This window comes from Rutidosis leptorrhynchoides, chromosome 1, assembly GCF_046630445.1.
Source record: "Rutidosis leptorrhynchoides isolate AG116_Rl617_1_P2 chromosome 1, CSIRO_AGI_Rlap_v1, whole genome shotgun sequence".
Classification (NCBI taxonomy): Eukaryota; Viridiplantae; Streptophyta; class Magnoliopsida; order Asterales; family Asteraceae; genus Rutidosis; species Rutidosis leptorrhynchoides.
Window position 1 is genome coordinate 297,092,844 of NC_092333.1, and position 72,089 is coordinate 297,164,932.

Here is a 72,089-nt window from a genome sequence, read left to right on the forward strand (position 1 = left end):
TACCGATGCTAAGTCCATTAAGCATTTGAAAGATGGGTTACCAGAAAAGTGGGATTACATAGTTGATCAAATTGAGACCAGGAAAGCGTCAGGAGAAACGCTTACCTTGACTTCATTTACTTCAAAGCTGATGGAAAAAGACATTGAGAGAGAGGCTAAGAATAAGAGATTGAGTAATGCCGCAGGGTCTGAGAATGTCTCGGGAAGTTCATCAACGCAACATGCACCGATTGAGACAGCTTATGTGTCTACAAATTCCTCATCTAGCAAGTTGCCACCGAAGTCACCTCAAATTGGTTATACCGATAGTTACAGTTCACCTCCAATTCAGGAACCGGTTATGAAGCTTGATAACATTCGTAAGAGGTCAAAAGAGGGTATTCAGGAGGATATGCAGTTGGCTGCTTTGGTTGTGAACTCGTACAACGAAACGTTATTGGGAGGTTCGATTAATGAACATCTAGACAATGAGGATATGGAGCAGATTGACCCAGATGAGTTGGAGAGAATGGATATCATGGCTGCAATGGGTATAGTTGTGCGGAGAGCAAGAAGTTACCTGAGGAGAACTGGTCAGAAGAATCTGACGTTGAATAAACGCTCCAAGTTTGGGTTCGATATAGCTAAAGTTCGTTGTTTTAATTGTGGTGAGATGGGTCACTTCAAGAAGACGTGTACCAGGCCTGCTAAGACTGGTCACTTCAATCCATTCGCTGGTCACAAGGCAGATGATGAGAGTAGGATAGTTCCGGTTAATGGGAAGTCTAATGAGAAACAGAGTGATTCATCGTCAGAGGCCGCTCTCAACTCGAATTCCTATTCTGACGAGGGCTATGAATGGTCGATTGGTTTGGACGGAGAACATGCTAATGTAGTGTTTGTTGGCAAGACTGAGGCTGAGTTAGAAGCTGCTAGGGTTGAGAGAGAAAAGGCTGGTTGTTTAAGTACCTCTGAGTGTAAATGCTATGTGTGTAAGTGTGAAGCTTGTATTAAACGGTGTGATGAGATCGTTAAGTCCTGTTTCAGAAAGAAAGTTAGTGATCATCTGGCTGAAAAGTTTAAAAATGTGAGAGATTTGTATGAGATGTCTTCTGACGAGTCAGATGATGAACCGCTCGGTTTAGATTTCAACAGTGGTGATTGGTTTGCTAAGAACAGCTCGGGTGAATGTTCCGAGGAGAAGGTTGCTCAAGGAATTGATAAGGCTAAGGTGGCTGAAGTAAAGGTTGTTGCAGATGATTCTGACTACTCAAGTTCAGAATCGGAGTTGGAGTCCGAGTCTGAGTATCAAACCTTGGAGAAGCAGACCCAGAATTTCGCGTTCATGGCTAATGTCTCCAATGATGATAAGGTATGTACTGACACTGATTCTTCTTCTTTTATTTGTTCTGATTGTGCTAGACATAAGTCAGAAATTACTAGGTTAGAAGCCATTGTTGATACCTTAAGCAAGAGTCCTACTAGTTGTGATAGTTGTGCTAAGTTAGAAGCAGACCTTGCCCTGAGTAGAAAGACATTAGGAGAAAAGAAGAAGGACTATGACGAGGTAGTTTTTATCTTGAACAAGCAGAAGGACTATGAGAAGAAAATTAAGTCCTTAGAATTCCAGGTAGGTACAATGAAGGCCACCATCATAGATAACAATAAGGCCATTAATATGTACATTAATCAGATAGAAAGCCTTAAGACTGAGAGAGACTCCTACCAAACTAAGTATGAAAAGGAGAAGGCTTTACATGACAACTGGAATAGAATGTCCTACGTGTTAAACCAAACTCAGACTAAGGAAAACCCGGGAAAAAGGGGTCTTAGCTATAATGATATGGCTCCTCCCCTCTTGGGAGAATATGTGAAAACCCCGACCAGTAGAACTAAGGAGGAAGTGTTTGGACTTAGGGCTGAGGACGTAGCACCTAAGGTAGTTGTAAATGATAAGATCATAAAAGATGGTGAGTTTGCTGGGCGGGAAGAAGGGTTAGTAGAGGAATGCTCTACTGAAACTGATAGTGATTGTGACAATGTTATCGAACCCATTGCTGAACCGACCCCTACCGTCCAACAGGTCACAATTTTGAAGAACCCGATAAATGCTCGCAAAGCGAGTGATGCTGAGAAACCCAAAGAGAAAAAGGCGGCTAAGCATAAACGGAACAAAAAGAAGTCGACACCGGCACCACAGACTAAGTTCCTTACGGGACCCAGTCTGGATAAGGAGGTCATCTCCGGTCCAACGTTTCCTTCTCCACCCAAAGTGGAAGAGGAAATTAGTGGTAGTGTCGGGAAATACGTGCCGCCTGCGCGTAGACAGACCCAGAGACCTGACCTAAAGACCACTAGTCCGTCAAGACCCAACGTTAATGTTAGACAACCCCCCGTTCCACATAAACAGGAGTTTAGATCTAAGGATAAGGGACCAGCTTTCGTCAACTCTGATGATAGCTACTGTGCTGATAAACGTGTCTATTGTTACACCTGCGGGTTGTCAGGACACAAGGCGGGTTGGTGTGGGTATAACAGGCAGACACCACGAAGGAGGAATGATCTCAGCCCCAAACGTTTTTACCCTATGAGATCAGTCTCTCCTGTGTCTAGCTCTTCCAAATCAGTGTCTTCTGAATCTAAAACGTTTGAAACGGAAGACTATTATAGGAAACCTGTGTCACCAAAGAAACTGTGGAAACCAAAGTCAAATGTTAAACAGGTTTTGGTAAATGAAGGTCCGTCGGGTGCAAAGGGCAACTGGGTTGAGTTGCCTGTGGTAGATGTTAATGGGAAACCCACTGCCGTCAGGGCGTGGGTACCCCTTTCTAACTAATCTCTTACTTATTTGTGCAGGTCGCCTACGATCCTAGACGCAGTACATGGATCGTTGATAGTGGGGCGTCCCGGCACATGACAGGGAACTTGTCGCTACTTTCTAAAGTGAAAACAATAGATGGTGGACCGGTTTCCTTTGCAGGAGATGAAGGGGGTAAAATTACTGCTGAAGGTACTTTAACGAATGGTAATGTAAGCTTTGAGGGGGTTCGCTACGTGGAACAGATGACTCACAATCTGTTGTCTGTCTCACAAGTTGCTGAAAAAGATTTTCCCGTTGCTTTTGATGGGAAGAACTGTTATATTTTGAAGAAAGAGTTTGTGATACCGGAAGATATGATCCTACTGAAAGCGCCGAGGTATAAGGATTTGTACGTTTTGAATATGGAAAAGCCGGTAATTAAAGAGAATCTTGAGCATCAAGCTTTTGTATCGAAAGCTACTGAACAAGAGTCAATGTTGTGGCATAAGCGCATGGGTCATCTGAGTTTGAGAAACATGAATCATCTGGTGCATAAAGGATTAATTGACGGGGTAAACGTTAAAACGTTTCAGATACCAGATGGTTGTCTTCCGTGTACGAAGTGTAAACAAACAAAGAAAGCTCATCTGCCCAAGAAGTATCATTCAATCGATATTCCGCTTGAACTTTTACATATGGATCTCTTTGGTCCTATTAGTCGTAAAACTATTGCTGGGGAATCGTACTGTTTGGTTGTTACTGATGAATATTCTCGTTTCTCTTGGGTAGTGATGTTAAAAGCAAAGTCTGAGACGTTCGAGCAAATCAGGTTGCTGATTATCAAATTAGAGAGTTTGTATAAGCTGAAGGTGAGAAAAATACGAACGGATAATGGTACCGAGTTTAAGAATAAAGAGATGGAGCTGTTTTGCAAAGAAAGAGGGATTCAACAGCAGTTTAGTCCCGTGTATACTCCTCAAGCAAATGGGGTAGCCGAAAGAAAGAATCGTACGTTGATTGAGGCTGCTCGCACTATGTTGGCCGACTCCGGTTTGCCAGTTGCTTTCTGGGGTGAAGCGGTTAATACTGCTTGTTATGTGATGAACAGGGTTCTGATAGTTAAACGGTTTGATAAAACCTGTTATGAGTTATTACAGAAGAGGAAGCCAAATGTTAAGCATTTCGAACCATTTGGGGCACCGTGCACCATTATGGTTAGAGAGCAAGGAGGTAAGTTCAATCCCAAAGCGGTGACTGGTATTTTTCTTGGGTATGGGAATCCGAACAAGAGGGTTTACAACACTGAGACGAAGAGGGTAGAAGTTCACTTCGAGGTTGAGGTGCCGCGCACTGACTCCAGAGCTATTACAGTTAAGGGGTTTTCATGGCATTTTAATTATGAAGAATTATTCGATTCGTTTGGTATCCCACCTGAGATTACAGATGAAGATGTGGCACTCCAATATTTGTATGAGTCTGGCAGTGATGTTAGACATGTTACAGCTGAAAGAGTCCCTTCGACAACAGAGGTTTCTACTTCTAGGGGCCCTACAAATGAAGCTTCCACTTCTTCTGCTTCTACAAGTAAAGTTACAAGAACTACGACTACGACACCAGAGGTCCCGTCGACCTCTAGCCGAACAGTACAATTGAATCCTGAAGTTACTAGTGAAGTTACTAGTGACTATGAGGGTGCGCAAGATGATAGTAGTGTTTCGGGTGATGAACAACCTATTCGATCTGACGATGAGGTTAACCCGTTTCATAACGTTCAAGTCCAGGATTCTGAATCCTCCGATGAGGAGCCTCTAAGTGCTGGGGGTGTCCGTAGATCGAATCGTCAAGTAATTCGTCCTAGAAAGTTAGACGATTTTCTGGTAGATGATAAGGGATTGCCGACAAGACAGCGTTATAGTTCTCTTAATGATGACCCCACTGAGACTGCAAATGTAGCTGCTGCTTTTTACTCTAAGGTTAATCGATCGGGGAGAATTTTTCGACACGCTCATTCTTGTTTTGTGTGTCAGATAGAACCGAAAGATGTTCAAGAGGCTTTGCATTATGGTGATTGGGTTAATGCGATGCAAGAAGAGTTATTGCAGTTTAAGCATTTGGAGGTTTGGAAGTTAGTAAATCCACCTCACGGGTGTGTGCCGTACGGTCTAAAGTGGGTTTTGAAAAACAAGAAAGATGAACAAGGTATCGTGATCCGGAATAAAGCTCGTTTAGTTTTAAAGGGATATCAGCAGATACCTGATGTTGATTATGATGAAGTGTTTGCTCCAGTAGCTAGACTGGAGGCAATAAGATTGTTTTTGGCATTCGCATCCTACATGGGATTTCAGGTGTATCAGATGGATGTGAAGAGCGCGTTTTTGTATGGAGTTTTAAACGATACCGTGTATGTTGAACAGCCTCCAGGGTTTGAGGATCCTCACTTCCCTGAGAAGGTTTATCGTCTTGACAAGGCGCTGTACGGGTTACATCAAGCTCCTAGAGCATGGTACGCCACCTTGTCAAACTACATGATAGAAAACGGTTTTAGAAGAGGAGTTATTGATCAGACTCTCTTCATTAAAGAGAAAGGGGGGCACATCATGTTGGTGCAGGTATATGTTGATGATATTATCTTCGGGGCGACTGATCATAGTATGGTTAAAGAGTTCGAGACGGTTATGCAGAATAAGTTCAAGATGAGTTCCATGGGAACTATCAAGTTCTTTCTCGGTCTCCAGGTTGCTCAGACTGATAAGGGTATCTTCCTGCATCAGACAAAGTATGTTGCCGATATTTTGAGTAGGTTTCAGATGGAAGATGAAAGGCCTGCTAAAACTCCGTTAGCTGTGAATCACGGTCTGTCACCCCAGTTAGAAGGAACAAGGGTGGACCAGACATTGTACAGAGCAATTATTGGCTCTTTGATGTATTTGACGGCGTCGAGACCCGACATTATGTTTGCGGTTTGCTTGTGTGCTCGTTATCAGGCAAATCCGAACGTGCATCATATGTTGGTGGTTAAACGTATAATGAGGTATCTGAAGGAAACGCCGAGTTTGGGATTGTGGTATCCTTGTGATAAGGATTTCAAGTTGATCGCCTACAGTGATTCAGATTATGGTGGTTGCAAGAAAGACTTCAAGTCTACTTCAGGAGGTTGTCAGTTTTTAGGTAGCCGTTTGGTTTCATGGCAATGCAAGAAGCAGAATGCGGTGGCTCTGTCAACGTGTGAAGCTGAGTACATTGCCGCAGCTAGCTGTACATCTCAGGTCGTCTGGATCCAACAGCAGCTTCGAGACTACGGTTTGAATTTCACTAACACTCCTCTTTTCATAGATAATAATGCTGCTATATCTGTGACTAAAAATCCCGTAAATCATTCTAAAACTAAACACATAGGGATTAAATTTCACTTCATTAGAGATTGTTATGAAAAGAAATTGATTGACGTACAGAGGGTGGAATCACTTGAACAGAGGGCTGATCTTTTCACAAAAGCTTTTGATAAACCGCGTTTTGACTACTTAATAAATGAATTGGGTATTAAAGACTTAAAAGACGTGGTCCCAGACAAAGAGAATGTGATATAGCCCTGTATGCTTTATGTGTTCATTTGTATTATAAGGTGTGTCTTTGCATGTTTTCTTCTCGTTTATGCCTGCTTTAGTGTGTTTTTCTGCTATGTGCTGTTTTCTTAGGTAGATTTACTTTTGTTTTTACTTCTGCATGCATCTTAAAATCCAAAAAGCCAAAAATATTTTTGTTTTTAGAATTTTAGGGGGAGAATATTGCATCATCAGAAAAACTCTAAAAATTGAAAAATAGAAAAGAATTGTTTACCTGTTTAGGGGGAGATGAAGAAGTTACTTGAGCCTGCATGTAAATGTCCACAGAAGTAAATAGATATAAGTACGCTATTTATCTGACTATGGGTAGGCTTAAACTGATTAATTCCCAGAATGAGGCATTACACAACCAGACATAGTTGTCACGATTGATCTAAAGCGGTTGAAGGTAATCACCTATATTACCACTTGCATTGTATCGATAAAAGATTGGTGAGAAAATGGTAGACGGTGAGGATATCCCCCACTGTGTTGGAGATTTTGACAATCCTTGCCCCCATCCCAGTCGTAAGGGTATCATACGCTCTCGCGAGCATGCCGGGGACAAGTGTGAGATCAATACTTAGTGAGGATGTTCTGATAAGTGTGTACACCAGGTTTCTATTCGTTCTTAAATGCTTGAATCGAAACTAAACCCCCAAAATTCACTCACAAATACATCTCTAGGATGTCTCTGGGGAATATCTTGCCTTTCATCCAAAATCACAGACTGATTCACAGACAATTGCAAGAAAGAACTCCAGCGAGAAGAATGTCCAGAAAGAATATCTTGTGAAAGAACCATACAAAGTATGCGAGAGAAATCAGTTCCTAAACAAACTGAATTGAAGATTGTGGTGCACTGAAAAAAAAAAAAAAAAAAAAAAAAAAAAATGTGAAAATAAGTAGGTGCACCACATGTCGAGTAAATCATGTCATTGAAATGCGAGACATTAAAGTCTGAAAGTCGGTGAAGTCAAGAATTGAAGGGATCTCAAATATTTCAAGAAGAATGTTCGTGTAATCTCTGAAGATGTCTGTGATGAAAGTCTGTAACTGTTAGGCACTGTATTCCCCGAGGGATAACCTGTGACAGCAAGGAATTTCATGACTTGCACTTTCCGTTTCCAACCATAACTTTAATAATAATCGAAGCATTTGGGACTTATAGCGGCTGGTTAATCGAAAGATATGCATGTTCGGAATGTTCGATATCTATGAGATCAGCCGAGTCAAATGATTCTTGATGGTGGAGATTCATGATCGACAGGGATGTCGCAAAATACGTTTGCTCAGATTTTCTGATCAGTTGGGCCAACGGTACAAGTGTGTGGTAACAGGAAAGTTGCTAATTATCTGTTACAGAAAGTAATGAGAATTGGTTACCTGAAACATCGTGCGATCTTCCGTGACCGCCTTGCCTAACGAGCAGTAACACGTTAAATGTGTTTTAAATGCTAAGTAATGCCAATATGGTCTGTAAGAATTAATCTGATTAAGCTTAATGAAAATTTATACCTGTAATCAGACATTTAGATTGCTAATGACTATGTGGATTATGGACATAAATGATTACTGCAACTATGGCCAAGTTCTGATCCCTTAAGGTTTTCGTTTCACAAAAATACTGGTTATTGAGATATGACAAATTCTGTTTTATAATGATTTCTGAATGATTGATACGATATGTCCAGATCTGAACATGCTAAGTGACTTAATTCGTTAACTTGGAATCGTTCTGTTATCGTGAAATATACTGAGTTTTGATTATCTGTTCTTTTACTTATTTGTTTTCATGTTTCCATATTTCGGAAAAATACAAAAATATGTCATTGCTTTTCGTGTATGTCTGTTTCTGGCTGTAAATGATCTTTTCTCTTTGTCGAAGCGGGAATTTATTTTCTGAATTTGTTAATCAAGCTTGAACAAGATCTTATAAACTGTTTTCGTACTTAAAGGATCAGCCCTGGGTAAGGTAGTAAGGTTATAATGAGGAAAAACCGAAAATTTTCTATGAGTTTTGAAAAAGTTGACCATCGGTCCGAAGGACATGACAATCGGCCCGAGGGAAAACTCCATTTTAAGTCGGTTAAGTGTGGGACCTTCGGATCGATGGTACTCACCATCGGCCCGAGGGAGTAGACCATCGGCCCGATGGTCTCTGAAGGATATAAAAGGGTCAGAACGACCTCCGGTTCTCACACTTTGAAAATTTTGAGATTTTTATCGAGTATTTGCAATCAAACCGATCGCTGTTTTTCTCCTAGTTTATTATCTACTTTTGTCCGGTGATCACGTTGCTGCAAACCAGGTATCTTTTCGTGCTCTAAATCTTTAGTTTTTTATGTTTTTTTGGTTCGTTAATGGTGGGTTCCAATTGGAACTCAATTTGAGTTAGTTTGTTGAAATTGATGATTGCAAGCTTTTAATCGGTGTGCTTAGGAGGGTTTCCAACCATTCCCGTTGAAAACCCCCAATTTTTGATCGATTTGATGATCCTTGGGTTTGATTTCTGATGAACTACCCTCGGACCGATGGTCTTTGACCTCCGGACCGAGGGTCCACACCTTCGACCCGATGGACTACTCCATCGACCCGATTGACCTTTTCTGACCTTCGAGTGATATTGACCCGAGGGGCTTGACCTTCGACCCGAGGGACTTGACCCTCGACCCGAGGGACTTGACCCTCGACTCGATGGTCTGTAATTTGACCCGATGGTCAGACTTTTGGCCAGATAGACTAAGTTTTGCGTATTTGACTGATCGTTATTGGTACATGTGTGTTTGTTTCAGCTTATTTTTACAGAATGTCTACTTCAGCTGAACCTCAGAGGCATGACACTGACTCCGAGACTGAGACAGATTCCAGTGGACCCACTGGAGAAGAGATGGAGGGATTGAAAGCCAATGATAGCTCGAACATCTTGGCTAACCTGAATGAGAGTGGACCTTGGTCTAAGAATTATATCGAGATGATTCAATTCTTGAAACGTTCTCGAATCCTCCATGCAATAGACACCGATTGCAAAGCCTATTACTCTCATCAGCGTGAATTCTGGAAACATGCTAAGATCGAGACTGTTGACGGAAAGAAGGTTATAGTTAGCAGTGTGTTCGGCAAGGAAGTTCTAGTGACCGAACAAATGATCCGAGAGGAATGGAAGTTTGGTGATTCCGAGAATATGCCAAAGAGGCTATCGAAGAAGAAAGTGACGGGCTGTGTACTGAGATGTGGATATAGTCACTCAGTGGAAGTTAGGATTAAGCGAAGCGGGTTCTCCCGTCCCTACAGATATTTAGGCTTGGTAATCCTGAAGTGTTTGAGCAATTTGCAAGGCGGATGGGATGAGTTGAATGAGACCTTCGCTAGTATGTTTGCTGCGTTGGTATTGAATGCTGAGTTCAACTTCTCGGGGGTTATCTTTGATCTTCTGCTGAAGAATGTGAATGTTACACTGTTTCTGATCTATCCTAGATTTTTACAGGCGCTCATCAATAAACAGTGTCCCGAGTTGATATTTAAGAAGAAGGATCGAATCAATCTGCATCACATGAATGATCATACTCTTAACCGGCTTGATCAGCTGAAGTGTGTAGTACCGGTTAAGTTTATTTGTCATATCGCTAGGGCAGATTACGTGTGTCCTCCAGGAAAGGAGTGGAGGAATGAGAATAGCAAGTCGGCGGTTGAGCCAGAGTTCAAAGTGACGAATAGTGATGATGAGGTCAATCAACCGATTAATGTGACCCAAAATCAATCTGTTGAGAGCAGTACTCAGAGGCTAGTAGATGAAGGTGAGGTAACTGGTACTGCCTCGAAAAGAAAAGCTGTTGCAGGGGGATCTAAGCAACGTAAGAAACCGAAGAAGATCATTTTGGTAAGGAGGACTACCCAGCCACCACAACAACCACAACAGCCACCACAACAACCACAACAACCACCACCTACTCAAACAACCATCCGTCCACCAGTACAACCAACTCACACAGAACAACATTTCACTCAACTGAACACACCTCCATCACTCAACTTTGAAGAACAAGTTGGTACTTCGAGTCCAGCGGCAGCTGCAGATGTTGGAGGAAGTTCATCTGTCACACTGGATCAGGTGAACTCCTTGAGAATTCTGATCAATGAGACTATGGCTCAGCAAGTGCTGTTTAAATCGTCGGTAAAGGAAGAGATGAAGAAAGAGATTGAGAGTGTGAAGCAAGAGAGTCAGAAGGAGATTGAGGCGATGAGGTTGGAGAATGAGAAGAAGGATAAGTTGATTGAGAATTTAACAGTTCAGGTCAACGCTCTACAGCAAAAGGTTGACAGTCAGGGTAAAGAACTGGTTGAGTATAAGAACAAGGTTACTAGCTCGAACACTGAGTTAGATAATCTGAAGGCGATAGTTAAAGGTTGGGATGAAAAGTTTAAAGACTGTGAGATTCTCGAGGTTAACGACGGTGAATCTGGTGATGATGACGATGCTCAGACGGACAACTCTAAAGCGTTGGAAGTCTTTGACAAAGATAAACCGCTGTATGCTGTACCTATTAGTGCTTTTCGTTTATCTGATTTTTTGTCTGCACAGGATCAGCTGAACGTTTTATCTGTTTATGATGATCTAGAGGAGGGGGAAATCCCTCCGGAGCCGACAAGTGAAGCGGTTGAATGGCTGGTGCGTCAAGAGCAAGAAACCGCTACACCTGCTGACGCTACACCAGCAACGTCGTCCGCAAGACGTGAATCGGATGACGAGTATGTAGAGACTGTGGCTAGTGATCAGGATAATCTGAATGGAATTGATGATGTGATTATTGAGGATGAACCGGAAGAGGATTATCCTAAGTACGAGGGTTTTGAGGATTTTCCATCGTTTGCTGAGTACTTCCGGGAAGGTGAAGAATTGATTAACCGTGTGTGTAAAGAGAAAATGGCTGAGGGTAAGATACCGATGGGTACAAAGATTTTAAGTGAGGAAGAGAAGGCTGGTTTAGAGAAGGAATGGGCAGAGACTACTAAAGATAGAAAGTGGTTTAAGAAGCCGGACCTGGAACCGAACTGGTTAGATTCAATTTCTAAGAGGAAAGACCAGCTGAGCAAGGGCAAGATCATAGCCTGGGCCTACATAAAGGAGTTTAATGCTTATGCGATCAAGAAAGAGTACGGGGTGGACTATATCAAGTATGGCTGGGAACTTAAGTCATTACCGTATTTTGAATTTCTTCAGATTGGCAGGCTCAGGATGATGTATCAAGAGGATGATCCGACTGCGTCCATGGTCGCGGGTTTTGTGCGACGATCCTTCCTTGCTAAGAGTTTTAAAGGAGACAGGGTCTGGAGACCGCAGTTCCCGACGATCAAATACCGAACGAACAAGAGAACAGGTGTTGTTCGTAGGATTGCAAGGTATGCTCCGGTGAAGTACATGCGTACGATTAGGGTTAAACGAATGCCGCAGCACTTCAGCCAGAGATTCCGTTGGTGGTATTATGATGATCGTTCGGAGGAAGCCGTAATTGTGTTGGAAAAGGAACATGGTGATGACAATGATACAATCAGGGTTTTGGATCCAATTTGGCTACGTAATTGTTGTGAAGAAGATATATGCACGTTGTACCTGAATAAAATGATGTATCGCAGGGAAAATCGTGTACAAGCAGAACAGTACGTAAGAGTGGCCGAGTTGTGCTGGTTGAGGAATTTGGTGACTGATCCGTTCCCTGTAGAGTAAAGAATGAAGAACTGAAGACCTACTTTAGAGTTTGTTTGTGCGTTTGTCGAACTAGGTCTTAGGGGGAGTTTGTTGGTGCATAATCCCTAGTTCTTATTGTTCTTTTTATTATCGAGTTGTAATGAACATTGATACATTATTATGTTTGCCTTATTATGATTTGTTTATGATTATGTTATTGAATGAATGTCTAGTGTAACGATTGTTTAATTGGTTGGACGATCGAAACACAGCCCGAGGGTCAGGGACCCTCGGCCCGAGGGAGAAGACCATCGGACCGATGGTTAAGACCATCGAGCCGATGGTAGCTGGGTCTTATATAAATATGAGATGACGGGAACTAATTGAGGTTACGTATTTTTCACTTGGTTTCTTGGTTCCTGTCGATTCCAGCACTCCCTCACAACCCACAACCGAATACACTTGTTCTAGGCAATTGAATATCTAGGTTTAATCATCTAGGTTATCGAAACCTTAGGATTTCAAGTATTCGAATCAAAAGATCATAGTTTCCGCCTATAGGTCGTTGTGTTTAATCAAGATCCGTGTAATACAACAACATGAATTCGCGTTCACACTGCAATCGGTCGTTCACCTTTGCCTCAATTTACACAACGACCCCTTAAGTTTACATTTATCCCTACATACTAAAAGCCATGAATACTTTTGTAGTTTCAATTGTTTAGCACTGTAGTTTTGAATTTGCGTTCACACTGCAATCGTCCCTTCACCTTTGCCTCAATTTACACAACGACCCCTTAAGTTTACATTTATCCCTATATACTAAAAATCATGAAGAATTTTGCAGTTTCAATTGTTTAGCATTGTAGTTTTGCCTTTGCGTTCACACTGCAATCGGCCCCTCATCTTTGTTCATTGTCGGACCCATAATTATCCGTTGAAAACTCTTTACATCTTTACATTCAACTATGTAGTCGAAGACACCCGAGGTGGACACCAAGACGACCGATATGTTACGACTTCTTAACTAATTAAAAAGTTTAGTCGATTTAATTGGCACTTAGTCGATGATTAAGGCTGAAAGTTTCATCCGATCTTGTACATCTTGATTCATAGCTAACATAATCTTCTGTATAGAATCACCGATTTTGTTGAAGTGATTCCTATTTATGAAATCCCTAATTACCATCTCGGATTTCGCGTAGCTAATGTAAATGGTTATGCTGTTTAAAATTGTACCATTCAAAGAGGATATGGCATAAGAAGCTTGTTCGACTTCATTGAATTGCACGAAAGTAAAATTACGACCTTGTTTCCAAGTGATGCCTTGAATGGGTCCAAATCGTTTAAGAGCGTTTTTGATGATGAACGGGTTTGTGAACTTTGAAATTCTACCAATGAACACCGTAGATTTTTTGGAGAAATTGTTCTAGTTTGAAGTGTTTTGTTTAGGTGTAGTAAATTGTTATTGAAATTTGGGATTAATTGGTATGTTGTTTGGAAAGGTAGGCTGGAATTGAGGCATAGTGACGATGAAGGTGATTGAAAATGGTGGAAATTTGAATTTTCTGATGAGTGCCATTAGGCATTATTTACGAGATTGAGAGCGTTTTTGAAATTCTTATTCAAAAGTCATTTAACATTGAAGTGAGGATTGGGGAAGCACAATGGATCATTTATTTAATTATTTTCTTTAATTATTCTCTTATTTCCATTCCTTCCCATTCATTCCCATCTCTTTCCACCTAAAAAAAAACTCGAGAACACAACGTTAGTTATTTGGTATATGAAAAATGGGCTTAAAAATCTACATATCACATTTTGTTGACACTATTCTATCCATAGGTCACAACAATAATTGTTTGATAAACTCAATTAATTTTGCACGATTATTTTACACACTCGTGCAACGCACAACTCTAAAACCTAATATATATATATATATATATATATATATATATATATATATATATATATATATATATATATATATATATATATATATAGGGGCAGGATCAATGGGGAAGTAACCAATCGGGGGGAAGTAGGGGGAAGCAAAATTTTTTTTTTCGTTTTTTTCGAAATTTTTTTTCCGGCATCAAGATCACACGAAAATATGAACATTTAGAAGAGACACTTCGTGACGAATGTTATTATTTAGGCGGGAAAACGATTGACAAAAATAACATTCAAGATAATATTGTTCGTGAAGAATATGAACGTTTTTTTCATGTTTTGTGAAGTAAAATTTAGGCCGATTTAGAGTTTAGGGTTTAGGGTTTGGTGTTTTGGGTTTATTCCATAAACCCAAAACACCAAACTCTAAACCCTAAACCCTAAACCTTAAACTCTAAACCGTTCGTGTTAAAAACTCAATCTAAATACTAAATCTAAACCCTAAATCTAAACCCTAAACCCTAAATTTCTAAACCTTAATATCTAAACCCTATAAACCCTAATATCTAAACCTTAATATCTAAAGCCCAATAGCTAAAACCTCAACATACGCTCGAAAAACACGATAATTGTTATATATTACTTCTTCGAACGTTTTCCCACCTAAATAAAAACATTTATCACAAAGTGTCTCTACTAAATGTTCATATTTTCATCTCATCTATAATGTTCGTGAACAAAATTTTTTCAAAAAACGAAAAAAAAAAGTTTTTGCTTCCCCCCGTTTCCCCCCGATTGGTTACTTCCCCATTGATCCTACCCCTATATATATATATATATATATATATATATATATATATATATATATATATATAGGGGCATGATCAATGGGGAAGTAACCAATCGGGGGGAAGCAGAATTTTTTTTTTTTCGTTTTTTTTGAATTTTTTTTTTCCGGCATCAAGATCACACGAAAATATGAACATTTAGAAGAGACACTTCGTGATGAATGTTATTATTTAGGCGGGAAAACGATCGACAAAAATAACATTCAAGATAATATTGTTCGTGAAGAATATGAACATTTTTTTTTCATGTTTTGTGAAGTAAAATTTAGCCCGATTTAGAGTTTAGGGTTTAGGGTTTGGTGTTTTGGGTTTATGCCGTTCGTGTTAAAAACTCAATCTAAATCCTAAATCTAAACCCTAAATCTAAACCCTAAACCCTAATATCTAAAACCTATAAACCCTAATATCTAAACCCTAATATCTAAACCCCAATAGTTAAAACCTCAAAATACGCTCGAAAAACACGATTATTGTTATATATTACCTTTTCGAGCGTTTTTCCGCCAAAATAAAACATTTATCACAAAGTTTCTCTACTAAATGTTCATATTTTCATCTCATCTATAATGTTCGTGAACAAAGCTTTTTCAAAAAACGAAAAAAAAAACTTTTTGCTTCCCCCCGCTTCCCCCCGATTGGTTACATATATATATATATATTCATGTGCATTTATGTGACATTTATATATATTCTATTAAAAGATGTGACATTTATGTGCATTTAATTCAATGTTTTTCTACTTTCTAATTAAAATATCCATTATTTATTAGTAATTCTTAATTACTAATTAAATAAAATTAAATATGCATATATCTATCATAAACAACCAATTCAACATAACTTAGTAGTTCATGTATTTCAAATTATTTTACACAGACGAAGAATTATTTTAAGAAAATTGTAACAGACACAAGTCCAATTTCAACCTGTTTTCTGGTGTGATTCTTTTACATTACATTTATGCTTTATCTGATTACTATCCGTTTGCTTAATCTAATGATTAATGTATTCAGTTTCATTTCAATTTCCGCTTGGACCAATTTTCCAACCCGAACTGACCGTTTGAACCCGTTAAAATTTTTGACTTGTTTGACCAATGACCTGTTTTGATTCAAAACCTTTTTTACCTATTATCCAACCTGTTTGAATTTGTGCATTATGTCTATTTTCTGTTTTAGTTGTGCATGTAACTGAATAGTTCTAGTTTTTTTACGATTATGAAACTGATATATCTAAAATTGATAGTGAAGTGAAGAATGTGGAAATTGAAGATCGCGGAGGGAGGCAACCCGTGGCTCCGGTCAAACAATGATCACGTTGGCCGACAATTTTGGGAGTTTGATTCAACGGCAGGGTCCCTTGATGAACTTGGTGATATCGAAAAACTTCGGCAAACGTTTCATGAAAATCGGTTTGAAAAGAAACATAGCTCAGATCTGCTTATGCGTAGTCAGGTACATTTTTAACATTATTTTTAACGCCATATATGTAATGTTGAGTTATTTTGATGATGGTGTGATTAACATTTCTTTTCTTGTCTAATTGTTGTACAAGGGTTTATCTGAAGCATATATACATCTATATGTATGTGCAATGTACATATTGTAAAACAAACCTAATTTGTGTATCACTTTCTTTGGTTCATAATGTTAGACGGATATTATGGTTATGTTAATTAGTTATGTTAATTATGGGCTATAGGTTATGTTGTCTATTGGGATTCCATATCATTTATGTTACCATGTTAAAAGGTATAATAGATAAAGGATAATTGATATATTATTGTCTTGCTCAACAAAGATACATTAGGCATATATATACAACGAATGCTGTACATCAAGAGACCATGGACATAAATGATATGGAATCCCAATAGACAACATAACCTATAGCCCATAATTAACATAACTAATTAACATAACCATAATATCCGTCTAACACATAAGTGTCACTTCCATGTTCTGTTTTATTTCTTTTGTTTGTTTTACATGAACTAGACCCTACGAACATAGACAGACACAAGTTGTGTATGTAGTACACGTTGTTCATAATTAGTGTTTGTTACATGTATGTGGTAATTGCGTTTTTATCTCAGGTTAGCAACAAAATCAGAGTTGTTCTGCATATCCTTAACTGCTAATGAGTGTTGTAATCCATTTTACGTTGTGTTAATGACAGAAAGAAATACAGAAATTGAATAGTTTTATTATTATAACTGAAGCTTTGCCTGTTGTTGCTTCTTCTAAGGTATCCTTTGACATCTGATTCTATTTGACATTCTAATTTTGACTAGTTTGCAAAGGAGAAAACGCTCCCTGTTTTTCCATCAAAAGTAAATATAAAAGATGTTGAAGATATTACAGAGGATAAAGTAAGAGATGTATTAAGAGGAGCAATTGGTTTCTATTCAACCCTCCAGGCAGATGATGGACATTGGCCAGGAGACTATGGAGGCCCTATGTTTTTGTTGCCTGGTTTGGTCAGTACTTAGTATCATCTTCCTTCCTTCAACGTGTTGTAGTTGTGTTTTTTTTTTTACTGCAGTTTCTTCTTAAGTTAATAAATAAATAAAATGGAGTATATCCATTTGTATGAGTTACCATCTATCTATTAGAATATAATAGAGGGCCTTTTTGTTTTATATTTTGGTAAATAAATACTGATAGTACGTACACGTTAATAATTTTATTGTGTCAGGTTATTACTCTAACTATTACTGGGGCACTGAATGCTGTGTTATCCAAGGAACATAAATGGGAGATGTGGCGTTACCTCTACAATCATCAGGCATGCATCTGAAGCTTCTTAATTTTTCTTTGTTTTCATATATGGCAAACATATTCTCAACTTCATTGTAAAGGAGGGAGTTTTTGTTATCTTTCAAACATCATTGAAATTATTATTATATTTAACATTTTTTGTATGTATGTACAGAATATGGATGGTGGATGGGGCCTACACATCGAGGGTCATAGCACCATGTTTGGTAGTGTGTTGAACTATGTTACTTTAAGATTGCTTGGTGAAGGAGCTAATGATGGAGGAGGAGAAGGTGGTGCGATGGAGAAAGGGCGCAAGTGGATTTTGGACCATGGTGGTGCTACTTGCATAACATCCTGGGGAAAATTCTGGCTTTCAGTATTGCTTGCAACTTTCCCTTGATCTTTTTTTTTTTTTTATATATATGATTTTGTGTTACCTATTATTATATTATTATAATTATTATATATTAGGCTTATATGTTGCTAATATATATAAAACAGGTACTTGGTGTATTTGAGTGGTCTGGAAATAATCCATTGCCTCCTGAGATGTGGATCCTTCCATATTTTCTTCCGGTGCATCCAGGTGAGTGGCGCCTTTGTTTTATGCAATAATTATTTTTATTCAGTAAAGCAAACCTGCATCTAACCTCATTAGTTTGAGTTAGTTGCCTATAATTCACCTCATAGTAAAATGTTGAGCTATAGTTTGACCCGGACATTTGATTTCAGGTAGGATGTGGTGTCACTGTAGAATGGTGTACCTGCCTATGTCATATTTATATGGGAAGAGGTTTGTTGGACCAATCACATCCACGGTTATGGCGTTAAGAAAGGAGCTGTTTACTGTTTCTTATCATGATATAGATTGGAATATTGCACGAAACCTTTCTGCAAAGGTTTGTATACCTTGTGTTCCACTCCACTTATATGCTGCTCCCAATTTTATTTTATCTGATACATACATGGGTTTTTTTTTTTTTTTTTTTTGAATACATCAATATCTATCTGGTTCAGAATAACACATTCTACAGACTGATTTATGGACTTATGGCCTGGTTACTTGTTTTCAGGGAACTGAAAATTTAAATATAATTCATTTTAATAAAAATAGAATTATTGAAATAAAAATAATTATTTATTGTGAGAACATGTCCTCACAATACATCTGGTCAAAAAAAATTCAACGTTTCTCTATTTTTTGTTCTTTGACTGTAAAAAGAAAATCAAAAATAAAATAAATAACATATATTGTGAGGACTTGTCCTCACAATAGTGTTAGTCAAATTAGAAATTCAACTCAGACCCACATTTTTGTCCTTTAGCTACCCTTTTGTGAGAACATAAGTGTCCTCCCAATAAGTGTTCTCACAAAAAGTCTCTTTTCTAGTAGTGCACGTCCAAAATGTAATTATTCTAAATTTTTAATCTCTACTTCATTCAGGTGTTAAATATGCTGTGTTGCTGGGTTGAAGATCCAAATTCAGAGGCTTTCAAGTTGCACCTCCCAAGAATACATGATTATTTGTGGCTTGCTGAAGATGGCATGAAAATGAAGGTATTCAGATGACTTTTACATCGCACCATCATCTGTGTGACGTTCAATTTCTGAAATAATAATAATAATAATAATAATTACCTACCTAATAATGCAGGGTTATAATGGTAGTCAATTATGGGATACTGCATTCGCTGTGCAAGCAATCATTTCAACAAACCTCATTCAAGAGTTTGGTAATACACTGAGGAAAGGACACATGTTCATAAACAAGTCACAGGTGCTCACACTTTCACTTCACTTAGTAGTAAACTTATATGTTCCTTTAAAGGTCACATCACCTTTAGATTCAATCTCCCTATCTAGCTTCTATTTAATTGCTCTCTCTCTCTCTCTCTCTCTCTCTCTCTCTCTCTGTTTTTTTTTTTAAATAATAATTAAAGGTGGTAGATAACTGCACTGGCGATCTTGATTATTGGTATCGTCATATTTCGAAAGGTGCTTGGCCTTTCTCAACTGCAGATCACGGGTGGCCCATTTCTGATTGTACTGCAGAAGGCTTAAAGGTTACTACTATTGTTTATTATTATTATTATTATTATTATTATATTCTTCAAGTTATCCATCTTATTAGTTATTAATTAATTAATACCTCCTGTTTTGTTTGTTATTTAACACGATTAATATTATATTAGGCTGCACTCCTGCTTTCGAAATTGCCCTCAGAAATTGTTGATGAACCAATGGATGAAAATCGATTATATGATTCTGTCAATGTTATTTTATCTTTACAGGTAATGTTTGTTGGGTGTTGTAATCATCCTCCTATCACATCACATTTATAATAAAATAATCTGTTAATTGTTTTTTGCTCATTGATGTGAATGTTTAATCATTAATAATTGCAGAATGGTAATGGTGGTTTTGCATCATATGAACTTACAAGATCCTACGGTTGGTTAGAGGTAGGTATCCTTTCGATCAGTTGCTATTTCACGATTGACTGTTTCTGGCGGATTCTCTTCCTGTATATTATATATATATATATATATATATATATATATATATATATTTTTTAAAGTGTGGCAAAATGTATCATTAAACATGTACTCTGACTTTCAGTTGCTCAATCCTGCTGAAACTTTTGGTGACATCATTATCGACTACCCGTAAGATATCATCATGACCTATTTTTTTTTATTTCTTTTTTAAATTTTCATTAAGTTGTGGATCTTGTGCTTGTTTGTTTACCAACAACGGGTGTGGTATTTTTCAGATATGTAGAGTGTACTTCGGCTGCCATTCAAGCTCTGGTGGCATTCCAAAAATTGTACCCTGGTCATAGGAGACAAGAAATACAAGCTTGTATTAATAAAGCTGCTGCATTCCTTGAAACAATCCAACAACCAGATGGTTCATGGTTTGTTTTGTTCTTTTTTTCGAACCATAATTAATTTGCAATGACATACATACATGGTCCTATATATATGTATGTATGTAATCATACTAAATTTGAGGTGAACATTGATTGATCAGGTATGGTTCATGGGCGGTTTGTTACACCTATGGGACATGGTTTGGAATAAAAGGGTTAGTGGCTGCTGGAAAAAACTACTCAAATTGTTGTAGCATTCGCAAGGCTTGTAACTTTTTGTTGTCCAAACAACTTGATTCGGATGGTGGATGGGGAGAGTGCTACCTCTCTTGTCAGGATAAGGTTAAAACTTACTGTAATTAATTTTGGTAAATAACATGTACAGTCTGTGTTGTTTAACTGAATCCCATGTACCAACCAAATCTGATGTTATCAATACAGGTGTATACCAACCTTGAAGGAAATAGTTCTCACGTGGTCAATACGGGATGGGCTATGTTAGCTCTGATTGATGCTGACCAGGTTTGCATCCAAACTAATTTTACTTTATTACTTTACTTGTATTACTAATTACTACTAAATTTGAGGTTGTCCGAGCTTCAAGTAATATATATATATATATATATATATATATATATATATATATATATATATATATATATATATATAGTTGATAGTTGATTCTATTGTAATAAGCCTAAATTTGATGTCTAGGCTTCGGTCCGGACTGATACAATCTTGCCGTTCAAAAAAAAAAAATAAGCCTAAATTTTCCAAAAAAAAAGTACAGCAGTAAATTATTGATCAATTGATGGTATGTTTTCTCACAAACCAGTCTCGAAATTTAATAAAGTTATATGCTTATTGTTTAGGCCAAGAGAGATCCAACACCATTGCATCGTGCGGCAAGATTACTGATTAATTCTCAGATGGAAAATGGAGATTTCCCGCAACAGGTAATATAACTTATTATAATAATTGCATAGTAAAAATATATTGTATGATGTAATGATGCATAAAGACTTTTCAACATGGTGATAACAAAAAATATTAACCTCTGTTGGGTATTGTTGTTAGATTTTTGAATGCATAATAAATAGTACAGTAGTAATTTAATTTAATTGACAAATATGCAATATGGATTTTTTGGTAATTTAATTGATTGATTTAACCGTGGGTGATGGTTGGGATGAACACGTTGGTGGATGTGAATGATGATGATATAAAAAATAAATAAAAAAAAAAAAACCCAACTTAGTGTTCATCTTTGATGGATTTTTCTAGATAATATATCAAAATTATCCTTAGGTGCAAAGCGCATGACTAATGTTAAAGAAATTTTTAAAGACTGTCGGTGTAATAAGTACTAACAACGAAGACCATTATTATTATTATTATTATTATTATTATTATTAATAATACGAAGACCATTATTATTATTATTATTATTATTATTATTATTATTATTATTATTATCCCTAGATGCTAAAAGCCATGAACACTTTTGTAGTTTCAATTGTTTAGCACTGTAGTTTTGAATTCGCGTTCACACTGCAATCGGTCATTCACCTTTGCCTCAATTTACACAACGACCCCTTAAGTTTACATTTATCCCTACATACTAAAAGCCATGAATACTTTTGTAGTTTCAATTGTTTAGCACTGTAGTTTTGAATTTGCGTTCACACTGCAATCGTCCCTTCACCTTTGCCTCAATTTACACAACGACCCCTTAAGTTTACATTTATCCCTATATACTAAAAATCATGAAGAATTTTGCAGTTTCAATTGTTTAGCATTGTAGTTTTGCCTTTGCGTTCACACTGCAATCGGCCCCTCATCTTTGTTCATTGTCGGACCCATAATTATCCGTTGAAAACTCTTTACATCTTTACATTCAACTATGTAGTCGAAGACACCCGAGGTGGACACCAAGACGACCGATATGTTACGACTTCTTAACTAATTAAAAAGTTTAGTCGATTTAATTGGCACTTAGTCGATGATTAAGGCTGAAAGTTTCATCCGATCTTGTACATCTTGATTCATAGCTAACATAATCTTCTGTATAGAATCACCGATTTTGTTGAAGTGATTCCTATTTATGAAATCCCTAATTACCATCTCGGATTTCGCGTAGCTAATGTAAATGGTTATGCTGTTTAAAATTGTACCATTCAAAGAGGATATGGCATAAGAAGCTTGTTCGACTTCATTGAATTGCACGAAAGTAAAATTACGACCTTGTTTCCAAGTGATGCCTTGAATGGGTCCAAATCGTTTAAGAGCGTTTTTGATGATGAACGGGTTTGTGAACTTTGAAATTCTACCAATGAACACCGTAGATTTTTTGGAGAAATTGTTCTAGTTTGAAGTGTTTTGTTTAGGTGTAGTAAATTGTTATTGAAATTTGGGATTAATTGGTATGTTGTTTGGAAAGGTAGGCTGGAATTGAGGCATAGTGACGATGAAGGTGATTGAAAATGGTGGAAATTTGAATTTTCTGATGAGTGCCATTAGGCATTATTTACGAGATTGAGAGCGTTTTTGAAATTCTTATTCAAAAGTCATTTAACATTGAAGTGAGGATTGGGGAAGCACAATGGATCATTTATTTAATTATTCTCTTATTTCCATTCCTTCCCATTCATTCCCATCTCTTTCCACCTAAAAAAAAACTCGAGAACACAACGTTAGTTATTTGGTATATGAAAAATGGGCTTAAAAATCTACATATCACATTTTGTTGACACTATTCTATCCATAGGTCACAACAATAATTGTTTGATAAACTCAATTAATTTTGCACGATTATTTTACACACTCGTGCAACGCACAACTCTAAAACCTAATATATATATATATATATATATATATATATATATATATATATATATATATATATATATATATATATATATATATATATATATAGGGGCAGGATCAATGGGGAAGTAACCAATCGGGGGGAAGTAGGGGGAAGCAAAATTTTTTTTTTCGTTTTTTTCGAAATTTTTTTTCCGGCATCAAGATCACACGAAAATATGAACATTTAGAAGAGACACTTCGTGACGAATGTTATTATTTAGGCGGGAAAACGATTGACAAAAATAACATTCAAGATAATATTGTTCGTGAAGAATATGAACGTTTTTTTCATGTTTTGTGAAGTAAAATTTAGGCCGATTTAGAGTTTAGGGTTTAGGGTTTGGTGTTTTGGGTTTATTCCATAAACCCAAAACACCAAACTCTAAACCCTAAACCCTAAACCTTAAACTCTAAACCGTTCGTGTTAAAAACTCAATCTAAATACTAAATCTAAACCCTAAATTTAAACCCTAAACCCTAAATTTCTAAACCTTAATATCTAAACCCTATAAACCCTAATATCTAAACCTTAATATCTAAAGCCCAATAGCTAAAACCTCAAAATACGCTCGAAAAACACGATAATTGTTATATATTACTTCTTCGAACGTTTTCCCACCTAAATAAAAACATTTATCACAAAGTGTCTCTACTAAATGTTCATATTTTCATCTCATCTATAATGTTCGTGAACAAAGTTTTTTCAAAAAACGAAAAAAAAAAGTTTTTGCTTCCCCCCGTTTCCCCCCGATTGGTTACTTCCCCATTGATCCTACCCCTATATATATATATATATATATATATATATATATATATATATATATATATATATAGGGGCATGATCAATGGGGAAGTAACCAATCGGGGGGAAGCAGAATTTTTTTTTTTTCGTTTTTTTTGAATTTTTTTTTTCCGGCATCAAGATCACACGAAAATATGAACATTTAGAAGAGACACTTCGTGATGAATGTTATTATTTAGGCGGGAAAACGATCGACAAAAATAACATTCAAGATAATATTGTTCGTGAAGAATATGAACATTTTTTTTTCATGTTTTGTGAAGTAAAATTTAGCCCGATTTAGAGTTTAGGGTTTAGGGTTTGGTGTTTTGGGTTTATGCCGTTCGTGTTAAAAACTCAATCTAAATCCTAAATCTAAACCCTAAATCTAAACCCTAAACCCTAATATCTAAAACCTATAAACCCTAATATCTAAACCCTAATATCTAAACCCCAATAGTTAAAACCTCAAAATACGCTCGAAAAACACGATTATTGTTATATATTACCTTTTCGAGCGTTTTTCCGCCAAAATAAAACATTTATCACAAAGTTTCTCTACTAAATGTTCATATTTTCATCTCATCTATAATGTTCGTGAACAAAGCTTTTTCAAAAAACGAAAAAAAAAACTTTTTGCTTCCCCCCGCTTCCCCCCGATTGATTACTTCCCTCTTGATTCTACCCTTATATATATATATATATATATATATATATATATATATATATATATATATATATATATATATATATATATATATATATATATATATATATTCATGTGCATTTATGTGACATTTATATATATTCTATTAAAAGATGTGACATTTATGTGCATTTAATTCAATGTTTTTCTACTTTCTAATTAAAATATCCATTATTTATTAGTAATTCTTAATTACAAATTAAATAAAATTAAATATGCATATATCTATCATAAACAACCAATTCAACATAACTTAGTAGTTCATGTATTTCAAATTATTTTACACAGACGAAGAATTATTTTAAGAAAATTGTAACAGACACAAGTCCAATTTCAACCTGTTTTCTGGTGTGATTCTTTTACATTACATTTATGCTTTATCTGATTACTATCCGTTTGCTTAATCTAATGATTAATGTATTCAGTTTCATTTCAATTTCCGCTTGGACCAATTTTCCAACCCGAACTGACCGTTTGAACCCGTTAAAATTTTTGACTTGTTTGACCAATGACCTGTTTTGATTCAAAACCTTTTTTACCTATTATCCAACCTGTTTGAATTTGTGCATTATGTCTATTTTCTGTTTTAGTTGTGCATGTAACTGAATAGTTCTAGTTTTTTTACGATTATGAAACTGATATATCTAAAATTGATAGTGAAGTGAAGAATGTGGAAATTGAAGATCGCGGAGGGAGGCAACCCGTGGCTCCGGTCAAACAATGATCACGTTGGCCGACAATTTTGGGAGTTTGATTCAACGGCAGGGTCCCTTGATGAACTTGGTGATATCGAAAAACTTCGGCAAACGTTTCATGAAAATCGGTTTGAAAAGAAACATAGCTCAGATCTGCTTATGCGTAGTCAGGTACATTTTTAACATTATTTTTAACGCCATATATGTAATGTTGAGTTATTTTGATGATGGTGTGATTAACATTTCTTTTCTTGTCTAATTGTTGTACAAGGGTTTATCTGAAGCATATATACATCTATATGTATGTGCAATGTACATATTGTAAAACAAACCTAATTTGTGTATCACTTTCTTTGGTTCATAATGTTAGACGGATATTATGGTTATGTTAATTAGTTATGTTAATTATGGGCTATAGGTTATGTTGTCTATTGGGATTCCATATCATTTATGTTACCATGTTAAAAGGTATAATAGATAAAGGATAATTGATATATTATTGTCTTGCTCAACAAAGATACATTAGGCATATATATACAACGAATGCTGTACATCAAGAGACCATGGACATAAATGATATGGAATCCCAATAGACAACATAACCTATAGCCCATAATTAACATAACTAATTAACATAACCATAATATCCGTCTAACACATAAGTGTCACTTCCATGTTCTGTTTTATTTCTTTTGTTTGTTTTACATGAACTAGACCCTACGAACATAGACAGACACAAGTTGTGTATGTAGTACACGTTGTTCATAATTAGTGTTTGTTACATGTATGTGGTAATTGCGTTTTTATCTCAGGTTAGCAACAAAATCAGAGTTGTTCTGCATATCCTTAACTGCTAATGAGTGTTGTAATCCATTTTACGTTGTGTTAATGACAGAAAGAAATACAGAAATTGAATAGTTTTATTATTATAACTGAAGCTTTGCCTGTTGTTGCTTCTTCTAAGGTATCCTTTGACATCTGATTCTATTTGACATTCTAATTTTGACTAGTTTGCAAAGGAGAAAACGCTCCCTGTTTTTCCATCAAAAGTAAATATAAAAGATGTTGAAGATATTACAGAGGATAAAGTAAGAGATGTATTAAGAGGAGCAATTGGTTTCTATTCAACCCTCCAGGCAGATGATGGACATTGGCCAGGAGACTATGGAGGCCCTATGTTTTTGTTGCCTGGTTTGGTCAGTACTTAGTATCATCTTCCTTCCTTCAACGTGTTGTAGTTGTGTTTTTTTTTTTACTGCAGTTTCTTCTTAAGTTAATAAATAAATAAAATGGAGTATATCCATTTGTATGAGTTACCATCTATCTATTAGAATATAATAGAGGGCCTTTTTGTTTTATATTTTGGTAAATAAATACTGATAGTACGTACACGTTAATAATTTTATTGTGTCAGGTTATTACTCTAACTATTACTGGGGCACTGAATGCTGTGTTATCCAAGGAACATAAATGGGAGATGTGGCGTTACCTCTACAATCATCAGGCATGCATCTGAAGCTTCTTAATTTTTCTTTGTTTTCATATATGGCAAACATATTCTCAACTTCATTGTAAAGGAGGGAGTTTTTGTTATCTTTCAAACATCATTGAAATTATTATTATATTTAACATTTTTTGTATGTATGTACAGAATATGGATGGTGGATGGGGCCTACACATCGAGGGTCATAGCACCATGTTTGGTAGTGTGTTGAACTATGTTACTTTAAGATTGCTTGGTGAAGGAGCTAATGATGGAGGAGGAGAAGGTGGTGCGATGGAGAAAGGGCGCAAGTGGATTTTGGACCATGGTGGTGCTACTTGCATAACATCCTGGGGAAAATTCTGGCTTTCAGTATTGCTTGCAACTTTCCCTTGATCTTTTTTTTTTTTATATATATGATTTTGTGTTACCTATTATTATATTATAATTATTATATATTAGGCTTATATGTTGCTAATATATATAAAACAGGTACTTGGTGTATTTGAGTGGTCTGGAAATAATCCATTGCCTCCTGAGATGTGGATCCTTCCATATTTTCTTCCGGTGCATCCAGGTGAGTGGCGCCTTTGTTTTATGCAATAATTATTTTTATTCAGTAAAGCAAACCTGCATCTAACCTCATTAGTTTGAGTTAGTTGCCTATAATTCACCTCATAGTAAAATGTTGAGCTATAGTTTGACCCGGACATTTGATTTCAGGTAGGATGTGGTGTCACTGTAGAATGGTGTACCTGCCTATGTCATATTTATATGGGAAGAGGTTTGTTGGACCAATCACATCCACGGTTATGGCGTTAAGAAAGGAGCTGTTTACTGTTTCTTATCATGATATAGATTGGAATATTGCACGAAACCTTTCTGCAAAGGTTTGTATACCTTGTGTTCCACTCCACTTATATGCTGCTCCCAATTTTATTTTATCTGATACATACATGGGTTTTTTTTTTTTTTGAATACATCAATATCTATCTGGTTCAGAATAACACATTCTACAGACTGATTTATGGACTTATGGCCTGGTTACTTGTTTTCAGGGAACTGAAAATTTAAATATAATTCATTTTAATAAAAATAGAATTATTGAAATAAAAATAATTATTTATTGTGAGAACATGTCCTCACAATACATCTGGTCAAAAAAAATTCAACGTTTCTCTATTTTTTGTTCTTTGACTGTAAAAAGAAAATCAAAAATAAAATAAATAACATATATTGTGAGGACTTGTCCTCACAATAGTGTTAGTCAAATTAGAAATTCAATTCAGACCCACATTTTTGTCCTTTAGCTACCCTTTTGTGAGAACATAAGTGTCCTCCCAATAAGTGTTCTCACAAAAAGTCTCTTTTCTAGTAGTGCACGTCCAAAATGTAATTATTCTAAATTTTTAATCTCTACTTCATTCAGGTGTTAAATATGCTGTGTTGCTGGGTTGAAGATCCAAATTCAGAGGCTTTCAAGTTGCACCTCCCAAGAATACATGATTATTTGTGGCTTGCTGAAGATGGCATGAAAATGAAGGTATTCAGATGACTTTTACATCGCACCATCATCTGTGTGACGTTCAATTTCTGAAATAATAATAATAATAATAATAATTACCTACCTAATAATGCAGGGTTATAATGGTAGTCAATTATGGGATACTGCATTCGCTGTGCAAGCAATCATTTCAACAAACCTCATTCAAGAGTTTGGTAATACACTGAGGAAAGGACACATGTTCATAAACAAGTCACAGGTGCTCACACTTTCACTTCACTTAGTAGTAAACTTATATGTTCCTTTAAAGGTCACATCACCTTTAGATTCAATCTCCCTATCTAGCTTCTATTTAATTGCTCTCTCTCTCTCTCTCTCTCTCTCTCTCTCTCTCTCTCTCTCTCTCTGTTTTTTTTTTTAAATAATAATTAAAGGTGGTAGATAACTGCACTGGCGATCTTGATTATTGGTATCGTCATATTTCGAAAGGTGCTTGGCCTTTCTCAACTGCAGATCACGGGTGGCCCATTTCTGATTGTACTGCAGAAGGCTTAAAGGTTACTACTATTGTTTATTATTATTATTATTATTATTATATTCTTCAAGTTATCCATCTTATTAGTTATTAATTAATTAATACCTCCTGTTTTGTTTGTTATTTAACACGATTAATATTATATTAGGCTGCACTCCTGCTTTCGAAATTGCCCTCAGAAATTGTTGATGAACCAATGGATGAAAATCGATTATATGATTCTGTCAATGTTATTTTATCTTTACAGGTAATGTTTGTTGGGTGTTGTAATCATCCTCCTATCACATCACATTTATAATAAAATAATCTGTTAATTGTTTTTTGCTCATTGATGTGAATGTTTAATCATTAATAATTGCAGAATGGTAATGGTGGTTTTGCATCATATGAACTTACAAGATCCTACGGTTGGTTAGAGGTAGGTATCCTTTCGATCAGTTGCTATTTCACGATTGACTGTTTCTGGCGGATTCTCTTCCTGTATATTATATATATATATATATATATATTTTTTTTTTAAAGTGTGGCAAAATGTATCATTAAACATGTACTCTGACTTTCAGTTGCTCAATCCTGCTGAAACTTTTGGTGACATCATTATCGACTACCCGTAAGATATCATCATGACCTATTTTTTTTTATTTCTTTTTTAAATTTTCATTAAGTTGTGGATCTTGTGCTTGTTTGTTTACCAACAACGGGTGTGGTATTTTTCAGATATGTAGAGTGTACTTCGGCTGCCATTCAAGCTCTGGTGGCATTCCAAAAATTGTACCCTGGTCATAGGAGACAAGAAATACAAGCTTGTATTAATAAAGCTGCTGCATTCCTTGAAACAATCCAACAACCAGATGGTTCATGGTTTGTTTTGTTCTTTTTTTCGAACCATAATTAATTTGCAATGACATACATACATGGTCCTATATATATGTATGTATGTAATCATACTAAATTTGAGGTGAACATTGATTGATCAGGTATGGTTCATGGGCGGTTTGTTACACCTATGGGACATGGTTTGGAATAAAAGGGTTAGTGGCTGCTGGAAAAAACTACTCAAATTGTTGTAGCATTCGCAAGGCTTGTAACTTTTTGTTGTCCAAACAACTTGATTCGGATGGTGGATGGGGAGAGTGCTACCTCTCTTGTCAGGATAAGGTTAAAACTTACTGTAATTAATTTTGGTAAATAACATGTACAGTCTGTGTTGTTTAACTGAATCCCATGTACCAACCAAATCTGATGTTATCAATACAGGTGTATACCAACCTTGAAGGAAATAGTTCTCACGTGGTCAATACGGGATGGGCTATGTTAGCTCTGATTGATGCTGACCAGGTTTGCATCCAAACTAATTTTACTTTATTACTTTACTTGTATTACTAATTACTACTAAATTTGAGGTTGTCCGAGCTTCAAGTAATATATATATATATATATATATATATATATATATATATATATATATATAGTTGATAGTTGATTCTATTGTAATAAGCCTAAATTTGATGTCTAGGCTTCGGTCCGGACTGATACAATCTTGCCGTTCAAAAAAAAAAAATAAGCCTAAATTTTCCAAAAAAAAAGTACAGCAGTAAATTATTGATCAATTGATGGTATGTTTTCTCACAAACCAGTCTCGAAATTTAATAAAGTTATATGCTTATTGTTTAGGCCAAGAGAGATCCAACACCATTGCATCGTGCGGCAAGATTACTGATTAATTCTCAGATGGAAAATGGAGATTTCCCGCAACAGGTAATATAACTTATTATAATAATTGCATAGTAAAAATATATTGTATGATGTAATGATGCATAAAGACTTTTCAACATGGTGATAACAAAAAATATTAACCTCTGTTGGGTATTGTTGTTAGATTTTTGAATGCATAATAAATAGTACCGTAGTAATTTAATTTAATTGACAAATATGCAATATGGATTTTTTGGTAATTTAATTGATTGATTTAACCGTGGGTGATGGTTGGGATGAACACGTTGGTGGATGTGAATGATGATGATATAAAAAATAAATAAATAAAAAAAAACCCAACTTAGTGTTCATCTTTGATGGATTTTTCTAGATAATATATCAAAATTATCCTTAGGTGCAAAGCGCATGACTAATGTTAAAGAAATTTTTAAAGACTGTCGGTGTAATAAGTACTAACAACGAAGACCATTATTATTATTATTATTATTATTATTATTATTATTATTATTATTATTAATAATACGAAGACCATTATTATTATTATTATTATTATTATTATTATTATTATTATTATTATTATTATTATTATTATCCCTAGATGCTAAAAGCCATGAATACTTTTGTAGTTTCAATTGTTTAGCACTGTAGTTTTGAATTCGCGTTCACACTGCAATCGGTCGTTCACCTTTGCCTCAATTTACACAACGACCCCTTAAGTTTACATTTATCCCTACATACTAAAAGCCATGAATACTTTTGTAGTTTCAATTGTTTAGCACTGTAGTTTTGAATTTGCGTTCACACTGCAATCGTCCCTTCACCTTTGCCTCAATTTACACAACGACCCCTTAAGTTTACATTTATCCCTATATACTAAAAATCATGAAGAATTTTGCAGTTTCAATTGTTTAGCATTGTAGTTTTGCCTTTGCGTTCACACTGCAATCGGCCCCTCATCTTTGTTCATTGTCGGACCCATAATTATCCGTTGAAAACTCTTTACATCTTTACATTCAACTATGTAGTCGAAGACACCCGAGGTGGACACCAAGACGACCGATATGTTACGACTTCTTAACTAATTAAAAAGTTTAGTCGATTTAATTGGCACTTAGTCGATGATTAAGGCTGAAAGTTTCATCCGATCTTGTACATCTTGATTCATAGCTAACATAATCTTCTGTATAGAATCACCGATTTTGTTGAAGTGATTCCTATTTATGAAATCCCTAATTACCATCTCGGATTTCGCGTAGCTAATGTAAATGGTTATGCTGTTTAAAATTGTACCATTCAAAGAGGATATGGCATAAGAAGCTTGTTCGACTTCATTGAATTGCACGAAAGTAAAATTACGACCTTGTTTCCAAGTGATGCCTTGAATGGGTCCAAATCGTTTAAGAGCGTTTTTGATGATGAACGGGTTTGTGAACTTTGAAATTCTACCAATGAACACCGTAGATTTTTTGGAGAAATTGTTCTAGTTTGAAGTGTTTTGTTTAGGTGTAGTAAATTGTTATTGAAATTTGAGATTAATTGGTATGTTGTTTGGAAAGGTAGGCTGGAATTGAGGCATAGTGACGATGAAGGTGATTGAAAATGGTGGAAATTTGAATTTTCTGATGAGTGCCATTAGGCATTATTTACGAGATTGAGAGCGTTTTTGAAATTCTTATTCAAAAGTCATTTAACATTGAAGTGAGGATTGGGGAAGCACAATGGATCATTTATTTAATTATTTTCTTTAATTATTCTCTTATTTCCATTCCTTCCCATTCATTCCCATCTCTTTCCACCTAAAAAAAAACTCGAGAACACAACGTTAGTTATTTGGTATATGAAAAATGGGCTTAAAAATCTACATATCACATTTTGTTGACACTATTCTATCCATAGGTCACAACAATAATTGTTTGATAAACTCAATTAATTTTGCACGATTATTTTACACACTCGTGCAACGCACAACTCTAAAACCTAATATATATATATATATATATATATATATATATATATATATATATATATATATATATATATAGGGGCAGGATCAATGGGGAAGTAACCAATCGGGGGGAAGTAGGGGGAAGCAAAATTTTTTTTTTCGTTTTTTTCGAAATTTTTTTTCCGGCATCAAGATCACACGAAAATATGAACATTTAGAAGAGACACTTCGTGACGAATGTTATTATTTAGGCGGGAAAACGATTGACAAAAATAACATTCAAGATAATATTGTTCGTGAAGAATATGAACGTTTTTTTCATGTTTTGTGAAGTAAAATTTAGGCCGATTTAGAGTTTAGGGTTTAGGGTTTGGTGTTTTGGGTTTATTCCATAAACCCAAAACACCAAACTCTAAACCCTAAACCCTAAACCTTAAACTCTAAACCGTTCGTGTTAAAAACTCAATCTAAATACTAAATCTAAACCCTAAATCTAAACCCTAAACCCTAAATTTCTAAACCTTAATATCTAAACCCTATAAACCCTAATATCTAAACCTTAATATCTAAAGCCCAATAGCTAAAACCTCAACATACGCTCGAAAAACACGATAATTGTTATATATTACTTCTTCGAACGTTTTCCCACCTAAATAAAAACATTTATCACAAAGTGTCTCTACTAAATGTTCATATTTTCATCTCATCTATAATGTTCGTGAACAAAGTTTTTTCAAAAAACGAAAAAAAAAAGTTTTTGCTTCCCCCCGTTTCCCCCCGATTGGTTACTTCCCCATTGATCCTACCCCTATATATATATATATATATATATATATATATATATATATATATATATATATATATATATATATATATATAGGGGCATGATCAATGGGGAAGTAACCAATCGGGGGGAAGCAGAATTTTTTTTTTTTCGTTTTTTTTGAATTTTTTTTTTCCGGCATCAAGATCACACGAAAATATGAACATTTAGAAGAGACACTTCGTGATGAATGTTATTATTTAGGCGGGAAAACGATCGACAAAAATAACATTCAAGATAATATTGTTCGTGAAGAATATGAACATTTTTTTTTCATGTTTTGTGAAGTAAAATTTAGCCCGATTTAGAGTTTAGGGTTTAGGGTTTGGTGTTTTGGGTTTATGCCGTTCGTGTTAAAAACTCAATCTAAATCCTAAATCTAAACCCTAAATCTAAACCCTAAACCCTAATATCTAAAACCTATAAACCCTAATATCTAAACCCTAATATCTAAACCCCAATAGTTAAAACCTCAAAATACGCTCGAAAAACACGATTATTGTTATATATTACCTTTTCGAGCGTTTTTCCGCCAAAATAAAACATTTATCACAAAGTTTCTCTACTAAATGTTCATATTTTCATCTCATCTATAATGTTCGTGAACAAAGCTTTTTCAAAAAACGAAAAAAAAAACTTTTTGCTTCCCCCCGCTTCCCCCCGATTGGTTACATATATATATATATATATATTCATGTGCATTTATGTGACATTTATATATATTCTATTAAAAGATGTGACATTTATGTGCATTTAATTCAATGTTTTTCTACTTTCTAATTAAAATATCCATTATTTATTAGTAATTCTTAATTACAAATTAAATAAAATTAAATATGCATATATCTATCATAAACAACCAATTCAACATAACTTAGTAGTTCATGTATTTCAAATTATTTTACACAGACGAAGAATTATTTTAAGAAAATTGTAACAGACACAAGTCCAATTTCAACCTGTTTTCTGGTGTGATTCTTTTACATTACATTTATGCTTTATCTGATTACTATCCGTTTGCTTAATCTAATGATTAATGTATTCAGTTTCATTTCAATTTCCGCTTGGACCAATTTTCCAACCCGAACTGACCGATTGAACCCGTTAAAATTTTTGACTTGTTTGACCAATGACCTGTTTTGATTCAAAACCTTTTTTACCTATTATCCAACCTGTTTGAATTTGTGCATTATGTCTATTTTCTGTTTTAGTTGTGCATGTAACTGAATAGTTCTAGTTTTTTTACGATTATGAAACTGATATATCTAAAATTGATAGTGAAGTGAAGAATGTGGAAATTGAAGATCGCGGAGGGAGGCAACCCGTGGCTCCGGTCAAACAATGATCACGTTGGCCGACAATTTTGGGAGTTTGATTCAACGGCAGGGTCCCTTGATGAACTTGGTGATATCGAAAAACTTCGGCAAACGTTTCATGAAAATCGGTTTGAAAAGAAACATAGCTCAGATCTGCTTATGCGTAGTCAGGTACATTTTTAACATTATTTTTAACGCCATATATGTAATGTTGAGTTATTTTGATGATGGTGTGATTAACATTTCTTTTCTTGTCTAATTGTTGTACAAGGGTTTATCTGAAGCATATATACATCTATATGTATGTGCAATGTACATATTGTAAAACAAACCTAATTTGTGTATCACTTTCTTTGGTTCATAATGTTAGACGGATATTATGGTTATGTTAATTAGTTATGTTAATTATGGGCTATAGGTTATGTTGTCTATTGGGATTCCATATCATTTATGTTACCATGTTAAAAGGTATAATAGATAAAGGATAATTGATATATTATTGTCTTGCTCAACAAAGATACATTAGGCATATATATACAACGAATGCTGTACATCAAGAGACCATGGACATAAATGATATGGAATCCCAATAGACAACATAACCTATAGCCCATAATTAACATAACTAATTAACATAACCATAATATCCGTCTAACACATAAGTGTCACTTCCATGTTCTGTTTTATTTCTTTTGTTTGTTTTACATGAACTAGACCCTACGAACATAGACAGACACAAGTTGTGTATGTAGTACACGTTGTTCATAATTAGTGTTTGTTACATGTATGTGGTAATTGCGTTTTTATCTCAGGTTAGCAACAAAATCAGAGTTGTTCTGCATATCCTTAACTGCTAATGAGTGTTGTAATCCATTTTACGTTGTGTTAATGACAGAAAGAAATACAGAAATTGAATAGTTTTATTATTATAACTGAAGCTTTGCCTGTTGTTGCTTCTTCTAAGGTATCCTTTGACATCTGATTCTATTTGACATTCTAATTTTGACTAGTTTGCAAAGGAGAAAACGCTCCCTGTTTTTCCATCAAAAGTAAATATAAAAGATGTTGAAGATATTACAGAGGATAAAGTAAGAGATGTATTAAGAGGAGCAATTGGTTTCTATTCAACCCTCCAGGCAGATGATGGACATTGGCCAGGAGACTATGGAGGCCCTATGTTTTTGTTGCCTGGTTTGGTCAGTACTTAGTATCATCTTCCTTCCTTCCTTCAACGTGTTGTAGTTGTGTTTTTTTTTTTTACTGCAGTTTCTTCTTAAGTTAATAAATAAATAAAATGGAGTATATCCATTTGTATGAGTTACCATCTATCTATTAGAATATAATAGAGGGCCTTTTTGTTTTATATTTTGGTAAATAAATACTGATAGTACGTACACGTTAATAATTTTATTGTGTCAGGTTATTACTCTAACTATTACTGGGGCACTGAATGCTGTGTTATCCAAGGAACATAAATGGGAGATGTGGCGTTACCTCTACAATCATCAGGCATGCATCTGAAGCTTCTTAATTTTTCTTTGTTTTCATATATGGCAAACATATTCTCAACTTCATTGTAAAGGAGGGAGTTTTTGTTATGTTTCAAACATCATTGAAATTATTATTATATTTAACATTTTTTGTATGTATGTACAGAATATGGATGGTGGATGGGGCCTACACATCGAGGGTCATAGCACCATGTTTGGTAGTGTGTTGAACTATGTTACTTTAAGATTGCTTGGTGAAGGAGCTAATGATGGAGGAGGAGAAGGTGGTGCGATGGAGAAAGGGCGCAAGTGGATTTTGGACCATGGTGGTGCTACTTGCATAACATCCTGGGGAAAATTCTGGCTTTCAGTATTGCTTGCAACTTTCCCTTGATCTTTTTTTTTTTATATATATGATTTTGTGTTACCTATTATTATATTATAATTATTATATATTAGGCTTATATGTTGCTAATATATATAAAACAGGTACTTGGTGTATTTGAGTGGTCTGGAAATAATCCATTGCCTCCTGAGATGTGGATCCTTCCATATTTTCTTCCGGTGCATCCAGGTGAGTGGCGCCTTTGTTTTATGCAATAATTATTTTTATTCAGTAAAGCAAACCTGCATCTAACCTCATTAGTTTGAGTTAGTTGCCTATAATTCACCTCATAGTAAAATGTTGAGCTATAGTTTGACCCGGACATTTGATTTCAGGTAGGATGTGGTGTCACTGTAGAATGGTGTACCTGCCTATGTCATATTTATATGGGAAGAGGTTTGTTGGACCAATCACATCCACGGTTATGGCGTTAAGAAAGGAGCTGTTTACTGTTTCTTATCATGATATAGATTGGAATATTGCACGAAACCTTTCTGCAAAGGTTTGTATACCTTGTGTTCCACTCCACTTATATGCTGCTCCCAATTTTATTTTATCTGATACATACATGGGTTTTTTTTTTTTTTGAATACATCAATATCTATCTGGTTCAGAATAACACATTCTACAGACTGATTTATGGACTTATGGCCTGGTTACTTGTTTTCAGGGAACTGAAAATTTAAATATAATTCATTTTAATAAAAATAGAATTATTGAAATAAAAATAATTATTTATTGTGAGAACATGTCCTCACAATACATCTGGTCAAAAAAAATTCAACGTTTCTCTATTTTTTGTTCTTTGACTGTAAAAAGAAAATCAAAAATAAAATAAATAACATATATTGTGAGGACTTGTCCTCACAATAGTGTTAGTCAAATTAGAAATTCAATTCAGACCCACATTTTTGTCCTTTAGCTACCCTTTTGTGAGAACATAAGTGTCCTCCCAATAAGTGTTCTCACAAAAAGTCTCTTTTCTAGTAGTGCACGTCCAAAATGTAATTATTCTAAATTTTTAATCTCTACTTCATTCAGGTGTTAAATATGCTGTGTTGCTGGGTTGAAGATCCAAATTCAGAGGCTTTCAAGTTGCACCTCCCAAGAATACATGATTATTTGTGGCTTGCTGAAGATGGCATGAAAATGAAGGTATTCAGATGACTTTTACATCGCACCATCATCTGTGTGACGTTCAATTTCTGAAATAATAATAATAATAATAATAATTACCTACCTAATAATGCAGGGTTATAATGGTAGTCAATTATGGGATACTGCATTCGCTGTGCAAGCAATCATTTCAACAAACCTCATTCAAGAGTTTGGTAATACACTGAGGAAAGGACACATGTTCATAAACAAGTCACAGGTGCTCACACTTTCACTTCACTTAGTAGTAAACTTATATGTTCCTTTAAAGGTCACATCACCTTTAGATTCAATCTCCCTATCTAGCTTCTATTTAATTGCTCTCTCTCTCTCTCTCTCTCTCTCTCTCTGTTTTTTTTTTTTAAATAATAATTAAAGGTGGTAGATAACTGCACTGGCGATCTTGATTATTGGTATCGTCATATTTCGAAAGGTGCTTGGCCTTTCTCAACTGCAGATCACGGGTGGCCCATTTCTGATTGTACTGCAGAAGGCTTAAAGGTTACTACTATTTTTTTTAGGTAAAGGGTATACACCCGGTAAATTATATATATCAAAAAATATTACATGAGAAACGGTTGATGCAAACAAAGCACACAACCAGCAAGTCAAAAAACTAGCCAATCAAACAAGGAAGACAAAAGCAAAAACTATATTTTCCACTTCATCTTCACCTCCAACACATGTTGTGAGTTTTTGAACCTCAAAGACATTAACTTCAGTCTCACTGTGTTGTAAATGTCTTTATAAACTTGCTCTGCTTTGCGTTTTGTTCGGTTGAACAAACACCGATTTCGTTCTTGCCATATGTAGTAGATGGTAGCGGCAAATAATAGTTTAGAGACTACGACTCTAGCCACCCGCGTATGAGAAATCGGACTGATCTTATGTATAACCTCTTTCCAGTTATCCCCTAGAGATCGTAAGGGCATCAAACCTTGAACCTGATTCCACACTTGCTTAGAATACGTACATTCAAAGAATAAATGATTGTGGGAGTCTTGTTGGTTACCACACAACGAGCATGACAAATTAACATTCTGATTAGCGCATATATCCCATACTCTAATCTTATCTTGAGTTTTCAGCTTTTCACCCACCATTAACCAAACAATAAAAGCATGACGCGGTATGCATTGTGAGAACCACACTACCGAATGCCATCTTACTTTTGTTGCACGTGGTCTGAATGTTTCCCATGCTTCCTTAGTCGAGAAATCAACCAAATTTCCATCAGATTGTCGCCAACACATAACATCAGACTTTGATAAATCAGGAGGCCTAACATTCATGAGCATTGGAAATTTATCGATCCATGGATCCGGCCATTGCCATCCAGCATTAAAGATCAAATCTGCCACCTTTGTGTCGTCCGAATAGCCAGCGCTAGTAACGTATCTATGAGTAATATGCTCACTAAGTGGCCCATAATCAGTCCATGTATCATGCCACGCTGAAGTTACATTTCCATCACCAACTTTATGGATGATAAACGGCCTTACTATACTTCTCATTTGCAGCATCTTACGCCACCCATAACTTGCTGAACTAGAAGCGTCTACCTTCCAAAAATTATGTTTATTAAGTCTATAAGTATGGATCCATTTTACCCACATAGATTGTTTATGATTTAATAAACACCATATATGATAAGACATTAAAGCCAAGTTCCATGCTTTTAGACTTTTGATTCCAAGACCACCCTCTTCTTTAGGAAGACAAACATTCTTCCAACTAACCTTAGCCTTTCCTCTCTTCAAATCTCCTTTGCACCAAAGAAATCCACGTACTGATTTCTCAATATCATGGATAATAGCATCAGGAAGTACAAAAACAGATGACCAGTAAACCTGCATAGGGGATAGAACCGAGTTTATCAGCTGAAGTCTATCCGCATATGACAAAAACTTGTTTTTCCAATCTTGAATTTTAATTTTAATCCGGTCAACCAAGCTTTTACAATCTTTGTAGTAGAGACGGGACGAGATCAAAGGCACACCCAAGTAACGTACCGGTAACACTCCTTCCTCAAACGACATTAAGGATAGAATCACATTCTTTAAGCTTATAGAGACATTGGAGAAAAAAGCCGTACTTTTTGGAAGGCTAGGCGTCAAGCCCGAGCATGCTTTAAATTCGGCCAAAGCATCAGATAAAGGCTTAACAGATCCAACACTCGCATGGGCAAAAAGAAAGAGATCATCTGCAAAGCAAATGTTCACAATTTCTTGCAAAGCAAAGGTTACTACTATTGTTTATTATTATTATTATTATTATATTCTTCAAGTTATCCATCTTATTAGTTATTAATTAATTAATACCTCCTGTTTTGTTTGTTATTTAACACGATTAATATTATATTAGGCTGCACTCCTGCTTTCGAAATTGCCCTCAGAAATTGTTGATGAACCAATGGATGAAAATCGATTATATGATTCTGTCAATGTTATTTTATCTTTACAGGTAATGTTTGTTGGGTGTTGTAATCATCCTCCTATCACATCACATTTATAATAAAATAATCTGTTAATTGTTTTTTGCTCATTGATGTGAATGTTTAATCATTAATAATTGCAGAATGGTAATGGTGGTTTTGCATCATATGAACTTACAAGATCCTACGGTTGGTTAGAGGTAGGTATCCTTTCGATCAGTTGCTATTTCACGATTGACTGTTTCTGGCGGATTCTCTTCCTGTATATTATATATATATATATATATATATATATATATATATATATATATATATATATATATATATATATATATATATATATATATATATATATATATTTTTTTTAAAGTGTGGCAAAATGTATCATTAAACATGTACTCTGACTTTCAGTTGCTCAATCCTGCTGAAACTTTTGGTGACATCATTATCGACTACCCGTAAGATATCATCATGACCTATTTTTTTTTATTTCTTTTTTAAATTTTCATTAAGTTGTGGATCTTGTGCTTGTTTGTTTACCAACAACGGGTGTGGTATTTTTCAGATATGTAGAGTGTACTTCGGCTGCCATTCAAGCTCTGGTGGCATTCCAAAAATTGTACCCTGGTCATAGGAGACAAGAAATACAAGCTTGTATTAATAAAGCTGCTGCATTCCTTGAAACAATCCAACAACCAGATGGTTCATGGTTTGTTTTGTTCTTTTTTTCGAACCATAATTAATTTGCAATGACATACATACATGGTCCTATATATATGTATGTATGTAATCATACTAAATTTGAGGTGAACATTGATTGATCAGGTATGGTTCATGGGCGGTTTGTTACACCTATGGGACATGGTTTGGAATAAAAGGGTTAGTGGCTGCTGGAAAAAACTACTCAAATTGTTGTAGCATTCGCAAGGCTTGTAACTTTTTGTTGTCCAAACAACTTGATTCGGATGGTGGATGGGGAGAGTGCTACCTCTCTTGTCAGGATAAGGTTAAAACTTACTGTAATTAATTTTGGTAAATAACATGTACAGTCTGTGTTGTTTAACTGAATCCCATGTACCAACCAAATCTGATGTTATCAATACAGGTGTATACCAACCTTGAAGGAAATAGTTCTCACGTGGTCAATACGGGATGGGCTATGTTAGCTCTGATTGATGCTGACCAGGTTTGCATCCAAACTAATTTTACTTTATTACTTTACTTGTATTACTAATTACTGCAATCGGCCCCTCACTTTGCCTCAACTTACACAACGACCCCTTAAGTTTACATTTTTATCCCTATATACTAAAAATCATGAAAAATTTTGTAGTTTCAATTGTTTAGCATTGTAGTTTTGACTTTGCGTTCACACTGCAATCGGCCCCTCACCTTTGCCTCAATTTACACAACGACCCTTTAAGTTTACATTTATCCCTATATACTAAAAATCATGAAGAATTTTGCAGTTTCAATTGTTTATCATTGTAGTTTTGACTTTGCGTTCACACTGCAATCGGCCCCTCACTTTGCCTCAACTTACACAACGACCCCTTAAGTGTACATTTTTATCCCTATATACTAAAAATCATGAAGAATTTTGTAGTTTCAATTGTTTAGCATTGTAGTTTTGACTTTGCGTTCACACTGCAATCGGCCCCTCACTTTGTCTCAATTTACACGACGACCCCTTAAGTTTACATTTTCACAGGGTTAAAAAACGTAAATATACAATCTTATTAAAATAAAAGAAACAAATTCCACCCGAATCAACTCAATAAAAAACGTAAATATGCCTCGGTGCGAGTTAAATTTTTCCGAGCCCACCGTTCAACTCAAAAAAATCTTACGAACACAACGGGACTAACTACACGCGAAACGGACACTTAAAAAAACGCTCAATACATCGGACTATATTCAATACATATACACACCTATAATACGCTCCGTTAACTATGAATACGCAACCCAAAGACCCCGCGGCATCGCGCGGGCTCCTTTTTCTAGTTCACACTAAAAAGGACCATACCGGAAAGAAATTTGATACCCTCAAAATTTAGGGAAAAGGAACTTCAATAAAAAGCCTCAACTGCTTTGAAGTCTTTAATTCCAAAAGACAAAATTGCATGGGGGGTCCCTGTGGTATGTTCGAAATAACAAGCGGAGTCCAAAAGCATTTTTTCACCTTAGGGTCACTGTGGTTTGCAATAGTTTCACGAGAGGTCCAATTGCCTAACGTCCGTGTAAATCTAACGGTTAAGTGGTGCACATGACTTGCACACGAGGGTATTTTCGTCAATTTTGTTCCTCTTGTCTTCTAACCCACTCCCTCTTTATTCACCCTCATCTTATTCTATCATCAAATAATAAACCCTAATATAGTTCAATCAACTAACCTCAAAACAAAATCAAATCTAAATCCGAATCAATTAACTAACCTCAATATCACATCCAAACTTCATTTCTTCTTCTTCAATCCCATATTTCTTTAATTCCATTCCACCATAAACAAACCCATCTTAATCTCACTTTATGGCAGTGACAAAAATTAATTTACAATCTCTCTCTTACACAAACAGTTAATTAAAGGTATACGACTAAATCAAGGTATACAAAACAGTAGATTATAACCTTCGTCATAGTTGTCGTGGCAATCATTTGTAATTGTTCAGGCTAAATCCGAATCAATTAACTAACCGTCGCCGCCACCATTTTAATTCACCGCCGCTGCCACCATCATCAGTTTCAGATTTGATTTCGAAAGGTTCAGATCTAATTTCGAAGGGGTTCAAGGGTTTCGATTATTGATTTTGATTCTGGCCAATCTCCTTGACAAGATCTCACTGTACCTACTTTCGATTTCTTTTCCAAATCCCCGATTGAGTTTGATTTCTTTTCCAAATCCGCGTTGCCGCAATCGTTGCTCTTCAGATCAAGGTTGAGGTTAAAGAGACACGATGACAGTTAATTGTGGTTGGAGATACAGATCTATAATTTAAAATGTCTATAAATGAGTTTGGGGATAAAAATGACATGCTCTGTTTATGTTTTAACTATAATGAGAGTGAGGATGGAAATGACATGCTTTGTTTATGTTTTAACTCTGAGTTCTGAACATTTCTTTGATCTTGTAAACAAAAATCAACCACTCATTGCAACTGGGTTTGTTTGTTTTTAAGTGACTATGACATGAAGGAAGAGAAAGATGATGAAATTGTTAGGTTTTAAGGTGGAACAAATTAAGAAAATTTGATATTTTTAATGGAGGGTACAAGTGATATTCCCATGTGATAAAGTTTTTGTTAAGGAAAATATGATATTTTTTAAATATCAAAATTACCCTCATGTGCATAGCATGTGAGGGTATTTAACGGATGAATTTGACAGACGTTGGGCAATTGGACCCCCCGTGAAACTATTGCAAACCACAGTAACCCCCAAAGGTGAAAAATTCTTTTGGACTCCGGTTGTTATTTCGAACATATCACAGGAACCCCCCGTGCAATTTTGTCATTCCAAAACAATATGGGTTTGTGTTTCGAAACTAAAATAACATTGTTATCCATGGTGCATCTAATAATTGTTTTTTAAGATATAAACCATATGAACCATCAATGAGATTTTTATTTAATTTATTCAAAGATAAAATCATGCACTCATGTAAAACCATACTTCGTATGTATTACGGAGTAATTAAAAAGTGGTGTGTGGATCGCCGCTTTTATAAAGGTGACATTAATTACTAAAGAAAAATTATATGACGATGTTGTATAGGTAAATACGTAATATTATAATGTTATATATATATATATATATATATATATATATATATATATATATATATATATATATATATATATATATATATATATATATATAGGATCAAGAGGGAAGTAACCAATCGGGGGGAAGCAAAAACTTTTTTTTTTCGTTTTTTGAAAAAACTTTGTTCAGGAACATTATAGATGAGATGAAAATATGAACATTTAATAAAGACACTTTGTGATAAATGTTTTTATTTTGGCGGGAAAACGCTCGAAGAAGTAATATATAACAATTATCGTGTTTTTCGAGCGTATGTTGAGGTTTTAGCTATTAGGGTTTAGATATTAGGGTTTATAGGGTTTAGATATTAGGGTTTAGAAATTTAGGGTTTAGGGTTTAGATTTAGGATTTAGATTGAGTTTTTAACACGAACGGTTTAGAGTTTAGGGTTTAGGGTTTAGGGTTTGGTGTTTTGGTTTTATGGAATAAACCCAAAACACCAAACCCTAAACCCTAAACTCTAAATCGGGCTAAATTTTACTTCACAAAACATGAAAAAAACGTTCATATTCTTCACGAACAATATTATCTTGAATGTTATTTTTGTCGTTCGTTTTCCCGCCTAAATAATAACATTCATCACGAAGTGTCTTTTCTAAATGTTCATATTTTCGTGTGATCTTGATGTCGGAAAGAAAATTCCAAAAAAAAAATGAATTTTTTTTTTACTTCCCCCCGATTGGTTACTTCCCCATTGATCCTGCCCATATATATATATATATATATATATATATATATATATATATATATATATATATATATATAGTGGTATGATCAAGAGGGAAGTAACCAAGCGGGGGGAAGCAAAAAATTTTTTTTTTTCGTTTTCTGAAAAAACTTTGTTCACGAACATTATAGATGGGATGAAAATATGAACATTTAATAAAGACACTTTGTGATAAATATTTTTATTTTGCCGGGAAAACGCTCGAAAAGTAATATATAACAATTATCGTGTTTTTCGAGCGTATGTTGAGGTTTTAGCTATTGGGGTTTAGATATTAGGGTTTATAGGGTTTAGATATTAGGGTTTAGAAATTTAGGGTTTAGGGTTTAGATTTAGGATTTAGATTGAGTTTTTTTAACACGAACGGTTTAGAGTTTAGGGTTTAGGGTTTAGGGTTTAGGGTTTAGGGTTTGTGTTCCGGAACTAAAATAACATTTTTATCCACGGTGCATCTAATAATTGTTTTTTAAGATATAAACCATATGAACCGTCAATGAGATTTTTATTTAATTTATTCAAAGATAAAATCATGCACTCATGTAAAACCATACTCCGTATGTATTACGGAGTAATTAAAAAGTGGTGTGAGGATCGCCGCTTTTATAAAGGTGACATTAATTACTGAAGGAAAATTATATGACAATGTTGTATAGGTAAATACGTAATATTATAATGTTATATATATATATATATATATATATATATATATATATATATATATATATATATATATATATATATATATATATATAGTGGTAGGATCAAGAGGGAAGTAACTAATCGGGGGAAAACGGGGAGAAGCAAAAACTTTTTTTTTTCATTTTTTGAAAAAATTTTGTTCACGAACATTATAGATGAGATGAAAATATGAACATTTAATAAAGATACTTTGTGATAAATGTTTTTATTTTGGCGGAAAAACGCTCGAAGAAGTAATATATAACAATTATCGTGTTTTTTGAGCGTATGTTGAGGTTTTAGCTATTAGGGTTTAGATATTAGGGTTTATAGGGTTTAGATATTAGGGTTTAGAAATTTAGGGTTTAGGGTTTAGATTTAGGGTTTAGATTTAGGATTTAGATTGAGTTTTTAACACGAACGATTTTGAGTTTAGGGTTTAGGGTTTGGTGTTTTGAGTTTATGGAATAAACCCAAAACACCAAACCCTAAACCCTAAACCCTAAACTCTAAATCGGGCTAAATTTTACTACACAAAACATGAAAAAAACGTTCATATTCTTCACGAACAATATTATCTTGAATGTTATTTTTGTCGATCGTTTTCCCGCCTAAATAATAACATTAATCACGAAGTGTCTTTTCTAAATGTTCATACTTTCGTGTGATCTTGATGTCGAAAAAAAAAATTCTAAAAAAAAACGAAAAAATAAAATAATTTTGCTTCCCCCCGTTTCCTCCCGATTGATTACTTCCCCATTGATCCTGCCCCTATATATATATATATATATATATATATATATATATATATATATATATATATATATATATCGAGAGAGAGAGAGAAAGAGAGAGAGAGAGATTTAATCAAGAGGGAAGCACTTTTTTGGGGGGAAGTGGGGGGAAATAATTTTTTTTCGTTTTTTGAAAAATTTTGTTCACGAACATTATATATTAGATGAAAATATGAACACTTAAAAAAGACACTTTGTGATGAATGTCATTATTTTGGCGGGAAAACGCTCGAAGAAAAAAAATAAAAACATTCAATGCATTGAATGTTTTGCTGCTTAGTTTTTTTAAGGGGTTAGAAATTAGGGTTTAGAAATTAGGGGGTTATAAATTAGGGTTTAGCTATTAGGGTTTAGAAATTAGGGTTTTGGGTTTAGAAATTAGGGTTTAGGGTTTAGAAATTAGGATTCAGATTGAATATTTTAACACGAACGGTTTAGAGTTTAGGGTTTAGGGTTTTGGGTTGAGGGTTTACGAAGTAAACCCGAAAACCCTAAACCCTAAACCCTAATCCCTAAACTCTAAATCCGTCTAAATTAAAAAAAAAAAAAACACTTCACACAAGATGAAAACAAAACGATGCAAATAAACTCAGCAGCAAAACATTCAATGCATTGAATGTTTTAATTTTTTTATTCGAGCGTTTTCCCGCCAAAATAATAACATTTATCACAAAGTGTCTTTTTTAAATGTTCATATTTTCATCTAATCTATAATGTTCGTGAACAAAATTTTTTCAAAAAATGAAAAAATGAAAAAAAAATAATTTGCTTCCCCCTCCCTCCTAAAAAGTGCTTCCCTCTTGATTATGACCCTATATATACATACATATATATATATATATATATATATATATATATATATATATATATATATATATATATATATATATATATATATATATATATATATATATATATATATATATAGTAGAGGGATCAAATGAGAACTTTTTTGTGTGTGAACCCTGAGAACTAAAAAATATACTGAAATTCGAGCAAAAAAGGGAAATTCGAGCAAAAAAGGGACACGGGCGAACAAAAAAAGAGCAATTCGAGCAAAAGATGGGACAAGGGTGAACAAAAAAGTGATATTCGAACAAAAAAAAGGCGGGCGAACAATTTTGTGTTCTACATTTTTGATAGTCGAACAAAAAAATGTAGAACACACGGGTAGTTGAACAAAAATTTTGATATTCGAACAAAAGTGTGTTCTACATTTTGAAATGCGAACAAAATTTTTTTTTTTTTTTGCTCGACTATGATTTTTTTGTTCGTCCGTGTTTTTCATTTTTGCTCGAAATTCTTTTTTTTTTGTGTAACACCCTAGGCAAATCTCACATCGCCCACGGACATGAGTGATCATGCGATTATAAGGTAATACTCACGCTTAAATGACACAACGCATTTTGGGACCACAGGCAGAGCAGATGTGTGAGTACGCTGCAGTTAAGCGTGCTCGGGCGAGAGCACTACCAGGATGGGTGACCTCCTGGGAAAGTGCTTCTCGTGTGTGGTCGCCAAGAAAAAGCCGTGCGCCTGCGGGCAAAGCGGACAATATTGTGGTCATGTTAAGCTGGGGTGTTACAGAATGGTATCAGAGTCACTCATGTGATGTTGGGGGTGGTGGGGCAAACCTCATCGAGGACGATGAGTCCCTGAGGGGGGGTGAATGTAACACCCTAGGCAAATTCCACATCGCTCACGGACATGAGTGATCATGGGATTATAAGGTAATACTCACGCTTAAATGACACAACGCATTTTGGGACCACAGGCAGAGCAGATGTGTGAGTACGCTGCAGTTAAGCGTGCTCGGGCGAGAGCACTACCAGGATGGGTGACCTCCTGGAAAAGTGCTTCTCGTGTGTGGTCGCCAAGAAAAAGCCGTGCGCCTGCGGGCAAAGCGGACAATATTGTGGTCATGTTAAGCTGGGGTGTTACATTTTGCTCGCCCGTGCACCTTTTTTACTCGAATTTCAGTGTATTTGGAGTGTTTTTGGAGTTCCTGGAGTTCTCACACTAAAAAAGTTCTCACTGGATCCTCTCCCTATATATGGGCAGGATCAATGGGGAAGTAACCAATCGGGGGAAGCGGGGGAAGCAAAAATCTTCTTTTTTTCCCCTTTTTTTGGAATTTTTTTTTCAGGCATCAAGATCACACGAAAATATGAACATTTAAAAAAGACACTTCGTGATGAATGTTATTATTTAGGCGGGAAAACGATCGACAAAAATAACATTCAAGATAATATTGATTGTGAAGAATGTTAACGTTTTTTTTCTTCATATTTTGTGAAGTAAAATTTAGCCCAATTTAGAGTTTAGGGTTTAGGGTTTAGGGTTTAGTGTTTTGGGTTTAGTCCTTAAACCCAAAACCCTAAACTCTAAACCGTTCGTTTTAAAAACTAAATCTAAACCCTAAATCTAAACCCTAAATCTAAACTCCAAATCCTAAATTTCTAAACCCTATAAACGAAAAAAAAACATTTTGTTTCCCCCCGCTTCCCACCGATTAGTTACTTCCCCCTTGATCCTACCTATATATATATATATATATATATATATATATATATATATATATATATATATATTGGTAGGATCAATGGGGAAGTAATCAATTGGGGGAAGCGGGGGGAAGCAAATTTTTTTTTTTCGTTTTTTTCGAATTTATTTTTTCAGGCATAAAGATCACACGAAAATTTGAACATTTAAAAAAGACACTTTGTGATGAATGTTATTATTTAGGCGAAAAAACGATCGACAAAATAATATTGATCGTGAATGCTAATCTTCGAACGTTTTTTTCATGTTTTGTGAAGTACTTTTTGTCAAAATTCAGCTCGATTTAGAGTTTAGGGTTTTGGGTTTAGTCCCTAAACCTAAAACCTTAAACCCTAAACCAGGGTTTAGTGTTTTGGGTTTAGTCCCAAAACCCAAAACCCTAAACTCTAAACCGTTCGTGTTAAAAACTCAATCTAAATCCTAAATCTAAACCCTAAATCTAAACCCTAAACCCTAAATTTCTAAACCCTAATATCTAAACCCTAATTACTAAACCCTCAAAATACGCTCGAAAAACACGATAATTGTTATATATCATTTTTTCGAGCGTTTTTCTGCCAAAATAAAAACATTTATCACAAAGTGTCTTTTTTAAATGTTCATATTTTCATCCAATCTATAATGTTCGTGAACAAAGTTTTTTCAAAAAAAAAAAAAAACTATACTTTGCTTCCCCCCATTGGTTACTTCCCCATTGGTTACTTCCCCATTGATCCTACCACTATATATATATATATATATATATATATATATATATATATATATATATATATATATATATATATATATATATATATATTTCAAAAAGAACGAAAACTATATAGATAAGATCTTCATCGGAAGATGAAGATCCTAATCGAAAAACGTACAATGATAATATGAAACCGGATGGACTTGAAGCTAGTAAACGTCACAAGTCGACGCTAAATCCAACTAAACCCAACTTTGACAACCAAACCAATAACTAATACATCCGAACCAAACTATCAATCTACATATGCAAAAGTCTATGAAAACAACAACAAAGACCATAAATGAAAAAGCTAACGAAAATTAAGAAAGCTTGTTACCATTCCTTTCATTCGGTCGATTTGTGAAACCGTCAATTGTGTCAACGCGAATCCATTTGCCACCACGGGATTTCCAATTATATGAAATAACATTGGACGATGATCTACCAATACGTTTCCTGGGTACCCAAGGTATTCCTTGATCCTTAAATTGTTGAAAAAAACCAACATGATCAGGATCCGAAGAACTTCCATCTTTGGACTCCATGAATGCCCTTTGTATATCCTCTATACGTTCTATATCATCGGCATTATCTTTAAGAGAAAACGTTCCCAAGGTACGATATGTGTTCACTGAAACTGAGAATGTCTCAGAGCGACAGCTTCAATTGATGCGGGATACCGTGACGTACCACCCACCTGCTGGAGATGAACCGAATCACTTCACCTTCTTAGTTGCTCAAAATCCGGATCAGACGGTCTCCTTCACTTTGAATGACATGAGACGAGCTTTGGGTATTCCTAGGAGAGTATAATATGATGAATTTCCCCGTGAGGATGATATGTTAGCTGATGTCCGTCAACTTGGATACGAAGGAGAAGTTGAGGCAATAAGGGACTTCAAGAGACAACGCATGGCATAACGATGGTCTGTGCTGTATACCTTTGTGAACTGGTGTTTTAATCCGATGTAAACTGGAACCGACCACATCACTGTATTCCTGCTAAATATCTTTTATGGGATTGTGTTCATGCCCACTGTTAACTTTGGCTGAGCCGTCTGGGAGCGTATGATAGAAATTCACTCCACTATACTTCCTTCATACATCCAATTCCGGAGATTCTATGCTATTATCCTTGTGATGACCCGGGAATTTCCGACTAAATTTAAACTTAAATCTTATATGATTTCGACACGATAAGCAAAGTCTGTTATGTTAAGTCTCAAAAAAAAAAAAAGTTTGAACTGTTGTCATATATCCAATTGACCTTCGACTGTTTCCAACGATTCACGAACAACTCTTTGTAAATAGATTCATATATATTTAAGTAGGTATATATATATATGTACATGAATATTAATTGTAAATACATAAGATTAAATATTAAATTTATTTATTTGAAAACATATATTTAATGTATTTAATTATATAATAAAACCTGAATCTATATATATAAAGTATATTAAAAATAAATATTAAATGATCGTAATACTCGTCTGATGTTCCGATTGATATTAAGTAAGTTAAATTCAAACTTATTTAATTTTAAAATAAACGATGATACGAAAATGAGTTCTATAAATTTTAGGCTTACTAAAAATGTATTTAGGATTTAGTTATTTAATTTTAACACTTTTTATATTTTACCCATAAATGAGAGGGACAATTGGTGTAGTTTTTATTTATCAAATTAAGATCGAATTTTATACATAATGACTAAAATAAATTAATATAGTTAATCTAAAAATTTGGGATTTTTTTGTGGACTTTTTATCCACCACTGATTTACAACGGAGCGGGATATACTCACCACTTTAAAAATTTCGGTAGATAAAACCAAATGTATGGCTGCTTTACTGTTTTAAATGCATTACATTAACTTAACGTTCTTTAATATAAAAGTATTATAAGATATATATATATATATATATTCGATAAATGCTTATCAAATCAAAGGGATCACAATTACAATTACAATTCCCACTTGCACAATGTTCTTCTTTTTGATTATCCAGTGAACCCACCATCTAATCACCATCTTTCTTACTTTCTTTCTATTTTCTCCTTTTTTTCATGTTCACCATATGATTATCTATATATTTATATGTATATATATATATAGATGAGATATATACATAAATATAGAGATATAAAACACCCATCACCCATTGCTCGATTAAACTAACAACCCTCACAATCACCACCTTTGGTTCCTTTTCCGGTTTCTTCTTTTCTGTCTCATCGTTAGAACTACCATCGACCACCATACCACTTGAAACACCACACCAAGAGCCCAATAGTATTACCTATCACCACCATGACTATTCGCAGCGATCACCATCATCATTCATGGATACTGTCCAGATCATTAACATATTCAAAAACCACAATAACAAAAAAAAGCTGCTGCACCTATTTCCATTTAAATTTTATCCGGTTCAACAACCCAAAACATCACCCATCGATGCTACTACTGTTTTGTTGTCATCCGAGAACTACCACAAAACCAACCACCACAATAGTCCACACGCCACCACTGTTAACCACCATCTTCAACATAACAAACAACCACCCGTCACCTTTCTCTTTTGTTTTCTCTTCCTTCTAATATTTTTTTTTTGTTTCAACGAGATCCTTTATGTTGTTGCTCCTACTCGTGTTATGCTCCAGCTGAGCGAAGGAAAGATACACGACACATACATTCTTGTACATCAAAGCCACGATGATGATGCATGACAAAGGTGGTGAACTATGACCAAATGATTTATAATAATGATAATGAATGATGATGTTGCCTAGCTTTTTTTCTTTTTCTATTCGGATAGCAAAGAGAAGAAATTAAAAGAACTAAAAATTATATTTTTTAGTGGACTAGGGGATCCAAAGTACTCAATTACATGGATTATTAAAATAGGTCACAGAATGATTTTTTTTTTTTATAAAAAAAAAATATAAACATGATTATATGAGAATTAGTCGATGGCACATGATATGATATTGGTAACATGATGATTGGTGATCAAATGATGATAATGACGGTTAGATTAAATATAGAATGATGGTTAGATGGTGATGAGATAAGAAATACTAGCGTAAATTTTTTTTATCCCTTTTCCCTGCCGTTCACATTACCAACCGAACCCACAAATTGTTTGGGCAGTGACTTGTCTAATGAGATTGGGCGCAATGTTTAAGTTGTTGGGCCAATGAGTTTCAGATCTCTATTGTGGGCTGAAGCCTAAACTTAATTGGAAATGAATGATGATGTCGAGTCTAAGATAATATAAGATATAGAATTAAGATGATGATGGTTCATATAATTAAAAGTGGGGATTAATTTAAGAAACATGCGAGTAGTGCAGTGTTTTGGAGGGTGTGTGTTTAATCGAGAGGTCATGGGTTCAAACCTGGACTTGAGCATTTTTTTTAAGGACTACTTCTTTGAGGTTCGTGAATCCGAGGCCACCCCTACATTTCTTCAATGCCGTCATATGTATTTTTACTACAAAATACAGTATTGTGAGTTTCATTTGCTCCCTTTTACTCTTTACATTTTTGGGACTGAGAATACATGCGCTGTTTTTACAAATGCTTTATTAAATGCTTTTGAAATATATTTTGAACTGCGAATACATACAAATGCTTTATTAACTGTTTTACAATATTTATATGCGTGAGTTTCATTAATCCCTTTTAAATGCTTTTGCAATATATATTTTTGGGACTGAGAATACATGCGCTGTTTTTATAACTGTTTTACGAAATAGACACAAGTAATTGAAACTACATTATATGGTTGAATGATCGAAATCGGATATGCCCCTTTTTATTAAGTCTGGTAATCTAAGAATTAGGGAATAGACACCCTAATTGACGCGAACTCTAAAGATAGATCTATCGGGCCCAACAAGCCCCATCCAAAGTACCGGATGCTTTAGTACTTCGAAATATATATCATGTCCGAAGGAGGATCCCGGAATGATGGGGATATTCTTATATGTATATTGTGAATGTCGGTTACCAGGTGTTCAATCCATATGAATGATATTTTTGTCTCTATGCATGGGACGTATTTATAAGAACTGGAAATGAAAATTCTTGTGGTCTATTAAAATGATGGAAATGATTATTTATGTAAACTAATGAACTCACCAACCTTTTGGTTGACACTTTAAAGCATGTTTATTCTCAGGTATGAAAGAAGTCTTCCGCTGTGCAATTGCTTGTTTTAAAGATATTACTTGGAATCATTCATGACATATTTCAAAAGACGTTGCATTCGAGTCGTTGAGTTCATCAAGATTATTATTAAGTCAATTATAGTTGGATGTATTATGAAATGGTATACATGTCGTCAACTTTCAATGAAATGAAAGTTTGTCTTTTAAAAACGAATGCAGTGTTTGTAAAAATGTATCATATAGAGGTCAAGTACCTCGCGATGTAATCAACTATTGTGATTCGTTTGTAATCGATGTGGACTTCTTCCGGATGGATTAGGACGGGTCCTTTCAGTTGGTATCAGAGCGGTGGTCTTAGTGAACCGGGTCTGCATTAGTGTGTCTAACTGATAAGTCGTTAGGATGCATTAGTGAGTCTGGACTTCGACCGTGTCTGCATGTCAAAAGTTTTGCTTATCATTTTTGTCAGAAATCATTTGTTTATCATCCTTAGTAATTACCTGCTTATTATTCTTAGTCGAGACACATCTTATTGCATTGACTGCATGAATAGTGTATAGACAAAATTCATATCTTAGCGTATCTGCTAATTCATATCTTAACGTATCTGTTATTGTATCTTTACCTGACAGCTTCCGTAGATTCCTCCGTAACTTATGAGATTTTAGTATTACATATGCATATGTAAATTATGTATTGCAGGATACTAATCTACATCCTCTAATCTATTTCTTATCGAAAATCCTTCATCTGATCGTACGAGATGAATCCTTCAACTAGTTCGAGTCCCTCGGATTCCGACAGCTATTCCGATAGTTATCCCGACAGTTATTCCGAATGGATAGTCATCTAAGCTCCGGAAGCAACGTCAGCAGAATGAATCAACCAATCATCCATCCCCAATTCATCTGATGGATTCATAGTCGACTTAATCAATGAAGACGCGCAGAAGGCGATCCCTTCCACTAACCGAATTCACCTTTTGGCGAAGAACCTGAAGCACTTACCGGCGAACCTGTTCGTAACACCATTTTCACCCTCATTTCTCGAATATCTTGTCACGACTATATACTATCTCAAATCCTAGATCTTATTCATTCGCTCGTTTCGACCGACCATCATCCCGGAGTAATACAAGAAGTCAACGAACTTCGCGCTCGAGTAATCAATTTGGAGAATATGGTGCAAAACGTACCAGCTTCAGCAACATCACCTGCATCAACAGTACAACCAACAACATAAGTTTCAACATTACATGCTCAACATCTCATTCTGTACCTCGAGTATAATCATCGTTCTACGAATCATTCTACATTATTTATCTTCGTTCGACATGACGATTATATAATCTTTAATGTTTTAGAGATTATATATTCTTATTCTAACGATAAATCAAATGAGTCTAATATCATATTGACTCATTAAATCCATGATTACATCTGAGGAAAATATATATGCAAGTATATTTTCATAAAGATTGTAATTAAAAATTCTTTTGTACAAACTGTTAATGGTGAAAATATTTTAACAGGTAGGTAATACCCTAGAAATATTTAGATTTCACATTAATAAGTTACACTGTTCATTCTTCGAATCTGATTCAATAGTCATTCACTATCCTATTTACAACCACCGATATACGTATCCATTCACCGCAGAATAACCCTTTTCATTCAATTTCATATTTGGATTTTGACCCATTAGAATTCAACAAGTGGCATAATGAAGAAAACATTTGACAAAATAAAATTTGTTAGAAACAAACAAATTAACTATGAGAAATTCTGTTAAGAAACCACGCTAACAAAATCCTAGCTAACTGATTACATTTTATTTTATCGCAATTTAATTATCGCAATTTTATTTATCGTCATTTAATTTCTGTTATTTACTTTACGCATTTAATTTATCTTCATTTAATTTCTGTATTTATTTTACGCACTTTAAATATCGGGACATGTATACAAGGTTTTGACATATCATATCGACGCATCTATATATATTATTTGGAATAACCATAGACACTCTATATGCAGTAATGCGGGAGTTAGCTATACAGGGTTGAGGTTGATTCTATAATAATATATATACTTTGAGTTGTGATCGAGTCTGAGACGTATACGGGTCACGACACGTATTAATTAATTGGAATATAATATATTAAACTATATATAAATTATTGGACTGTCAACTATGAATTATCGACTGTGGATTAAAAACATTGGACAATTAAAATAAATTAAAATATTAATTATAATCTATGAAACTAAACAATTCTTCAAGTTTGCCACTTAATTTCATCTTAAACCTCAATCGTATTTTTACGATTATAAATCTGCGTTCAAATCCTTCATGATTCTTGAAAACACTTCAATCGAGAGGATGAACCAACCGCACTTCATTTACGGAAGAAAAGATTGATGCGTATAGTTATGCATCTGAAAAACTCTCGAAAACTGAGTAAACGTTTAACACATAGTTGTGCTAATTCCTTAGTGTTATTATTACCTAAAATAGCATAATAATTCCTTTCAAAGTAGCGAATCTTGTCACAGCTCCAGCAAGACAACTTCGACTATTCGTTCGAAACAACCTTATTATAACTTTGATAAATATGCGTGCTCTTTTATTGTTACCAGAGAACCTTTCATATTCTACCATATTACCAGCAGATGTACCAGCAACCTCGTTGCTTCTTGGTTTAAATCTCTCCGATAAATTATTATATTTATTCATTGAAACCTTATCATATACTCATCCGCATCTTGTAACGAGAACTGCCATACCAATTATCGGGAGTCAGCAATCAGTACTTTGAAAATGCACAGCATATCTACATCAACAGTTATATGTATAACATTTATCTTTTAGAATTATGGTCTTTTATTCTGAAATTTTGAACAGCACTCAGTCTACAAATCAATACTCTGAATGCTGAAAAAGCTGAATGAAGCAGTAGAAACTGTAGACTACCGTAAACGGCCTTAATCGTCAGAAGTTTAATGATAAAGAATAGTATGTTGGAAAAGCTCAGAAAAATTGGAACTGAAAAACGGATTGAGCTAACCACGAAGGAGACCAAGGACAAATACAAGGACCAAACTCTGTATTTAAAGAATCTGATGATTCTGTTTCTGATGAAATCTTTAGCGAATACCTTGCTTCCGAATCTAAACCCTTACGGATAAATCTTCTTCATCATCCATCGATATTAGAGATTTCAAGATATCATCGTATCTTTCATTATAAATATTCTCCATATTTCTGAAGATATTTTCATAACTGTTCTTATCTGAAATCATTAATCTCATCGTGCTATCAGTGTTACATCATATAGAAACTGTTAGTTTCTATATTCTGTAAACTTTCGAGCTTAAAATATGAATGTTATTGAAGTAATGTTGGGAACTGATGCATGAGTTAGTATAATATAATGACACTTGATCAACGTGATTATATTACAGTAAGTCATGCTGAGTTTCTAATGAAACGTAATGATGGTTCACAGTAGATCATACCATCATCATGTGCCATGTTACATAACTCTTTCATTCTACTTAATCTCCAAACATATCAAGGAAAATATATTCTTGATAGTTCTATCTTCTGTAATTCTGGTAATTTAACCAATCAAATCGTGCTATTACAATTCTTCTGCTTAGTATATTATGATCATTCAAAATTTCATACATATGAATTCTGGACCATTATTCGCTGGACTTGGAGTCGGGAAGAGAAAACAAGAGCATGGAGCTCCGAAATATAAAAGAAAATATAAAGCCTAATAACAACATGGAAATTTCAAACCGTGTATATCAATGTTTATCGCAACATAAAGACACGGGAGAATTAAAAACACTATAACCCCAAGGGCGAAGTAGAAGAAAACAGATTCATCCGGTGGGAGTTAAAAAAAAAAAAGAAGAATGACAAATACGATAGTCAGGATAAGGACAAGGATTAGAACTGGATTAAGCATTACTATAATCTTTTGGGTATATGAACTGAGAAAGAAGGTGTAGGAGTAGTGAAAACTAATGGAACGAAAGAGTTTAATTTATAATGAAAATATCAGACAGAGTAATCGAGGCAGATCACCGTATTTAATTATAGAGATTTGAATCTCCTTATTCGCCGAAGAATCAAATCTCTCAGATTTCGAAGATTTTCTTTAAATCCCTTGATTCCGGAATTCAACCAAGACAACGTCAAAAGATAAGATGAATCTCTATTTCTTCATTTCACACTTTTGTGATAGCTTCATTCATACGCTTCGATTAATCAAATCATTTTATCCATATTACTCAATGATGATAAAACTCTATTTATCAACTCATATTCGTCATGAAAACATTTTTATTGTTAACCATGACTACCTCACTCAAATTTCGGGACGAAATTTCTTTAACGGGTAGGTACTGTGATTACCCGGGAATTTCCGACTAAATTTAAACTTAAATCTTATATAATTTCGACACGATAAGCAAAGTCTGTTATGTTAAGTCTCAAAAAAAAAAAAAAAAATTTGAACTGTTGTCATATATCCAATTGACCTTCGACTGTTTCCAACGATTCACGAACAACTATTTGTAAATAGATTCATATATATTTAAGTAGGTATATATATATATATATATGTACATGAATATTAATTGTAAATACATAAGATTAAATATTAAATTTATTTATTTGAAAACATATATTTAATGTATTTAATTATATAATAAAACCTGAATCTATATATATAAAGTATATTAAAAATAAATATTAAATGATCGTAATACTCGTCTGATGTTCCGATTGATATTAAGTAAGTTAAATTCAAACTTATTTAATTTTAAAATAAACGATGATACGAAAATGAGTTCTATAAATTTTAGGCTTACTAAAAATGTATTTAGGATTTAGTTATTTAATTTTAACACTTTTTATATTTTACCCATAAATGAGAGGGACAATTGGTGTAGTTTTTATTTATCAAATTAAGATCGAATTTTATACATAATGACTAAAATAAATTAATATAGTTAATCTAAAAATTTGGGATTTTTTTGTGGACTTTTTATCCACCACTGATTTACAACGGAGCGGGATATACTCACCACTTTAAAAATGTCGGTAGATAAAACCAAATGTATGGCTGCTTTACTGTTTTAAATGCATTACATTAACTTAACGTTCTTTAATATAAAAGTATTATAAGATATATATATATATATATATATATATATATATATATATATATATATATATATATATATATATATATATATATATATATATATATATATATATATTCGATAAATGCTTATCAAATCAAAGGGATCACAATTACAATTACAATTCCCACTTGCACAATGTTCTTCTTTTTGATTATCCAGTGAACCCACCATATAATCACCATCTTTCTTACTTTCTTTCTATTTTCTACTTTCTTTTCATGTTCACCATATGATTATCTATATATTTATATGTATATATATATAGATGAGATATATACATAAATATAGAGATATAAAACACCCATCACCCATTGCTCGATTAAACTAACAACCCTCACAATCACCACCTTTGGTTCCTTTTCCGGTTTCTTCTTTTCTGTCTCATCGTTAGAACTACCATCGACCACCATACCACTTGAAACACCACACCAAGAGCCCAATAGTATTACCTATCACCACCATGACTATTCGCAGCGATCACCATCATCATTCATGGATACTGTCCAGATCATTAACATATTCAAAAACCACAATAACAAAAAAAAGCTGCTGCACCTATTTCCATTTAAATTTTATCCGGTTCAACAACCCAAAACATCACCCATCGATGCTACTACTGTTTTGTTGTCATCCGAGAACTACCACAAAACCAACCACCACAATAGTCCACACGCCACCACTGTTAACCACCATCTTCAACATAACAAACAACCACCCGTCACCTTTCTCTTTTGTTTTCTCTTCCTTCTAATATTTTTTTTTGTTTCAACGAGATCCTTTATGTTGTTGCTCCTACTCGTGTTATGTTCCAGCTGAGCGAAGGAAAGATACACGACACATACATTCTTGTACATCAAAGCCACGATGATGATGCATGACAAAGGTGGTGAACTATGACCAAATGATTTATAATAATGATAATGAATGATGATGTTGCCTAGCTTTTTTTCTTTTTCTATTCGGATAGCAAAGAGAAGAAATTAAAAGAACCAAAAATTATATTTTTTAGTGGACTAGGGGATCCAAAGTACTCAATTACATGGATTATTAAAATAGGTCACAGAATGATTTTTTTTTTATAAAAAAAAAATATAAACATGATTATATGAGAATTAGTCGATGGCACATGATATGATATTGGTAACATGATGATTGGTGATCAAATGATGATAATGACGGTTAGATTAAATATAGAATGATGGTTAGATGGTGATGAGATAAGAAATACTAGCGTAAATTTTTTTTATCCCTTTTCCCTGCCGTTCACATTACCAACCGAACCCACAAATTGTTTGGGCAGTGACTTGTCTAATGAGATTGGGCTGCAATGTTTAAGCTGTTGGGCCAATGAGTTTCAGATCTCTATTGTGGGCTGAAGCCTAAACTTAATTGGAAATGAATGATGATGTCGAGTCTAAGATAATATAAGATATATAATTAAGATGATGATGGTTCATATAATTAAAAGAAGGGATTAATTTAAGAAACATGCGAGTAGTGCAGTGTTTTGGAGGGTGTGTGTTTAATCGAGAGGTCATGGGTTCAAACCTGGACTTGAGAATTTTTTTAAGGACTACTTCTTTGAGGTTCGTGAATCCGAGGCCACCCCTACATTTGTTCAATGCCGTCATATGTATTTTTACTACAAAATACAGTATTGTGAGTTTCATTTGCTCCCTTTTACTCTTTACATTTTTGGGACTGAGAATACATGCGCTGTTTTTACAAATGCTTTATTAAATGCTTTTGAAATATATTTTGAACTGCGAATACATACAAATGCTTTATTAATTGTTTTACAATATTTATATGCGTGAGTTTCATTAATCCCTTTTAAATGCTTTTGCAATATATATTTTTGGGACTGAGAATACATGCGCTGTTTTTATAACTGTTTTACGAAATAGACACAAGTAATTGAAACTACATTATATGGTTGAATGATCGAAATCGGATATGCCCCTTTTTATTAAGTCTGGTAATCTAAGAATTAGGGAACAGACACCCTAATTGACGCGAACTCTGAAGATAGATCTATCAGGCCCAACAAGCCCCATCCAAAGTACCGGATGCTTTAGTACTTCGAAATATATATCATGTCCGAAGGAGGATCCCGGAATGATAGGGATATTCTTATATGTATATTGTGAATGTCGGTTACCAGGTGTTCAATCCATATGAATGATATTTTTGTCTCTATGCATGGGACGTATTTATAAGAACTGGAAATGAAAATTCTTGTGGTCTATTAAAATGATGGAAATGATTATTTATGTAAACTAATGAACTCACCAACCTTTTGGTTGACACTTTAAAGCATGTTTATTCTCAGGTATGAAAGAAGTCTTCCGCTGTGCAATTGCTTGTTTTAAAGATATTACTTGGAATCATTCATGACATATTTCAAAAGACGTTGCATTCGAGTCGTTGAGTTCATCAAGATTATTATTAAGTGAATTATAGTTGGATGTATTATGAAATGGTATACATGTCGTCAACTTTCAATGAAATGAAAGTTTGTCTTTTAAAAACGAATGCAGTGTTTGTAAAAATGTATCATATAGAGGTCAAGTACCTCGCGATGTAATTAACTATTGTGATTCGTTTGTAACCGATGTGGACTTCTTCCGGATGGATTAGGACGGGTCCTTTCAATCCTATCAACCACAATCAGCGACAGTGAAATGACTCCCAATCCACTTCCAAGAGATCGCAGTGATCCATATGCAGAGCGGGTCCAGGCATCGTGACTGGAAGATCCAAGGCTCGGAGGTCTCCATCGCGTTTTTGAAGTGTTTGTGCTCGATTTCGGTTTAGGTACCTATATAACTCAACTCATCTTGTTGTTTTTGTTGGTTTGATACTTGTTTCATAACATACTACTTGATAAACCACTTAAATTACTTGATCTTTTGCTTAAATTCGAACCTAGATACATACATATAACTCACTGTTTGTGTTTATACATATATATGTGTTTAAAGTCTATGCTTGAATCTTGAACTTAACATCATAGTAAACCCACTCGTTCAACCCATTAACCCTTTGTTAAACCCACTGATTAAAGGTTTTAGGACATAAAACCGTGCTAAAAACAACCTGTTTTTACTCAGTTTCGTGTGTTTTCCTTCGGAATTAAGTGCTCGAATGAAATGTCCCGTTCTTATTGATTAAAAACGTTCCATATTAATTGATTTCGTTGCGAGGTTTTGACCTCTATATGAGACGTTTTTCAAAGACTGCATTCATTTTAAAACAAACCATAACCTTTATTTCATCAATAAAGGTTTAAAAAGCTTTACGTAGATTATCAAATAATGATAATCTAAAATATCCTGTTTACACACGACCATTACATAATGGTTTACAATACAAATATGTTACAACAAAATAAGTTTCTTGAATGCAGTTTTTACACAATATCATACAAGCATGGACTCCAATTCTCGTCCTTATTTAAGTATGCGACAGCGGAAGCTCTTAATAATCACCTGAGAATAAACATGCTTAAAACGTCAACAAAAATGTTGGTGAGTTATAGGTTTAACCTATATATATCAAATCATAATAATAGACCACAAGATTTCATATTTCAATACACATCCCATACATAGAGATAAAAATCATTCATATGGTGAACACCTGGTAACCGACAATGACAAGATGCATATATAAGAATATCCCCATCATTCCGGGACACCCTTCGGATATGATATAAATTTCGAAGTACTAAAGCATCCGGTACTTTGGATGGGGTTTGTTAGGCCCAATAGATCTATCTTTAGGATTCGCGTCAATTAGGGTGTCTGTTCCCTAATTCTTAGATTACCAGACTTAATAAAAAGGGGCATATTCGATTTCGATAATTCAACCATAGAATGTAGTTTCACGTACTTGTGTCTATTTTGTAAATCATTTATAAAACCTGCATGTATTCTCATCCCAAAAATATTAGATTTTAAAAGTGGGACTATAACTCACTTTCACAGATTTTTACTTCGTCGGGAAGTAAGACTTGGCCACTGGTTGATTCACGTACCTATAACAATATATACATATATATCAAAGTATGTTCAAAATATATTTACAACACTTTTAATATATTTTGATGTTTTAAGTTTATTAAGTCAGCTGTCCTCGTTAGTAACCTACAACTAGTTGTCCACAGTTAGATGTACAGAAATAAATCGATAAATATTATCTTGAATCAATCCACGACCCAGTGTATACGTATCTCAGTATTGATCACAACTCAAACTATATATATTTTGGAATCAACCTCAACCCTGTATAGCTAACTCCAACATTCACATATAGAGTGTCTATGGTTGTTCCGAAATATATATAGATGTGTCGACATGATAGGTCGAAACATTGTATACGTGTCTATGGTATCTCAAGATTACATAATATATAATACAAGTTGATTAAGTTATGGTTGGAATAGATTTGATACCAATTTTCACGTAGCTAAAATGAGAAAAATTATCCAATCTTGTTTTACCCATAACTTCTTCATTTTAAATCCATTTTGAGTGAATCAAATTGCTATGGTTTCATATTGAACTCTATTTTATGAATCTAAACAAAAAAAGTATAGGTTTCTAGTCAGAAAAATAAGTTACAAGTCGTTTTTGTAAAGGTAGTCATTTCAGTCGAAAGAACGACGTCTAGATGACCATTTTAGAAAACATACTTCCACTTTGAGTTTAACCATAATTTTTGGATATAGTTTCATGTTCATAATAAAAATCATTTTCTCAGAATAACAACTTTTAAATCAAAGTTTATCATAGTTTTTAATTAACTAACCCAAAACAGCCCGCGGTGTTACTACGACGGCGTAAATCCGGTTTTACGGTGTTTTTCGTGTTTTCAGGTTTTAAATCATTAAGTTAGCATATCATATAGATATAGAACATGTGTTTAGTTGATTTTAAAAGTCAAGTTAGAAAGATTAACTTTTGTTTGCGAACAAGTTTAGAATTAACTAAACTATGTTCTAGTGATTACAAGTTTAAACCTTCGAATAAGATAGCTTTATATGTATGAATCGAATGATGTTATGAACATCATTACTACCTTAAGTTCCTTGGATAAACCTACTGGAAAAGAGAAAAATGGATCTAGCTTCAATGGATCCTTGGATGGCTCGAAGTTCTTGAAGCAGAATCATGACACGAAAACAAGTTCAAGTAAGATCATCACTTGAAATAAGATTGTTATAGCTATAGAAATTGAACCAAAGTTTGAATATGATTATTACCTTGTATTAGAATGATAACCTACTGTAAGAAACAAAGATTTCTTGAGGTTGGATGATCACCTTACAAGATTGGAAGTGAGCTAGCAAACTTGAAAGTATTCTTGATTTTATGAAACTAGAACTTTTAGAATTTATGAAGAACACTTAGAACTTGAAGATAGAACTTGAGAGAGATCAATTAGATGAAGAAAATTGAAGAATGAAAGTGTTTGTAGGTGTTTTTGGTCGTTGGTGTATGGATTAGATATAAAGGATATGTTATTTTGTTTTCATGTAAATAAGTCATGAATGATTACTCATATTTTTGTAATTTTATGAGATATTTCATGCTAGTTGCCAAATGATGGTTCCCACATGTGTTAGGTGACTCACATGGGCTGCTAAGAGGTGATCATTGGAGTGTATATACCAATAGTACATACATCTAAAAGCTGTGTATTGTACGAGTACGAATACGGGTGCATACGAGTAGAATTGTTGATGAAACTGAACGAGGATCTAATTGTAAGCATTTTTGTTAAGTAGAAGTATTTTGATAAGTGTCTTGAAGTCTTTCAAAAGTGTATGAATACATATTAAAACACTACATGTATATACATTTTAACTGAGTCGTTAAGTCATCGTTAGTCGTTACATGTAAATGTTGTTTTGAAACCTTTAGGTTAACGATCTTGTTAAATGTTGTTAACCCAATGTTTATAATATCAAAAGAGATTTTAAATTATTATATTATCATGATATTATGATGTACGAATATCTCTTAATATGATATATATACATTAAATGTCGTTACAACGATAAACGTTACATATATGTCTCGTTTCAAAATCATTAAGTTAGTAGTCTTGTTTTTACATATGTAGTTCATTGTTAATATAATTAATGATATGTTTACTTATCATAATATCATGTTAACTATATATATAACCATATATATGTCATCATATAGTTTTTTACAAGTTTTAACGTTCGTGAATCACCGGTCAACTTGGGTGGTCAATTGTCTATATGAAACATATTTCAATTAATCAAGTCTTAACAAGTTTGATTGCTTAACATGTTGGAAACATTTAATCATGTAAATATCAATCTCAATTAATATATATAAACATGGAAAATTTCGGGTCACTACAGTACCTACCCGTTAAATAAATTTCGTCCCGAAATTTTAAGCTGTTGAAGGTGTTGACGAATCTTCTGGAAATAGATGCGGGTATTTCTTCTTTATCTGATCTTCACGCTCCCAGGTGAACTCGGGTCCTCTACGAGCATTCCATCGAACCTTAACAATTGGTATCTTGTTTTGCTTAAGTCTTTTAACCTCACGATCCATTATTTCGACGGGTTCTTCGATGAATTGAAGTTTTTCGTTGATTTGGATTTCATCTAACGGAATAGTGAGATCTTCTTTAGCAAAACATTTCTTCAAATTCGAAACGTGGAAAGTGTTATGTACAGCCGCGAGTTGTTGAGGTAACTCTAGTCGGTAAGCTACTGGTCCGACACGATCAATAATCTTGAATGGTCCAATATACCTTGGATTTAATTTCCCTCGTTTACCAAATCGAACAACGCCTTTCCAAGGTGCAACTTTAAGCATGACCATCTCTCCAATTTCAAATTCTATATCTTTTCTTTTAATGTCAGCGTAGCTCTTTTGTCGACTTTGGGCGGTTTTCAACCGTTGTTGAATTTGGATGATCTTCTCGGTAGTTTCTTGTATAATCTCCGAACCCGTAATCTGTCTATCCCCCACTTCACTCCAACAAATCGGAGACCTGCACTTTCTACCATAAAGTGCTTCAAACGGCGCCATCTCAATGCTTGAATGGTAGCTGTTGTTGTAGGAAAATTCTGCTAACGGTAGATGTCGATCCCAACTGTTTCCGAAATCAATAACACATGCTCGTAGCATGTCTTCAAGCGTTTGTATCGTCCTTTCGCTCTGCCCATCAGTTTGTGGATGATAGGCAGTACTCATGTCTAGACGAGTTCCTAATGCTTGCTGTAATGTCTGCCAGAATCTTGAAATAAATCTGCCATCCCTATCAGAGATAATAGAGATTGGTATTCCATGTCTGGAGACGACTTCCTTCAAATACAGTCGTGCTAACTTCTCCATCTTGTCATCTTCTCTTATTGGCAGGAAGTGTGCTGATTTGGTGAGACGATCAACTATTACCCAAATAGTATCAAAACCACTTGCAGTCCTTGGCAATTTAGTGATGAAATCCATGGTAATGTTTTCCCATTTCCATTCCGGGATTTCGGGTTGTTGAAGTAGACCTGATGGTTTCTGATGCTCAGCTTTAACCTTAGAACACGTCAAACATTCTCCTACGTATTTAGCAACATCGGCTTTCATACCCGGCCACCAAAAATGTTTCTTGAGATCCTTGTACATCTTCCCCGTTCCAGGATGTATTGAGTATCTGGTTTTATGAGCTTCTCTAAGTACCATTTCTCTCATATCTCCAAATTTTGGTACCCAAATCCTTTCAGCCCTATACCGGGTTCCGTCTTCCCGAATATTAAGATGCTTCTCCGATCCTTTGGGTATTTCATCCTTTAAATTTCCCTCTTTTAAAACTCCTTGTTGTGCCTCCTTTATTTGAGTAGTAAGGTTATTATGAATCATTATATTCATAGATTTTACTCGAATGGGTTCTCTGTCCTTCCTGCTCAAGGCATCGGCTACCACATTTGCCTTCCCCGGGTGGTAACGAATCTCAAAGTCGTAATCATTCAACAATTCAATCCACCTACGCTGCCTCATATTCAGTTGTTTCTGATTAAATATGTGTTGAAGACTTTTGTGGTCGGTATATATAATACTTTTGACCCCATATAAGTAGTGCCTCCAAGTCTTTAATGCAAAAACAACCGCGCCTAATTCCAAATCATGCGTCGTATAATTTTGTTCGTGAATCTTCAATTGTCTAGACGCATAAGCAATCACCTTCGTTCGTTGCATTAATACACAACCGAGACCTTGCTTTGATGCATCACAATAAATCACAAAATCATCATTCCCTTCAGGCAATGACAATATAGGTGCCGTAGTTAGCTTTTTCTTCAATAACTGAAACGCTTTCTCTTGTTCATCATTCCATTCAAATTTCTTCCCTTTATGCGTTAATGCAGTCAAGGGTTTTGCTATTCTGGAAAAGTCTTGGATGAACCTTCTGTAGTAACCAGCTAGTCCTAAAAACTGGCGTATGTGTTTCGGAGTTTTCGGGGTTTCCCACTTTTCAACAGTTTCTATCTTTGCCGGATCCACCTTAATACCTTCTTTGTTCACTATGTGACCGAGGAATTGAACTTCTTCCAACCAAAATGCACACTTTGAAAACTTAGCGTACAATTTTTCCTTCCTCAATACTTCTAACACCTTTCTCAAATGTTCACCGTGTTCTTGGTCATTCTTTGAGTAAATAAGTATGTCATCAATGAAAACAATGACAAACTTGTCAAGGTATGGTCCACACACTCGGTTCATAAGGTCCATGAACAAAGCTGGTGCATTAGTTAAACCAAACGGCATGACCATAAACTCATAATGACCGTAACGTGTTCTGAAAGCAGTCTTTGGAATATCATCTTCTTTCACCCGCATTTGATGATACCCGGAACGTAAGTCAATCTTTGAATAAACAGACGAGCCTTGTAGTTGATCAAATAAGTCGTCGATTCTCGGTAGTGGGTAGCGGTTCTTGATGGTAAGTTTGTTCAACTCTCGGTAGTCGATACACAACCTGAATGTACCATCTTTCTTCTTGACAAACAAAACAGGAGCTCCCCACGGTGATGTGCTTGGTCGAATGAAACCACGCTCTAAAAGTTCTTGTAATTGGCTTTGCAGTTCTTTCATCTCGCTGGGTGCGAGTCTGTAAGGAGCACGAGCTATTGGTGCAGCTCCTGGTACAAGATCTATTTGAAATTCAACGGATCGATGTGGGGGTAATCCCGGTAATTCTTTCGGAAATACATCGGGAAATTCTTTTGCAATGGGAACATCATTGATGCTCTTTTCTTCAGTTTATACTTTCTCGACGTGTGCTAGAACAGCATAGCAACCTTTTCTTATTAGTTTTTGTGCCTTCAAATTACTAATAAGATGTAGCTTCGTGTTGCCCTTTTCTCCGTACACCATTAAGGGTTTTCCTTTTTCTCGTATAATGCGAATTGCATTTTTGTAACAAACGATCTCCGCTTTCACTTCTTTCAACCAGTCCATACCGATTATCACATCAAAACTCCCTAACTCTACTGGTATCAAATCAATCTTAAATGTTTCGCTAACCAGTTTAATTTCTCGATTCCGACATATATTATCTGCTGAAATTAATTTACCATTTGCTAATTCGAGTAAAAATTTACTATCCAAAGGCGTCAATGGACAACTTAATTTAGCACAAAAATCTCTACTCATATAGCTTCTATCCGCACCCGAATCAAATAAAACGTAAGCAGATTTATTGTCAATAAGAAACGTACCCGTAACAAGCTCCGGGTCTTCCTGTGCCTCTGCCGCATTAATATTGAAAACTCTTCCGCGGCCTTGTCCATTCGTGTTCTCCTGGTTCGGGAAATTTCTAATAATGTGGCCCGGTTTTCCACATTTATAACAAACTACATTGGCATAGCTTGCTCCGACACTACTTGCTCCGCCATTACTCGTTCCGACACCATTTGTTCCTTTCGTTCTATTAACCCCTGGTCCGTAGACCTCACACTTCGCCGCGCTATGACCATTTCTTTTACACTTGTTGCAAAATTTGGTGCAGAACCCCGAGTGATACTTTTCACACCTTTGGCATAGCTGCTTCTGATTGTTGTTGTTGTTGTTGCGGTTATTATTGTTGTTGGAATGATTGTTGTAGTTGCTGTTGTTGTTGTTGTTGTTGTTGTTGTTGTTGGGCCGTTTGTTGTAGTTGCGATTGATGTTGCGATTGTTGGGATAATTGTTGCGATTATTGTTGTAATTGCTGTTGTTGTTGTATTGGTGATTCTTATCACCGTTTTCCTCCCACTTTCTTTTGACTTGCTTCACATTGGCCTCTTCAGCAGTCTGTTCTTTAATTCTTTCTTCAATCTGGTTCACGAGTTTGTGAGCCATTCTACATGCCTGTTGTATGGAGGCGGGCTCGTGTGAACTTATATCTTCTTGGATTCTTTCCGGTAATCCTTTCACAAACGCGTCGATCTTCTCTTCCTCATCTTCGAATGCTCCCGGACACAATAGGCACAATTCTGTGAATCGTCTTTCGTACGTGGTAATATCAAATCCTTGGGTTCGTAACCCTCTAAGTTCTGTCTTGAGCTTATTGACCTCGGTTCTGGGACGGTACTTCTCGTTCATCAAGTGCTTGAATGCTGACCACGGTAGTGCGTACGCATCGTCTTGTCCCACTTGCTCTAGATAGGTATTCCACCATGTTAACGCAGAACCTGTGAAGGTATGCGTAGCGTACTTTACTTTGTCCTCTTCAGTACACTTACTTATGGCAAACACCGATTCGACCTTCTCGGTCCACCGTTTCAATCCGATCGGTCCTTCGGTTCCATCAAATTCCAAAGGTTTGCAGGCAGTGAATTCTTTGTAGGTGCATCCTACACGATTTCCTGTACTGCTAGATCCAAGGTTATTGTTGGTATGTAGCGCAGCCTGTACTGCGGCTATGTTTGAAGCTAGAAAAGTACGGAATTCCTCTTCATTCATATTCACGGTGTGTCGAGTAGTCGGTGCCATTTCCTTCAAAATAGTCAAATGAACAAGTTAATCATACAGAATATTAAGAGTAGTCAATAGTATTTCGTAGCATAATATGAACTCATTTATAAAAGCTTTTTCTTCATATTAGCGTTTTATAAGTTTAAATTCGGGTAGTACCTACCCGTTAAGTTCATACTTAGTAGCTAATATACAATTCAACTACTACAATTCTATATGAAAAACTGATTATAATAATATTTCGCGTTCAAACTTTTACACAATATTTTACAAACTTACAATACCGCTTATTTTACATATAGCATGAAATATAGCACACAATAAATTTGATACAAGATGGTTGTGAAGATAATTCTAGCTAGTACACAAGTCGTTCAGCAAAGGCAATAAAGACACGTAATTCATACGTCCAGAAACAAGTCATGCATTCTGGTTTTACTAGGATTACTTCCCATCCTTGGTCTTGTGGAACATAACCGTTATGGCCGTTGATAAGACAACGTGTTGTAACGTCGTCAAAGGGACGAGGGTTACGTAATGTCCAACAGTCCCGTAACAATCTAAAAACCTCATTTCTTACCCCAATTACCGACTCCGTCACTTTTGGAAACGTTTTGTTTAATAGTTGTAGCCCGATGTTCTTGTTCTCACTTTGGTGAGAAGCGAACATTACTAATCCGTAAGCATAACATGCTTCTTTATGTTGCATGTTAGCCGCTTTTTCTAAATCACGAAGTCCAATATTCGAATATATTGAGTCAAAATAATTTCTTAACTCGTTGCGTAAAATAGCATTTGGGTTCCCCGCAATATATGCGTCAAAGTAAACACATCGTAACTTATGGGTTTCCCAATGTGATATCCCCCATCTTTCAAACGAAAGTCTCTTATAAACCAAGACATTCTTGGAACGTTCTTCGAATGTCTTACAAACTGATCTCGCCTTAAATAGTTGTGCCGAAGAATTCTGACCGACTCTAGACAAGATTTCGTCAATCATGTCTCCGGGTAGGTCTCTTAAAATATTGGGTTGTCTATCCATTTTGTGTTTTTATACTGTAAAATAGACAAGAGTTAGATTCATAAAAAAAAATACTTATTAATACAAGCAATTTTTACATATATCATAAAGCATAAGCACACTATATTACATATATTACACCACACGAATACAACTATCTTATTCCGACTCGCTTGTTTCTTCTTCTTCGGTTTTGGTTCGTTTTGCCAAGTTTCTAGGGATATATGATGTTCCCCTAATACGAGCCGTCGTTATCCACATTGGTTTAGAAAAACCTGGTGGTTTAGAGGTTCCCGGGTCATTGTTACAACTTAAGGACTTCGGGGGTTGACGATACATATAAAGTTCATCGGGGTTGGAATTAGATTTCTCTATTTTTATACCCTTTCCCTTATTATTTTCTTTTGCCTTTTTAAATTCAGTTGGGGTAATTTCTATAACATCATCGGAATTCTCGTCGGAATCCGATTCATCGGAGAATTGGTAATCCTCCCAATATTTTGCTTCCTTGGCGGAAACACCATTGACCATAATTAACCTTGGTCGGTTGGTTGAGGATTCTATTTTACTTAACCGTTTTATTATTTCCCCCACCGGTTCTATTTCTTCTTCCGGTTCCGATTCTTCTTCCGGTTCCGATTCTTCTTCCGGTTCCGACTCTTCTTCCGGTTCCTCTTCGGGAACTTGTGAATCAGTCCACGAATCATTCCAATTTACATTTGACTCTTCATTATTATTAGGTGAGTCAATGGGACTTGTTCTAGAGGTAGACATCTATCACATAATATCAAACACGATAAGAGATTAATATATCACATAATATTCATATGTTAAAAATATATAGTTTCCAACAAAAATGTTAAGCAATCATTTTTAAAGAAAACACGGTCGAAGTCCAGACTCACTAATGCATCCTAACAAACTCGATAAGACACACTAATGCAAATTTTCTGGTTCTCTAAGACCAACGCTCGGATACCAACTGAAATGTCCCGTTCTTATTGATTAAAAACGTTCCATATTAATTGATTTCGTTGCGAGGTTTTGACCTCTATATGAGACGT

At 34.9% G+C, this 72,089-nt stretch overlaps 3 pseudogenes; all 3 read left to right on the forward strand.

The window, feature by feature from the left end:
* Window positions 1-16,067: 16,067 nt before the first annotated feature.
* LOC139870123 (cycloartenol Synthase-like) lies at window positions 16,068-21,411 on the forward strand (annotated as a pseudogene).
* A 4,058-nt stretch (window positions 21,412-25,469) lies between these two features.
* LOC139870131 (cycloartenol Synthase-like) lies at window positions 25,470-30,785 on the forward strand (annotated as a pseudogene).
* Window positions 30,786-34,791: 4,006 nt separating this feature from the next.
* Window positions 34,792-48,991, forward strand: LOC139898680 (cycloartenol Synthase-like; annotated as a pseudogene).
* Window positions 48,992-72,089: the final 23,098 nt, after the last annotated feature.